Source organism: Somniosus microcephalus, unplaced genomic scaffold (assembly GCF_052327205.1).
Source record: "Somniosus microcephalus isolate GS21.2 unplaced genomic scaffold, FLI_Smic_1.0 scaffold71, whole genome shotgun sequence".
Lineage (NCBI taxonomy): Eukaryota > Metazoa > Chordata > Chondrichthyes > Squaliformes > Somniosidae > Somniosus > Somniosus microcephalus.
In genome coordinates this window covers 445813-517901 of record NW_028225258.1, presented here as the reverse complement: position 1 = coordinate 517901, position 72089 = coordinate 445813, and the positions used below count along the sequence as shown (strand labels likewise).

The 72089-nt window shown below is 48.7% G+C and overlaps 1 protein-coding gene across 2 annotated transcripts; it reads left to right on the top strand.

Annotated features, from left to right (window-relative positions):
* The first annotated feature begins 15689 nt into the window (after window positions 1-15689).
* Window positions 15690-59036, top strand: LOC147083146 (uncharacterized). Of its 2 annotated transcripts, none has more exons than XM_085980234.1 (3): window positions 15690-15946; window positions 16123-16287; window positions 57818-59036. In XM_085980234.1, exon 3 carries the CDS (start codon window positions 57925-57927, stop codon window positions 58876-58878), a length of 954 nt encoding a protein of 317 aa, XP_085836360.1. In that variant the 5' UTR covers window positions 15690-15946; window positions 16123-16287; window positions 57818-57924; the 3' UTR covers window positions 58879-59036. The 2 variants fall into 2 exon arrangements, with proteins under 2 accessions (XP_085836360.1, XP_085836359.1); XM_085980233.1 differs by having other exon boundaries at window positions 15690-16045.
* The last annotated feature ends 13053 nt before the right edge of the window (window positions 59037-72089 follow it).

Below are 72089 nucleotides of genomic sequence, written 5' to 3'. Positions count from 1 at the left end.
GTTTCTTCACAGGGTTGGTTTACAACCACTGACTCATCTCGTGAGAACCGTCTGTTCCGGCCACGTCATCATACGTTTCTTCTTCACCTGTATTTCTGGGCAGGAGGTCGGTGTATTCTTCGACAGAAGCTACTGGCAGCACAGCTTTCACAGCAGTTTGACAGCACATTTTAATGATACTCAATGCACAGCACAGCAGTATACATATCACAACTATGATCAATATCATTTGCATTAGCCAAGCACCCCAGCCTGATCCTCCCAGTAACCAATCAAACCATCCGCCTCCAATATTGGATTGATGGAGCAAAGCTACTTGTTTTTGAATATGGTCTGCTAGGTTGGTAATATTTTCAGAACTGTCTGGGATATATGTATAGCATTCTGCTCCGATCATGACACGTGTACCTCCCTGTGCAGCTAGTAGGTAATCTAGTGCCATTCTATTTTGTAGGGCAACAGTTCTTAGGGCTACCATTTCGGCACTCATCTCTCTCAGGGATTCAGCCATGTCATTGGCTACTCCCTCAATTATGGTTGCCAATAACTATATTTCTTGAGAAGTAAACACTATTCCAGCCGTGGGGAACATAGCTCCTAGTACCACCTGCCAGGTGGGAAGTTCTCTTTTAGTACGACTATGCTTGTGGTGGTCTTTCAATTCCTTTATGTGGTGTACGTATGGTACTACATACCCCAAATAGCATGATCCTGCCCAATTCTCTGGTAGCCAGGGGTATGCTCTATGACCGCATATGAAGTATGTCCCATTATAGGCTGTCATTATCTGTCCCGGTTGTTCGGGGTTTATGTTGGCGCGGAAGACGGTAAAACCCATCTGGTTGTCAGTATCTGTTCGCCTGGTCCCATTCCATGGTTTATTATTGGTCAAATTCATCAAATTGGTGGTATTGAACCACCAGCTTTCCATGGAATTTCCTGCATTATATGTGGTAAAATTTTGTATACAATGACTTTTCCCCACATCAATTCTGATCCCTTCAGTCTGTTCTGTACCGCGCTCCCAACATATCTCTGGGATCGGCTGGCCCTTTCCTGACGTATTGGTAAGGACTAAAAAGGGGGGTTCTTTCGTATAATCATATGTTGGCTTATACCATTCTTTAAAATTTTCTAATGAATATCCTCCCCCCCGGAACTCATTCCTTAGGCTACTCCATTTCTGTTCCCATGTTTTTCCGAAGGTGGATAAGGTGGTATTTTTCTGTTTCGTATGATTTTTATTAATTATCCATTCTGCCATATCTGTGAGGTTCAAGGGTATTGGTCGCAAGGGTATCCCTCCTTTCGCATGAGTGGGAGTATGGCTACATACCGAACAGGCATCTATCCCACTCAGTTTGGATTACTTATATGACATATATAAAAACGTATTTACATGCAGCTCTCTTTTCTTGCGGGAGTTAAGTATACCTTCCGTGACAATACCAATTAACGCAACTATACATAAAACACTTAACAGCCTCATGTTGTTTTGGGGCTGTCACCTTTTGCTTGCAGTATTCAATCTGTAGTTTTAAATTACATGGTTTTTTTCTCTCGGGAACAATTTATGGGTTATAGACTTTTAATTGGGTCCAATGTTTCCACTTTCCTACACCCCTTATGTCCAGACAGGCACAGGTGTCTCCACTGATTATAACCTCATAGGGTCCAGACCATTTTGGGGCAAATCCCGGTTTTCCAGGTAAGTTTTTTAACATTACCTTAGATCCAGCGGGTGGAACCTCGGGGAGCATTTGTAATTTCAGCTCCTCGTCCCTTTCCTGTTGACGGTTCCTCACCCCCGCCCTCATTTCTTTTAGTTGGTTACTTAGTTCCAACACATATCGTTTTAGCCTGTCTTTTAAGGGCCCCACATCTGCTCCACCTGTTATAATGCCTTCTGGTAATTGCATTGCTCGTCCTGTCATTAGTTCATAAGGGGTTAGTCCAGTGGTACGATTGGAAGTTGCTCTCAACTTCATTAATATTATGGGTAACACCTCCACCCATGTTTTTCCCGTTTCGGCTATAGCTTTGGCCAGAGCTAATTTCAAAGTTCTGTTCATTCTCTCTACCATCCCGGAGCTTTCGGGGTGGTAGGGTATGTGGAATTTCTGTTTGATTCCCATCAATTTGCAAATGGTTTTTTACCACTGTTCCAGTAAAGTGCCTTCCTTGATCAGAATCTATTTGCAATGGTACTCCCCACCTTGGGATAACTTCTTCTGCCAAAAGACGCGCAACTGTTAATGCGGTACAATTTCGGGTAGGAAAAGCCTCGACCCACCTTGTAAACTGATCAATTATTACTAAACAATATATTTTTCCGTGTGATGATGGCAGGGGGCCAGTAAAGTCAATTTGGAAGTGTTCCCAAGGTCCCCTAGGTCGAGGCTGATGTGCCATTCTAATTTTTACAGGCCTGCCTGGATTATATTGTGCACACATCACACACCGGTGACAGTGTTTTGCTATATCTCTTCCCATTCCAGGCCACCACCAATCTCTTGAGCGAGCTTCCTGCATGGCATCTCGTCCTGAATGCGTCAGGCCATGATGCAGATCCAGTAACGTTAACCTTACACAGTCTGGTGCTAATACTTTAGTATCCTTCCTCCAGTTTCCATCTGATCCTTGTACTACCCCTTTCTGTTTCCATTCATCCTTTTCTACTGGCGGGGTATCTTTCTGCAATTTCTGTATTTCAATTTCTTCCATTTGTATGCTCCCTACGGGATAACTGTCTTCCTCTTCCTCTAATTCTAGAGCTGCCTTGGCCGCCAAATCGGCCGCCTGATTACCCTGTTGATTTAGCCAGTCAGGGTTACCCTGTTCTGGGGCCTTCTGGTGTGCCTTTATTTTTATAACGGCTACCTTACTTGGTTTTGCCGCCGCATCTAATAAGGCTCTTATTCGTTGTTGATGTTTAATAGGTTCCCCAGTAGTGGTTACAAATCCACGTCTTCCCCAGGCTGTCATATAGTCATGTACTACCCCAAAGGCCTACCGGCTATCTGTATAAATATTGACAGTTTTTCCTTCTGCTAATTCAAGGGCTTTGGTTAGGGCGACTATCTCCGCAACCTGTGCGGATAGTCCTCCTTCTAATCGCCCAGATTTTACTGTTTTAAGAGGATTGTCCACTATTGCCCAGCCTGTTCTAGGTAAGCCATTAATATGTTTGCAGGATCCATCTACATAGAAGACCTCTTCTGTCTGTTCCAAAGCTTCTTCCTTAATCCAACTTTCCTCAGCTTCCTCATCTATATCCCCACACTTATGTGGTTCTCCTTCGTTTAACATTCCTGCGGCTGGGTTAACTCCGGTGTCCCGAATTATTCGTACTGATTTATCCGCTGGTACTAATACGGCTTCCCATCTTGCCCTCCTCATATTTGAAACTGACCTTAATCTTCCGGTATTTAACATTTCTACCAAGGTGTGTTTGGTATGGAGGATAATTTCTCCTGTCATTACGATGGGCTCACTAACCTTTACCGCCCATGCTGCACAATCCAGGGCAGCTACACACCGAGAAAGTCTGGCTGCTGCCGGACATCGTCGTGTGGAATAATAGGCTACCGGTCTATTATCACCCCCGTGGTCTTGAGTGACTACCGCAGCGTAGAAGCCTCCTTCATTTTCACAATAGATGTGAAATGGCTTACCTATATTGGGTAATCCTCATCCTGGAGCTAATGTTAAGGCAGTTTTTAGTTCGGTATACGCATTTTCTTGTTCCGATCCCCATTCTATCTGATCGAAGGCCGCTTTCCCTCCTTTTAATAATCTTTGTATTGGCTCCGCTATTTTAGCAAAGTTGGGGATGAAGTTCCTACTATAGTTAAAGAGTCCTAATACTTTCCTAACTCCTCTAACTGTACTGGGTCTGGGCATAGCCCGTATAGCCGCTTTTCTATCTTCTGGCATTGTTTTAGTTCCTTGCGAAATTTTATGGCCCAAATAGGTTACTTCTGATTTCCCAACTTGCGCTTTTTTGGGGTTCACTTTAAACCCTTTACTATTTAGTGCTCATAACAGCAAATCGAGTGCACAATTGTGGTCTTCCTCCTTCTCTGAAGCAATGAGGAGGTTGTAGTGTCCGTGTGTAGATAAAGACACTGAAGACAGGAGTTGGTTCATAGGTATTTACTAAGCAAGTCTGGGGGGGGTTCTAAAGGATATACACAATACACAGGCTTATATAGCCCAAGTGGCAATTACCGGCATTACGCACACCTGGGGCTCTTAAAGGCACATACACCACAATTGCTCTTAAAGGCACATACACCACAATTCCTCCCCTTCTAGCTAACTAGTACATCATATTTTAAGTAATTATTAATTACATGTTATATGCAAAATAATATACATTGCTGTATTAATTAATTATAAGTTAGTCTCTCAGGAGGCTTCCTGACTCGGTCCGGATAACGCCTCGGGGGTGTAGTAGTTTCTGGTGGTGTAGTAGGTTCTTCTGGCAAGGCTGATTCAGCTTGAAGGCCAGTGTCGGGTTCATCGGGTTCCAGTATCACCGGATCGGAGGTAGATATGGGTATCTCTACTTCATCGTTAGATGTATAGCGTGGTGGTGTAGGTTGTCCCTTTTCGGATGACTTGATGATTTGGTCAGCATGGCGCCTTATTATGCTTTCTCCGATGTCCACGGTATACATCAGTGGTCCTAGTCGTGTGCAGATAGTTCCAGGCTGCCATTTCTCGGTACGGTAATCCCGGGCCAAAACCGGTTGGCCTATCTGGAAGGCCCTAGTTGGCCTTTCATTCATGCCCTGAAACTGCCGGTTCTCCACGTCCCTTCGGATGTTGGGCTTGACCAAATCCAGCCGGCATCTTAGGTTTCTATTGTAGAACATCATGGCGGGAGTTTGGTTTGAAACCATATGTGTTGCATTCCTATATGCAAATAAGAAGTTATCCACCTTGTGCTGAAGTTTTATGTCTTCATTACCCATGGCCTTTATGGCCTTCTTGAAGGTCTGGACAAACCTTTCAGCCAATCCATTGGTGGCGGGATGGTATGGGGCGGACGTGTAGTGCTTTACCCCATTGTTCTTTAAGAACTTTCTGAATTCTTCGGACACAAATTGCGGTCCATTATCAGAACATATCTGTTCCGGCAGCCCATTCCTGGCAAATATGGTCCTTAATACTGTGATGGTTTTTTCCGTGGTGGTGGAGGACATCTTTATTACCTCCGGCCACTTGGAGTGTGCATCAACTGCGATTAAGAACATTGAGTCCATAAATGGACCAGCAAAGTCGATGTGCACCCTTTGCCAGGGAGATGAGGGCCACTCCCATGGATGTAGAGGGGCCTGTGGCGGAGCATTTTGGACCTTCTGGCATCCTAGGCAGCTCTTGGTCATGTCTTCGATGTCTCCATCGATACCTGGCCACCATACAAACGCCCTAGCTAGGTTCTTCATTTTCACTCCACCCAGATGCCCCTCGTGAAGCTCCTTTAGCACTTTATCCTGGAGTTTGGGTGGAATCACCACTCTGGATCCACACATCAAGGTTCCTCGGCACACTGACAGCTGTTCTCTTCTTTGTGAGAATGCTGGCAACAGTGGTTCGCCATGTGCTGGCCATCCCTTCACTGTTAAATCGTAGACCCGTGAGAGAGTAGGGTCATTTCTTGTCTCCCTTTCAATGGCAGAATTTGTCACCGGTAGACATTCCACTATGGTAGAGTGGAATATCTCTACTGGGTCTACTGTAGGTGCCTCTTCTATCGTTGGCAACGGCAGGCGTGATAAACCATCAGCATTCCCATGCTGTTTTGACCCTTTGTATTCAATGTTGTATTGGTGTGCCCCTAGAAAAAGGGACCACCTCTGTAGTCTTTGTGCCGTCATAATGGGGACACCTTTCTTAGGGTTGAATATGGAGATGAGGGGTTGATGGTCAGTCAGCAAGGTAAATTTTTGTCCGTGTAGGTAATGGTTGAATTTCTTCACTCCCCATACCAGGCTGAGTGATTCCCTGTCTATCTGGGAATAGTTACGCTCAGCTGAGTTCAATGAGCGTGACGCAAAAGCTATCGGCCGTTCCGAGCCATCAGGGAATCTATGGGACAATACCGCTCCTATGCCGTAAGGGGATGCATCACACGCCAGTCTGATTGGTAGTGATGGGTTGTAATGAGCCAAAACTTTCTCGGATGTGATTAAGTCTTTACATTTATGGAAGGCACGTTTACAGTCTTCGTTCCATTTCCAAATCACTCCTGTGTGTAGAAGATCATTAAGAGGGTGTAGAATAGTTGATAAGTTCGGTAAAAATTTATGATAGTAATTTATTAATCCCAAGAATGACCTCAATTGTGAAACATTTTCAGGTGCTGGGGCTTTTATAACTGCTTCAATTTTTTCAGGTGACTTATGCAACCCTTCCTTATTAATTATGTGGCCACAATATGATACCTGATTTTGGAAAAATTCGCACTTGGGGCGATTTGCTCGTAGGCCCCGTTCTTTCAGTCTAGTGAGCACCTGCTCCAAATTGGCAAGGTGCTCGTTGTCGTTTTCGCCTGCTATAAGGATGTCGTCCAGGTAGCATTGAGTCCCTGGAATCCCTTGCAGGACTTGCTCCATAGCTCTTTGCCAGATAGCTGGAGCTGATGCTACTCCAAAAACCAGTCGATTGTACTGGTACAGGCCTTTGTGTGTGTTTATTGCGAGATACTTTTTAGAGGTCTCCTCAACCTCCATTTGTAGATATGCCTGTGCCAAGTCAATTTTTGTGAAACGTTTCCCTCCGGATAGTGAGGCGAAAATATCTTCTATCCTCGGAAGAGGATACTGTACCATGTGAAGGACCGGGTTTACAGTCACCTTAAAGTCCCCACAGATGCGAATTTTTCTCTGTTCCTCAAAGTTATTTTTCAATGCTTTTTTCATGACTGGAACGATGGGTGTTGCCCATTCGCTCCAATCTATTTTGGATAATACGCCTGACTTTTCCAAATTCTCCAGCTCTGCTTCGACTGCCGGACGTATTGCGTATGGCACTGGCCTTGCCTTAAAAAATTTTGGAATTGCTGCATCTTCCAATTTTATTGAGGCGGTGATGCCTTTCAAGGTTCCTAGTTTCTCTTGAAACACTTCTTTGGCGTTGGCCAAGATGTCTTTTAATCGTTCAGGTATGATGTCATCATTGTTTTTTTCCTTATTGGTCACCGTCAGTGCCTGAATGCAGTGCCAGTCTAAACGTATCTTCCTTATCCATTCACGTCCCAACAACGGTGGACCACCATCTTGTAGAATGTATAAATACAACTTTTGTATTTCTTTGCCGTTTTATACCACAGGCACCTTTATTTTTCCTTTGGGGTATACTTTCTGCCCCGTATATGTTTTTAAGATAATGGATGTGTCTTTTAGAGGTATATGCGAAAATAGCCTCTCGTAATCTCGTCGATTTATTACGGTTAGAGCTGATCCTGTATCTAGCTCCATTTTAACTGGGGACCCTGCTATTATGAGGGTAACCCAAATGGTCTGGTAATCTTCATTGGCAATTACATTATGTAATTTGAGAGAGCTTAGTCTCTTGTTCCCGGAGTCGCTATCGCTCTTCTGGTCTTTGGAGCTACTGTCCGTCATCATTTGTACCTTTCTGTGCTTTTCCTTATTGATTCTTTTCCCGTCAGTGGATTTTTTATTTTCAGATCGGCATACACATGGAATGTGTCCCATCTTTCCGCATCGCCTGCATGCTTTTTCTTTGAACCAGCAATCCCTCTGGTCATGGTTGGATCTGCCGCAGCGATAACATCTCTCGAAACCGCGTGTCATTTCATGGGTGCCGAAGTCCTGTGGCCTTTGCTGTATCTTTGCCGCTCCTATTGTACTGAAAGCCTTGTCCAGTGTTAAATCTTTTCCAGAAGATACCTTTTTTTGTGTTTCTACACTTAGGGGATCGCAGATGAATTTGTCTTGCAGAGAATCTGCCAGTCCTGCCTCGAATTGGCAGTGTAGGGTATCAACAATCTCTTCAAAATTCTTGTCCATCAGTTCGGCTGGAGTGATTAAGTTGCGTAACAGCTTGTATGTTTCTGCGCCCATTAGATCCAGAAGCACTGAAGCTTTTTTTTCATCTTCTATTCCATTTGCGGTGCAAAACACCTCCACTCTTTCTACATATGTGGTCCAATCCTCTATCTTGTTATCAAAAACATCAATATTGCCAAAGTTAGGCTCTGTTTCCTTATCAAAAGCATCAATATTGCCAGACTTAGGCATTTCAAAAAAAAGATATGGCGCTTCCCGCGCTTTTTTTTTCTTCTCTGTAGCAACGATATGGCGCTTCCTGCGCTTTCCCGCCGCTGCTACCGATAACAACGATGTTTCACTGGGGTTTCCGTTTATTCACTGTTGGAGACTCGTTCCCGACGGAGGTCTAAACGCTGACCTGCTTGCCGCGCCGGCCGTCTCCCGAGTGCACCCTCCCAGTCCGTTATTGCTTGCCTCCGATTTCGCTGCCTGTCTCAGCTGTAGAGCCCGCCGCTGGAGCCCCAGCCTGACGCCCAGGAAGGATTAGCGCAGTACCTGCCACCAGCTTGGCCAGCTGGTGAAACCACAGTTTCTATTACTTCTTTGAGTCTTCTGGACGCTGGAGGAATCGATGTCCTTGAGGTGCTGCCGAATTGCAGGTAAGTCCGTTTCCACCTCGTCGCCACTGTAGTGTCCGTGTGTAGATAAAGACACTGAAGACAGGAGTTGGTTCATAGGTATTTACTAAGCAAGTCTGGGGGGGGTTCTAAAGGATATACACAATACACAGGCTTATATAGCCCAAGTGGCAATTACCGGCATTACGCACACCTGGGGCTCTTAAAGGCACATACACCACAATTGCTCTTAAAGGCACATACACCACAGAGGTCATCCACATATTGTAGAATAGTACTTCCCTTCGGGAGGTCAACTGTCTCCAGTAGAGACTGCATGACTCTATGGAATATAGCCGGACTGTTATGGAACCCTTGTGGCAAGCGGGTCCATGTGTATTGCGTATCTCCTATAGTGAACGCAAATTTCTCCTGGGATTCTGGGTCCAAAGGTAATGACCAGAATCCATTTGCAGTATCTAATACTGTGAAAACTTTATGTTCTGCGCTTAACCCATTTAATATTGTCGCTGGACTTGCTACAATAGGTTGTAACTTTGGTGTTACTTTATTTAAAGCGGTATAGTCAATAGTTAATCTCCAAGTTCCATCGGGTTTTCCTACCGGCCAGGTAGGGGAATTGGTTGTGCTTTCCGTTTTACGCACTACTCCCTGTTCTTCCAATGTTTTAATTATTTCCGTAATTGCTTTCTTAGCTTCGGGTTTTATTGGGTATTGTCTATGCGGTTTATGCTCTGGTCCAGGGATTTTAATTGGTTCCATTCTTACTTTTCCAGTATCTAATTTATCCTCTGCCCATACGCCTTTTACGGCATTACATATTGTTCCAAAATTACCAGTTTCTAATTTCCAATCCCGGGAAAGAGGTTTAGCAGTTGCTATTTTAGTGCAATTTGCAGCATATTGGTTTACTTCAGTTTTACTTCCATCCTGTCTAGGCCAGATCAATTTTCCTTTATGACAGTCAATCAGGATTTTATATTCCCTCATAAGGTCATTTCCCATTATAGTTCCTTCATTATTTTTACACACATAAAATCTCATCGGGATCAAATGGCCATCTAATTCGACCACTTGTACTGTACTTAAAAAGGCGGGGGTCTTTGTCCCCCCTAATCCGGTCAAATAAATGTTAGTTTGTGTGATGGGTAAAGGTAAATCGGTTATTGACATCGATGTGCCAGTGTCCACTAGCATGTTACACTGTCGGCCCCCTACTAGTGCGGACACATAAATTCTACTATCTCCCTTATCTTTAATTACGGGGGCTGCTGCATGTCAGTGCCCTCCGTCCCGAGCATCCCTAAAGGCTTGGAGTTCTCGGTATTCATCACTGGTCATTTTTCCCGGTTCTGGATTTAATCTACTATAACATTTGTCCCATGTGTGACCTCTCTTTTTACAAAATGAGCATTCCTGTCGCGGGGCTCTACATTCTTTAGCAAAGTGTCCTTGTTTCCCACCATTCTCTTTGTGCTCCCAATGTCTGACTCGTATCCCATCCATCTCTCCGCATTTTTTTAATTAGGGTTCTCCTATCAGCCATATACTGATTACTAAGGGAGCCCGAAGGCCCCCATGTTTGACCCTTACCTGTGATCTTGTAAATCCTCTTCTTACCCTGTGTTGTCAGAGGTACGTCCTCCTCACGAAGAGAAGCAAGCGTACGTGCAACCTATATATCGGTGGTTCCCCGGGACCTTCTGCCGGTCCAACCCCGAAGGTAGTAAGCGACATCTACGAGTTTTACCTTATGATCCTTATAAATGCTCTACGAGATACAAACAAACAAAGAATACCACAAACTTTCGGTTAACTGTGAATTCTCACCTCTCGTCAAACCCCTTTCTTGTTCTTTTGATCAGTCGGTGCTCTGGTGTCACCCGTCTAGCGTCGCTAATTGATGGATGGTCAAAAATTTGACTACTCGCCCGAGATCACCTCTGGGTGCTCCGGCGCCCTCCGAGCTGATCCTGCCGACTACGTCAATTTGTTAGGGTCTAATTGGAGCCTGAGCGGGCCAAGTGATATACCAGGTCGACGCGGTACCCAACTTAGACTTATGTGAATAAACTCACACAACCAAATAGTTTGAGAGAAGTAAAAATGCACAGTTTAATGTACAGAGCGCTCTAGGAGAAGAACAGTAGACCCCGCGGTCTCAGCTGCCAGCTTCTCGGTTTTACAATAGTAGCCGAGCTTCTTTTATACAGTTTAAAAACAGGAAAGGTACCATATCAGCAGTTATTACATTAATTCCTTGGCCAATCTGGTACTTTAGCATCCTTCAACTTTGGCCAATCCGATACCTTAGCAACCCTTAATCACATTCTGTCAAAAACAAGTTAATTATATTATTATACCGTTAGCTAGCTTCTTTCACAAACAACTTAATTATATTACTGTTAGCTAGCTTCTTTCATGTGACATGTTGGTATTTCGCAACCCTATTCTCACAGTGATACCTGTGTCCTGCCAGTTGCGTAACCCCGCCCTTAAACACCCTTTACCTCCCTTGTTCTTCCTAAACATAATTTTTCGCTCTTACACTTTTACCCCAACAGTTGACTAGCCGTTCCTGTCTTACGTCTGTACAAGTGATATCACAAGTTGGTGCAAGCAGATCAAGTCAGCTGTCTGTTATGCCAGTCTCTGCAAAATGTCAATAAATGTCAAGTATTTCAGCAGGCACTACGGTGCCATTTTAAATTTTCCTCCAACAGACACGATGGGCCGAATCACCTCCTTCTGTGCTGTTAGATTCTATGATCAGTGTGAAGTCGCTGGTGTGTCAGCAGGTTGGATGACTGAGTGAATCCCTTCCCGCACACGGAGCAGGTGAACGGTCTCTCCCCAGTGTGAACTCGCTGATGTAACAGCAGGCGGGATGACTGAGTGAATCCCTTCCCACACACGGAGCAGGTGAACGGTCTCTCCCCAGTGTGAAGTCGCTGATGTACCAGCACGTAGGATGACCGAGTGAATCCCTTCCCACACACGGAGCAGGTGAACGGCCTCTCCCCAGTGTGTAGGTGTTGGTGTCTCTTGAGCTCCCGGGAGCTTTTAAAACTATTCCCACGCTCAGAACATTTAAAGGGTCTCTCGTTAGTGTGAACTCGCTGGTGCCCCTTCAGCTCCCCGGAGCTTTTAAAGCTCTTCCCACAGTCAGAACATTTAAAGGGCCTCTCGTCAGTGTGAACTCGCTGATGTGTCAGCAGGTTGGGTAACTGAGTGAATCCCTTCCCACACACAGAGCAGGTGAACTGTCTCTCCCCAGTGTGAACTCGCTGGTGTACCCTCAGGTCCCTGGAGCTTTTAAAGCTCTTCCCACAGTCAGAACATTTAAAGGGCCTCTCGTCAGTGTGGACTCGCTGATGTGTCAGCAGGTTGGATAAATGCGTGAATCTCTTCCCACACACAGAGCAGGTGAACGGCGTCTCCCCAGTGTGACCTCGCTGATGTACCAGCAGGTTGGATGAATCAGTGAATCCCTTCCCACACACAGAGCAGCTGAACGGCCTCTCCCCAGTGTGTAGGTGTTGGTGTTTCTTGAGCTCCCTGGAGCTTTTAAAACTCTTCCCACAGTCAGAACATTTAAAGGGCCTCTCGTCAGTGTGAACTCCCTGGTGTCCCTTCAGCTCCCCGGAGCTTTTAAAGCTCTTCCCACAGTCAGAACATTTAAAGGGCCTCTCGTCAGTGTGAACTCGCTGATGATTCAGCAGGTTGGATGACTGAGTGAATCCCTTCCCACACACAGAGCAGGTGAACGGCCTCTCCCCAGTGTGAACTCGCTGATGTTCCAGCAGGTTGGATGACCGAGCAAATCCCTTCCCACACACGGAGCAGGTGAACGGCCTCTCCCCAGTGTGTAGGAACCAGTGTTTCTTCAGCTCCCGGGGGCTTTTAAAGCTCTTCCCACAGTCAGAACATTGAAATGGTCTCTCATCAGTGTGAACAAGCTGGTGTCCCTTCAGATACTGAGTGCTTTTAAAGCTCTTCCCACAGTCAGGACACTGAAATGGTCTCTCCCCAGTGTGAACTCCCTGGTGTGTTTGCAGGTGGGATGAACAAACAAATCCCTTTCCACACACGGAGCAGGTGAACAGACTGTCCCTGGTGTGACTGCGCCGTTGAACTTTCAATGCAGACGGGGAACTGAAGCCCTTCTCGCCGTCCCCACCTTTACCCGGTTTCTCCCCGGTGTGACGGTGCACGTGTCTCACCAGGTCAGGCGATCGGCTGAATCCGCGTCCACACACCGAACACGTGTGCGGTTTGTCTGCGTTGCGATCCCTGCTCTCTCCTTCCATGTGCAAAGGTCGATGATATTCAGGTCCTGATGAATCCAGCGACTCTGTCAGATCTTGACGTGATGTTTGGTCTGAGCTTCCCGCCTGTAACTGCTCCACTTCTATAACCCTGTAAATTGAGATCAGAAAAGGATCAGAGGCAAACTGTTGTTTAATTTTCCCCTTTCCGAACCTAGGGGCAGTGAAGCTGATTTTCAAGCCCCAGCTGCTGCACAGGTTGGTTGAAAGGATCAGCAGTAATGGCGGCTGTAATACCCACAAGCCCCCGGCTCTCCAGAAAGCACTCTTGACTGAGTCCCGCGCATGTGCTCATGGCCCCCGCGCTCTCCCTCCTGCTCTACAATCGCCCGTCCCGATCGGTCCGCAACACGCATGCTCAGCACACAAAACCCCGCGGTTGGAACATCGGGCGTGCATGCGGAGCCGCAACATCTGGTACGCGTGCGCAGCTCAGGTGGGGGCGAGTCGGTGTTTCGCCTCAGCCGCCAGGGAGGTGCGCATGTGCAGGACGACCCAACATTCTTCCCGTCAGCAATCACTCCCTCGTTTCTTTAACAAAAACAGAAAATGCTGGAAATACTCAGCAGGTCAGGCAGCATCTGTGGCGAGAGAAACAGAGTTAACGTATCAGGTCGATGACCATTTGTCAGAGCTGCTTGCTCTTTAGTGTCAGCCAGTGGCTCAGTGGGCAGCACTCTCGCCTCGGAGTCAGAAAGTTGTGGGTTCATAGTCCCACTCCAGAGACTTGAGCACAAAAATCCAGGCTGACACTCCAGTGCAGTGCTGAGGGAGTGCGGCACTGTCGGAGGTGCCGTCTTTCGGATGAGATGTTAAATTGAGGCCCTGTTTGCTCTCTCAGGTGGATGTAAAAGATCCCATGGCATTATTTCAGGAAAGAAAGACTTGCATTTATATAGTGCCACCAGATATCCTAAAGTGCTTTACAGCCAATGAAGTACTACAATGAAGTAGTCACTGTTGCAATGTGGGAAAGAGCAGGGGAATTATCCCCAGTGTCCGGGCCAATGTTTATCCCTCAATCAACATAAAAAATGATAATCTGGTCATTATCACAGTGCTGTTTGTGGGAGCTTGCTGTGCGCTAATTGACTGCCGCATTTCCTACATTACAACAGTGACTACACTGCAAAAGTACTTCATTGGCTGTAAAGTACTTTGGGACGTCCGGTGGTGGTGAAAGGCGCTATATAAATGCAAGTCTTTCTTCCTTCACTGGTCTCAGCAGCGACCTCTTCTGGCGGTTGGTTGATTGACAGACGAGAGCCCGCGCATGCGCACAGGGAGCAGAATTTGGGCCGGGTCCGGCACAGCGACACCTCCCGCTCACCAAGGGTAATGACCGCGCATGCCCAGAGGAGACCAGCCCGCCTCCCCCCACTCGGAGCTGCGCCTGCGCACTCGGATTCTGCCGGACGGAGTCGGCGCGGGGCCATTCCGGGGAAAGGCCTTGGTGTCAGTTCCAGAGTCGCGATGGGTGACGCGAATTGAGTTTTCTCCGCTCCGATTGGGTGGAGAATGGCGCGGGGTGGATCGGGAGAGAATCGAGAGAAATAGAAAAACCTCAGAGTCCGCGAGGCCACGGACCGAGCAGCGGCAGTTGGACGGTGACGTGATCTCATCGGGGACACGTGACCCGGGCCCGCGGCCTGATTGACGGGAGCTTTCGACCAATAGGGTGCGAGCGGGGCGGGGCTGGAGGAGCGAGCCGGCGGCGGGTCCTCCAACCAATCGGGGAGCCCGAGGGGCGGGGCTTGCGGCACCCAGTGGGCGGGGCTGGAGGTGCGAGCCGGCGGCGGGTCCTCCAACCAATCGGGGAGCCCGAGGGGCGGGACTAGCGGCACCCAGTGGGCGGGGCTGGAGGTGCGAGCCGGCGGCGGGTCCTCCAACCAATCGGGGAGCCCGAGGGGCGGGACTAGCGCCGGCTGATTGTCTGATCCGCAGGGCAGCGAGTTTCTCCAGTCCCTTGTTCAGGGCCCGGGGAGGCTGTGGGCCTTTATTCCCCGCATTGGACACAAGGCTCTTTGTCTCAGGCATATGGTGACGTCGCACTGAAACTTTCCTTCCTCCTTTACAAAGATGGCTGCCGGTAACCTGGGCCTGTATATGTTCCGATGTAGTCCTCCCACCACTGGGAGCGACAGTGATCCGTTCGTGCGACATAGCTGTACCGCGCAGGCGTAGTACCGCTCCCTTTCCTCTCTCGCACTCTCTCTCTCTCCCGCGCAGGCGCAGTGCCGCTCCCCTGCCCTCCGGCGCAGGCGCAGTGGCGCTCCCTTTCTTCCCCTCCCGCGCAGGCGCAGTGCCGCTCCCCTGCCCTCCGGCGCAGGCGCAGTGCCGCTCCCTTTCTTCCACTACCGCGCAGGTGCAGTGCCGCTCCCCTGCCCTCCGGCGCAGGCGCAGGCGCAGTGCCGCTCCCTTGCTTCCTCTTCCGCACAGGCGCAGTGCCGCTCCCCTGCCCTCCGGCGCAGGCGCAGTGCCGCTCCCCTGCCCTCCGGCGCAGGCGCAGTGCTGCTCCCCTGCCCTCCGGCACAGGCGCAGTGACGCTCCCCTGCACTCCGGCGCAGGCGCAGTGCCGCTCCCCTGCACTCCGGCGCAGGCGCAGTGCCGCTCCCCTGCACTCCGGCGCAGGCGCAGTGCCGCACCCCAGCACTCCGGCGCAGGCGCAGTGCCGCTCCCCTGCCTTCCGGCGCAGGCGCAGTGCCGCTCCCTGCTCTGTGCCGGGCCGGGCGGCGCGGGTTGATCGGTGCGTGAGGGTCAGACACAGGCTGGTTGCCCGGGTTACAGGGCCCGTTCTGTGACTGAGGGAACTCGGCCCGACAGCGGCTACTCAGCCCCGAGTTTAGATCACAGCGAGGGAGGGTCACCGCTCCGGGCAGCAACTCCGCACAGAAAATGGCGCATTTCCGCCTAGAGCTGTGAGAATGGGGGAGTCTCAGGAGGCCGGAAATTTACTGTGAGCAAAATCACCAAACGAAACACACAGCCCCGCAACTGGGGATCTGAGCAAAGGCACAAATTCAAACAAATACTCCGCCTTCACATTGGATTATTAGTAAGCAGATTAAAAGTCTACATTACATTATTTCACGCTTTCAATATTGTTCTTATTTTCTGCTTTGCCACAATTAGATCTCCCGGTGAATGATGGTGTGATTGACGAAGGTGCTCACCTCGAAGTAAACAGGGATTGTCGACTGAGGAACAACAGCCGGTTAACCAGCACAGGATTGTGAGCACCAACCGGAGAGAACCCTTCCGATTCAAAGAGCTTTCAGAGATTGACTGTGGAACAAGGTAAGAGAGAGTCCCATTGACTCAGATACACACTGGTCCTGGAGATGGACTGGGGAGAAAGGTCAGAGAGAGTCCCATTGACTCAGATACACACTGGTCCTGGAGATAGACTGGGGAGAAAGGTCAGAGAAAGTCCCATTGACTCAGATACACACTGGTCCTGGAGATAGACTGGGGAGAAAGGTCAGAGAGAGTCCCATTGACTCAGATACACACTGGTCCTGGAGATAGACTGGGGAGAAAGGTCAGAGAAAGTCCCATTGACTCAGATACACACTGGTCCTGGAGATAGACTGGGGAGAAAGGTCAGAGAGAGTCCCATTGACTCAGATACACACTGGTCCTGGAGATAGACTGGGGAGAAAGGTCAGAGAAAGTCCCATTGACTCAGATACACACTGGTCCTGGAGATAGACTGGGGAGAAAGGTCAGAGAGAGTCCCATTGACTCAGATACACACTGGTCCTGGAGATGGACTGGGCAGAAAGGTCAGAGAGTCCCATTGACTCAGATACACACTGGTCCTGGAGATGGACTGGGGAGAAAGGTCAGAGAGAGTCCCATTGACTCAGATACACACTGGTCCTGGAGATGGACTGGGGAGAAAGGTCAGAGAGAGTCCCATTGACTCAGATACTCACTGGTCCTGAAGATGGACTGGGGAGAAAGGTCAGAGAGAGTCTCATTGACTCAGATACACACTGGTCCTGGAGATGGACTGGGGAGAAAGGTCAGAGAGAGTCCCATTGACTCAGATACACACTGGTCCTGGAGATGGACTGGGGAGAAAGGTCAGAGAGAGTCTCATTGACTCAGATACACACTGGTCCTGGAGATGGACTGGGGAGAAAGGTCAGAGAGAGTCCCATTGACTCAGATACACACTGGTCCTGGAGATGGACTGGGGAGAAAGGTCAGAGAGTCCCATTGACTCAGATACACACTGGTCCTGGAGATAGACTGGGGAGAAAGGTCAGAGAGTCCCATTGACTCAGATACACACTGGTCCTGGAGATGGACTGGGGAGAAAGGTCAGAGAGAGTCTCATTGACTCAGATACACACTGGTCCTGGAGATGGACTGGGGAGAAAGGTCAGAGAGAGTCCCATTTACTCAGATACACACTGGTCCTGGAGATGGACTGGGGAGAAAGGTCAGAGAGAGTCCCATTGACTCAGATACACACTGGTCCTGGAGATAGACTGGGGAGAAAGGTCAGAGAGAGTCCCATTGACTCAGATACACACTGGACCTGGAGATGGACTGGGGAGAAAGGTCAGAGAGAGTCCCATTGACTCAGATACACACTGGTCCTGGAGATGGACTGGGGAGAAAGGTCAGAGAGAGTCCCATTGACTCAGATACACACTGGTCCTGGAGATAGACTGGGGAGAAAGGTCAGAGAGAGTCCCATTGACTCAGATACACACTGGTCCTGGAGATGGACTGGGGAGAAAGGTCAGAGAGAGTCTCATTGACTCAGATACACACTGGTCCTGGAGATGGACTGGGGAGAAAGGTCAGAGAAAGTCCCATTGACTCAGATACACACTGGTCCTGGAGATGGACTGGGGAGAAAGGTCAGAGAGAGTCTCATTGACTCAGATACACACTGGTCTTGGAGTTGGACTGGGGAGAAATGTCAGAGAGAGTCCCATTGACTCAGATACACACTGGTCCTGAAGATAGACTGGGGAGAAAGGTCAGAGAGAGTCCCATTGACTCAGATACACACTGGTCCTGGAGATGGACTGGGGAGAAAGGTCAGAGAGAGTCTCATTGACTCAGATACACACTGGTCCTGGAGATGGACTGGAGAGAAAGGTCAGAGAGAGTCTCATTGACTCAGATACACACTGGTCCTGGAGATGGACTGGGGAGAAAGGTCAGAGAAAGTCCCATTGACTCAGATACACACTGGTCCTGGAGATGGACTGGGGAGAAAGGTCAGAGAGTCCCATTGACTCAGATACACACTGGTCCTGGAGATGGACTGGGGAGAAAGGTCAGAGAGAGTCTCATTGACTCAGATACACACTGGTCCTGGAGATGGACTGGGGAGAAAGGTCAGAGAGAGTCCCATTGACTCAGATACACACTGGTCCTGGAGATGGACTGGGGAGAAAGGTCAGAGAGAATCCCATTGACTCAGATACACACTGGCCCTGGAGATGGACTGGGGAGAAAGGTCAGAGAGAGTCCCATTGACTCAGATACACACTGGTCCTGGAGATAGACTGGGGAGAAAGGTCAGAGAGTCCCATTGACTCAGATACACACTGGTCCTGGAGATGGACTGGGGAGAAAGGTCAGAGAGTCCCATTGACTCAGATACACACTGGTCCTGGAGATAGACTGGGGAGAAAGGTCAGAGAGTCCCATTGACTCAGATACACACTGGTCCTGGAGATGGACTGGGGAGAAAGGTCAGAGAGAGTCCCATTGACTCAGATACACACTGGTCCTGGAGATGGACTGGGGAGAAAGGTCAGAGAGAGTCCCATTGACTCAGATACACACTGGTCCTGGAGATGGACTGGGGAGAAAGGTCAGAGAGAGTCCCATTGACTCAGATACACACTGCTCCTGGAGATGGACTGGGGAGAAAGGTGAGAGAGTCCCATTGACTCAGATACACACTGGTCCTGGAGATGGACTGGGGAGAAAGGTCAGAGAGAGTCCCATTGACTCAGATACACACTGGTCCTGGAGATAGACTGGGGAGAAAGGTGAGAGAGTCCCATTGACTCAGATACACACTGGTCCTGGAGATGGACTGTGGAGAAAGGTCAGAGAGTCCCATTGACTCAGATACACACTGGTCCTGGAGATGGACTGGGGAGAAAGGTCAGAGAGTCCCATTGACTCAGATACACACTGGTCCTGGAGATAGACTGGGGAGAAAGGTCAGAGAGCCCCATTGACTCAGATACACACTGGTCCTGGAGATGGACTGGGGAGAAAGGTCAGAGAGTCCCATTGACTCAGATACACACTGGTCCTGGAGATGGAAGGGGGAGAAAGGTCAGAGAGAGTCCCATTGACTCAGATACACACTGGTCCTGGAGATAGACTGGGGAGAAAGGTCAGAGAGTCCCATTGACTCAGATACACACTGGTCCTGGAGATAGACTGGGGAGAAAGGTCAGAGAGTCCCATTGACTCAGATACACACTGGTCCTGGAGATGGACTGGGGAGAAAGGTCAGAGAGAGTCCCATTGACTCAGATACACACTTGTCCTGGAGATGGACTGGGGAGAAAGGTCAGAGAGAGTCCCATTGACTCAGATACACACTGGTCCTGGAGATGGACTGGGGAGAAAGGTCAGAGAGAGTCCCATTGACTCAGATACACACTGCTCCTGGAGATGGACTGGGGAGAAAGGTGAGAGAGTCCCATTGACTCAGATACACACTGGTCCTGGAGATGGACTGGGGAGAAAGGTCAGAGAGAGTCCCATTGACTCAGATACACACTGGTCCTGGAGATAGACTGGGGAGAAAGGTGAGAGAGTCCCATTGACTCAGATACACACTGGTCCTGGAGATGGACTGGGGAGAAAGGTGAGAGAGTCCCATTGACTCAGATACACACTGGTCCTGGAGATGGACTGGGGAGAAAGGTCAGAGAGAGTCCCATTGACTCAGATACACACTGGTCCTGGAGATGGACTGGGGAGAAAGGTCAGAGAGAGTCCCATTGACTCAGATACTCACTGGTCCTGAAGATGGACTGGGGAGAAAGGTCAGAGAGAGTCTCATTGACTCAGATACACACTGGTCCTGGAGATGGACTGGGGAGAAAGGTCAGAGAGAGTCCCATTGACTCAGATACACACTGGTCCTGGAGATGGACTGGGGAGAAAGGTCAGAGAGAGTCTCATTGACTCAGATACACACTGGTCCTGGAGATGGACTGGGGAGAAAGGTCAGAGAGAGTCCCATTGACTCAGATACACACTGGTCCTGGAGATGGACTGGGGAGAAAGGTCAGAGAGTCCCATTGACTCAGATACACACTGGTCCTGGAGATAGACTGGGGAGAAAGGTCAGAGAGTCCCATTGACTCAGATACACACTGGTCCTGGAGATGGACTGGGGAGAAAGGTCAGAGAGAGTCTCATTGACTCAGATACACACTGGTCCTGGAGATGGACTGGGGAGAAAGGTCAGAGAGAGTCCCATTTACTCAGATACACACTGGTCCTGGAGATGGACTGGGGAGAAAGGTCAGAGAGAGTCCCATTGACTCAGATACACACTGGTCCTGGAGATAGACTGGGGAGAAAGGTCAGAGAGAGTCCCATTGACTCAGATACACACTGGACCTGGAGATGGACTGGGGAGAAAGGTCAGAGAGAGTCCCATTGACTCAGATACACACTGGTCCTGGAGATGGACTGGGGAGAAAGGTCAGAGAGAGTCCCATTGACTCAGATACACACTGGTCCTGGAGATAGACTGGGGAGAAAGGTCAGAGAGAGTCCCATTGACTCAGATACACACTGGTCCTGGAGATGGACTGGGGAGAAAGGTCAGAGAGAGTCTTATTGACTCAGATACACACTGGTCCTGGAGATGGACTGGGGAGAAAGGTCAGAGAAAGTCCCATTGACTCAGATACACACTGGTCCTGGAGATGGACTGGGGAGAAAGGTCAGAGAGAGTCTCATTGACTCAGATACACACTGGTCTTGGAGTTGGACTGGGGAGAAATGTCAGAGAGAGTCCCATTGACTCAGATACACACTGGTCCTGAAGATAGACTGGGGAGAAAGGTCAGAGAGAGTCCCATTGACTCAGATACACACTGGTCCTGGAGATGGACTGGGGAGAAAGGTCAGAGAGAGTCTCATTGACTCAGATACACACTGGTCCTGGAGATGGACTGGAGAGAAAGGTCAGAGAGAGTCTCATTGACTCAGATACACACTGGTCCTGGAGATGGACTGGGGAGAAAGGTCAGAGAAAGTCCCATTGACTCAGATACACACTGGTCCTGGAGATGGACTGGGGAGAAAGGTCAGAGAGTCCCATTGACTCAGATACACACTGGTCCTGGAGATGGACTGGGGAGAAAGGTCAGAGAGAGTCTCATTGACTCAGATACACACTGGTCCTGGAGATGGACTGGGGAGAAAGGTCAGAGAGAGTCCCAATGACTCAGATACACACTGGTCCTGGAGATGGACTGGGGAGAAAGGTCAGAGAGAATCCCATTGACTCAGATACACACTGGTCCTGGAGATGGACTGGGGAGAAAGGTCAGAGAGAGTCCCATTGACTCAGATACACACTGGTCCTGGAGATAGACTGGGGAGAAAGGTCAGAGAGTCCCATTGACTCAGATACACACTGGTCCTGGAGATGGACTGGGGAGAAAGGTCAGAGAGTCCCATTGACTCAGATACACACTGGTCCTGGAGATAGACTGGGGAGAAAGGTCAGAGAGTCCCATTGACTCAGATACACACTGGTCCTGGAGATGGACTGGGGAGAAAGGTCAGAGAGAGTCCCATTGACTCAGATACACACTGGTCCTGGAGATGGACTGGGGAGAAAGGTCAGAGAGAGTCCCATTGACTCAGATACACACTGGTCCTGGAGATGGACTGGGGAGAAAGGTCAGAGAGAGTCCCATTGACTCAGATACACACTGCTCCTGGAGATGGACTGGGGAGAAAGGTGAGAGAGTCCCATTGACTCAGATACACACTGGTCCTGGAGATGGACTGGGGAGAAAGGTCAGAGAGAGTCCCATTGACTCAGATACACACTGGTCCTGGAGATAGACTGGGGAGAAAGGTGAGAGAGTCCCATTGACTCAGATACACACTGGTCCTGGAGATGGACTGTGGAGAAAGGTCAGAGAGTCCCATTGACTCAGATACACACTGGTCCTGGAGATGGACTGGGGAGAAAGGTCAGAGAGTCCCATTGACTCAGATACACACTGGTCCTGGAGATAGACTGGGGAGAAAGGTCAGAGAGCCCCATTGACTCAGATACACACTGGTCCTGGAGATGGACTGGGGAGAAAGGTCAGAGAGTCCCATTGACTCAGATACACACTGGTCCTGGAGATGGAAGGGGGAGAAAGGTCAGAGAGAGTCCCATTGACTCAGATACACACTGGTCCTGGAGATAGACTGGGGAGAAAGGTCAGAGAGTCCCATTGACTCAGATACACACTGGTCCTGGAGATAGACTGGGGAGAAAGGTCAGAGAGTCCCATTGACTCAGATACACACTGGTCCTGGAGATGGACTGGGGAGAAAGGTCAGAGAGAGTCCCATTGACTCAGATACACACTTGTCCTGGAGATGGACTGGGGAGAAAGGTCAGAGAGAGTCCCATTGACTCAGATACACACTGGTCCTGGAGATGGACTGGGGAGAAAGGTCAGAGAGAGTCCCATTGACTCAGATACACACTGCTCCTGGAGATGGACTGGGGAGAAAGGTGAGAGAGTCCCATTGACTCAGATACACACTGGTCCTGGAGATAGACTGGGGAGAAAGGTCAGAGAGTCCCATTGACTCAGATACACACTGGTCCTGGAGATAGACTGGGGAGAAAGGTGAGAGAGTCCCATTGACTCAGATACACACTGGTCCTGGAGATGGACTGGGGAGAAAGGTCAGAGAGAGTCCCATTGACTCAGATACACACTGGTCCTGGAGATGGACTGGGGAGAAAGGTCAGAGAGTCCCATTGACTCAGATACACACTGGTCCTGGAGATGGACTGGGGAGAAAGGTCAGAGAGAGTCCCATTGACTCAGATACACACTGGTCCTGGAGATGGACTGGGGAGAAAGGTCAGAGAGAGTCCCATTGACTCAGATACAAACTGGTCCTGGAGATGGACTGGGGAGAAAGGTCAGAGAGGGTCCCATTGACTCAGATAGACACTGGTCCTGGAGATGGATTGGGGAGAAAGGTCAGAGTGTCGCATTGACTCAGACACACACTGGTCCTGGAGATGGACTGTGGAGAAAGGTCAGAGAGAGTCCCATTCACTCAGATACACACTGGCCCTGGAGATGGACTGGGGAGAAAGGTCAGAGAGTGCCTTTGACTCAGATAAACACTGGTCTTGGAGATGGACTGGGGAGAAAGCTCAGAGAGTCCCTTTGACTCAGATACACACTGGTCCTGGAGATGGACTGGGGAGAAAAGTCAGAGAGAGCCCCATTGACTCAGATACACACCGGTCCTGGAGATGGACTGGGGATAAAGATCAGACAGAGGCCCATTGACTCAGATACACACTGGTCCTGGAGATGGACTGGAGAGAAAGGTGAAAGAGTGCCCCATTGACTCAGATACACACTGGTCCTGGAGATGGACTGGGGAGAAAGGTCAGAGAGAGTCCCAATGACTCAGATACGCACTGGTCCTGGAGATGGACCGCGGAGAAAGGTCAGAGAGAGTCCCATTGACTCAGATACACACTGGTCCTGGAGATGGACTGGGGAGAAAGGTCAGAGAGAGTCCCATTGACTCAGATACACACTGGTCCTGGAGATGGACTGGGGAGAAAGGTCAGAGAGAGTCCCATTGACTCAGATACACACTGGTCCTGGACATGGACTGGGGAGAAAGGTCAGAGAGAGTCCCATTGACTCAGATACACACTGGTCCTGGAGATAGACTGGGGAGAAAGGACAGAGAGGGTACCATTGACTCAGATACACACTGGTCCTGGAGATAGACTTGGGAGAAAGGTCAGAGAGGGTCCCATTGACTAAGATACACACTGGTCCTGGAAATGGACTGGGGATAAAGATCAGACAGAGGCCCATTGACTGATACACACTGGTCCTGGAGATGGACTGGGGAGAAAGGTCAGAGAGAGTCCCATTGACTCAGATACACACTGGTCCTGGAGATGGACTGGAGAGAAAGGCCAGAGAGAGTCCCATTGACTCAGATACACACTGGTCCTGGAGATGGACTGGGGAGAAAGGTCTGAGAGAGTCCCATTGACTCAGATAGACACTGGTCCTGGAGATGGATTGGGGAGAAAGGTCAGAGAGTCGCATTGACTCAGATACACACTGGTCCTGGAGATGGACTGTGGAGAAAGGTCAGAGAAAGTCCCATTGACTCAGATACACACTGGTCCTGGAGATAGACTGGGGAGAAAGGTCAGAGAGAGTCCCATTGACTCAGACAGACACTGGTCCTGGAGATGGATTGGGGAGAAAGGTCAGAGAGTCGCATTGTCTCAGATACACACTGGTCCTGGAGATGGACTGGGGAGAAAGGTCTGAGAGAGTCCCATTGACTCAGATAGACACTGGTCCTGGAGATGGATTGGGGAGAAAGGTCAGAGAGTCGCATTGACTCAGATACACACTGGTCCTGGAGATGGACTGTGGAGAAAGGTCAGAGAGAGTGCCATTGACTCAGATACACACTGGTCCTGGACATGGACTGGGGAGAAAGGTCAGAGACAGTCCCATTCACTCAGATACACACTGGTCCTGGAGATGGACTGGGGAGAAAGGTCAGAGAGTCCCATTGACTCAGATACACACTGGTCCTGGAGATAGACTGGGGAGAAAGGTCAGAGAGAGTCCCATTGACTCAGATACACACTGGTCCTGGAGATGGACGGGGGAGGAAGGTCAGAGAGTATCATTGACTCAGATACACACTGGTCCTGGAGATGGACTGGGGAGAAAGGTCAGAGAGAGTCCCATTGACTCAGATACACACTGGTCTTGGAGATGGACCGGGGAGAAAGGTCAGAGAGAGTGCCTTTGACTCAGATAAACACTGGTCTTGGGGATGGACTGGGGAGAAAGGTCAGAGAGAGACCCATTGACTCAGATACACACTGGTCCTGGAGATAGACTGGGGAGAAAGGTCAGAGAGAGTCCCATTGACTCAGATACACACTGGTCCTGGAGATGGACCGGGGAGAAAGGTCAGAGAGTCCCATTGACTCAGATACACACTGGTCCTGGAGATAGACTGGGGAGAAAGGTCAGAGAGAGTCCCATTGACTCAGATACACACTGGTCCTGGAGATGGACCGGGGAGAAAGGTCAGAGAGAGTCCCATTGACTCAGATACACACTGGTCCTGGAGATGGACTGGGGAGAAAGGTCAGAGAGAGTCCCATTGACTCAGATACACACTGGTCCTGGAGATGGACGGGGGAGGAAGGTCAGAGAGTATCATTGACTCAGATACACACTGGTCCTGGAGATGGACTGGGGAGAAAGGTCAGAGAGAATCCCATTGACTCAGATACACACTGGTCTTGGAGATGGACTGGGGAGAAAGGTCAGAGAGAATCCCATTGACTCAGATACACACTGGTCTTGGAGATGGACTGGGGAGAAAGGTCAGAGAGAATCCCATTGACTCAGATACACACTGGTCCTGGAGATGGACTGGGGCGAAAGGTCAGAGAGAGTCCCAATGACTCAGATACGCACTGGTCCTGGAGATGGACCGCGGAGAAAGGTCAGAGAGAGTCCCATTGACTCAGATACACACTGGTCCTGGAGATGGACTGGGGAGAAAGGTCAGAGAGAGTCCCATTGACTCAGATACACACTGGTCCTGGAGATGGACTGGGGAGAAAGGTCAGAGAGAGTCCCATTGACTCAGATACACACTGGTCCTGGACATGGACTGGGGAGAAAGGTCAGAGGGGGTACCATTGACTCAGATACACACTGGTCCTGGAGATAGACTTGGGAGAAAGGTCAGAGAGGGTCCCATTGACTCAGATACACACTGATCCTGGAGATGGACTGGGGATAAAGATCAGACAGAGGCCCATTGACTGATACACACTGGTCCTGGAGATGGACTGGGGAGAAAGGTCAGAGAGAGTCCCATTGACTCAGATACACACTGATCCTGGAGATGGACTGGGGAGAAAGGTCAGACAGAGTCCCATTGACTCAGATACGCACTGGTCCTGGAGATGGACCGCGGAGAAAGGTCAGAGAGAGTCCCATTGACTCAGATACACACTGGTCCTGGAGATGGACTGGAGAGAAAGGCCAGAGAGAGGCCCATTGACTGATACACACTGGTCCTGGAGATGGCCTGGGGAGAAAGGTCTGAGAGAGTCCCATTGACTCAGATACACACTGGTCCTGGACATGGACTGGAGAAAAAGGCCAGAGAGAGTCCCATTGACTCAGATACACACTGGTCCTGGAGATAGACTGGGGAGAAAGGTCAGAGAGGGGCCCAGTGACTCAGATACACACTGGTCCTGGAGATGGACTGGGGAGAAAGGTCAGAGAGGGTCCCATTGACTCAGATAGACACTGGTCCTGGAGATGGATTGGGGAGAAAGGTCAGAGAGTCGCATTGACTCAGATACACACTGGTCCTGGAGATGGACTGTGGAGAAAGGTCAGAGAGAGTGCCATTGACTCAGATACACACTGGTCTTGGACATGGACTGGGGAGAAAGGTCAGAGAGAGTCCCATTCACTCAGATACACACTGGTCCTGGCGATGGACTGGGGAGAAAGGTCAGAGAGTGCCTTTGACTCAGATAAACACTGGTCTTGGGGATGGACTGGGGAGAAAGATCAGAGAGTCCCTTTGACTCAGATACACACTGGTCCTGGAGATGGACTGGGGAGAAAGGTCAGAGAGAGTCCCATTGACTCAGATACACACTGGTCCTGGAGATGGACTGGGGAGAAAGGTCAGAGAGGGTCCCAGTGACTCAGATACACACTGGTCCTGGAGATGGACTGGGGAGAAAGGTCAGAGAGGGTCCCATTGACTCAGATAGACACTGGTCCTGGAGATGGATTGGGGAGAAAGGTCAGAGAGTCGCATTGACTCAGATACACACTGGTCCTGGAGATGGACTGTGGAGAAAGGTCAGAGAGAGTGCCATTGACTCAGATACACACTGGTCTTGGACATGGACTGGGGAGAAAGGTCAGAGAGAGTCCCATTCACTCAGATACACACTAGTCCTGGCGATGGACTGGGGAGAAAGGTCAGAGAGTGCCTTTGACTCAGATAAACACTGGTCTTGGGGATGGACTGGGGAGAAAGATCAGAGAGTCCCTTTGACTCAGATACACACTGGTCCTGGAGATGGACTGGGGAGAAAGGTCAGAGAGAGTCCCATTGACTCAGATACACACTGGTCCTGGAGATAGACTTGGGAGAAAGGTCAGAGAGTCGCATTGACTCAGATACACACTGGTCCTGGAGATGGACTGGGGAGAAAGGTCAGAGAGAGTCCCATTGACTCAGATACACACTGGTCCTGGAGATGGACTGGGGAGGAAGGTCAGAGAGTATCATTGACTCAGATACACACTGACCTGGAGATGGACTGGGGAGAAAGGTCAGAGAGAGTCCCATTGACTCAGATACACACTGGCCCTGGAGATGGACTGGGGAGAAAGGTCAGAGAGAGTCCCATTGACTCAGATACACACTGACCTGGAGATGGACTGGGGAGAAAGGTCAGAGAGAGTCCCATTGACTCAGATACACACTGGTCCTGGAGATGGACTGGGGAGAAAGGTCAGAGAGAGTCCCATTGACTCAGATACACACTGGTCCTGGAGATGGACTGGGGAGAAAGGTCAGAGAGAGTCTCATTGACTCAGATACACACTGGTCCTGGAGATGGACTGGGGAGAAAGGTCAGAGAGAGTCCCATTGACTCAGATACACACTGGTCCTGGAGATGGACCGGGGAGAAAGGTCAGAGAGAATCCCATTGACTCAGATACGCACTGGTGCTGGAGATGGACTGGGGAGAAAGGTCAGAGAGAGTCCCATTGACTCAGATACACACTGGTCCTGGAGATGGACTGGGGAGAAATGTCAGAGAGAGTCCCATTGACTCAGATACACACTGGTCCTGGAGATGGACTGGGGAGAAAGGTCAGAGAGAGCCCCATTGACTCAGACACACAGTGATCCTGGAGATGGACTGGGGAGAAACGTCAGAGAGGGTCCCATTGACTCAGAAACACACTGGTCCTGGAGATGGACTGGAGAGAAAGGCCAGAGAGAGTCCCATGGACTCAGATACACACTGGTCCTGGAGATAGACTGGGGAGAAAGGTCAGAGAGGGTCCCATTGACTCAGATACACACTGGTCCTGGAGATAGACTGGGGAGAAAGGTCAGAGAGAGTCCCATTGACTCAGATACACACTGGTCCTGGAGATGGACTGGGGATAAAGATCAGACAGAGGCCCATTGACTCAGATACACACTGGTCCTGGAGATGGACTGGAGAGAAAGGCCAGAGAGAGTCCCATTGACTCAGATACACACTGGTCCTGGAGATGGACTGGGGAGAAAGGTCTGAGAGAGTCCCATTGACTCAGATGCACACTGGTCCTGGACATGGACTGGGGAGAAAGGTCAGAGAGAGTCCCATTGACTCAGATACACACTGGTCCTGGAGATAAACTGGGGAGAAAGGTCAGAGAGAGTCCCATTGACTCAGATAGACACTGGTCCTGGAGATGGATTGGGGAGAAAGGTTAGAGAGTCGCATTGACTCAGATACACACTGGTCCTGGAGATGGACTGTGGAGAAAGGTCAGAGAGAGTGCCATTGACTCAGATACACACTGGTCCTGGACATGGACTGGGGAGAAAGGTCAGAGAGAGTCCCATTCACTCAGATACACACTGGTCCTGGAGATGGACTGGGGAGAAAGGTCAGAGAGAGTCCCATTGACTCAGATACACACTAGTCCTGGAGATGGACCGGGGAGAAAGGTCAGGGAGAATCCCATTGACTCAGATACACACTGGTGCTGGAGATGGACTGGGGAGAAAGGTCAGAGAGAGCCCCATTGACTCAGACACACAGTGATCCTGGAGATGGACTGGGGAGAAACGTCAGAGAGGGTCCCATTGACTCAGAAACACACTGGTCCTGGAGATGGACTGGGGAGAAAGGTCAGAGAGGGTCCCATTGACTCAAATACACACTGGTCCTGGAGATAGACTGGGGAGAAAGGTCAGAGAGAGTCCCATTGACTCAGATACACACTGGTCCTGGAGATGGACTGGGGAGAAAGGTCAGAGAGGGTCCCACTGACTCAGATAGACACTGGTCCTGGAGATGGATTGGGGAGAAAGGTCAGAGTGTCGCATTGTCTCAGATACACACTGGTCCTGGAGATGGACTGTGGAGAAAGGTCAGAGAGAGTCCCATTCACTCAGATACACACTGGTCCTGGAGATGGACTGGGGAGAAAGGTCAGAGGGTGCCTTTGACTCAGATAAACACTGGCCTTGGAGATGGACTGGGGAGAAAGCTCAGAGAGTCCCTTTGACTCAGATACACACTGGTCCTGGAGATGGACTGGGGAGAAAAGTCAGAGAGAGTCCCATTGACTCAGATACACACTGGTCCTGGAGATGGACTGGGGAGAAAGGTCAGAGAGAGTCCCATTGACTCAGATACACACTGGTCCTGGAGATAGACTGGGGAGAAAGGTCAGAGAGAGTTCCATTGACTCAGATACACACTGGTCCTGGAGATGGACTGGGGAGAAAGGTCAGAGAGAGTCCCATTGACTCAGATACACACTGGTCCTGGAGATGGACTGGGGAGAAAGGTCAGAGAGAGTCTCATCGACTCAGATACATACTGGTCCTGGAGATGGACGGGGGAGGAAGGTCAGAGAGTATCATTGACTCAGATACACACTGACCTGGAGATGGACTGGGGAGAAAGGTCAGAGAGAGTCCCATTGACTCAGATACACACTGGCCCTGGAGATGGACTGGGGAGAAAGGTGAGAGAGAGTCCCATTGACTCAGATACACACTGGTCCTGGAGATGGACTGGGGATAAAGATCAGACAGAGGCCCATTGACTCAGATACACACTGGCCCTGGAGATGGACTGGGGAGAAAGGTGAGAGAGAGTCCCATTGACTCAGATGCACACTGGTCCTGGAGATGGACTGGGGAGAAAGGTCAGAGAGAATCCCATTGACTCAGATACACACTGGTCTTGGAGATGGACCGGGGAGAAAGGTCAGAGAGAGTCCCAATGACTCAGATACGCACTGGTCCTGGAGATGGACCGCGGAGAAAGGTCAGAGAGAGTCCCATTGACTCAGATACACACTGGTCCTGGAGATGGACTGGGGAGAAAGGTCAGAGAGAGTCCCATTGACTCAGATACACACTGGTCCTGGAGATGGACTGGGGAGAAAGGTCAGAGAGAGTCCCATTGACTCAGATGCACACTGGTCCTGGAGATGGACTGGGGAGAAAGGTCAGAGAGAGTCCCATTGACTCAGATACACACTGGTCCTGGACATGGACTGGGGAGAAAGGTCAGAGAGAGTCCCATTGACTCAGATACACACTGGTCCTGGAGATAGACTGGGGAGAAAGGTCAGAGAGGGTCCCATTGACTCAGATACACACTGGTCCTGGAGATAGACTTGGGAGAAAGGTCAGAGAGGGTCCCAGTGACTCAGATACACACTGGTCCTGGAGATGGACTGGGGAGAAAGGTCAGAGAGGGTCCCAGTGACTCAGATACACACTGGTCCTGGAGATGGACTGGGGAGAAAGGTCAGAGAGGGTCCCATTGACTCAGATAGACACTGGTCCTGGAGATGGATTGGGGAGAAAGGTCAGAGAGTCGCATTGACTCAGATACACACTGGTCCTGGAGATGGACTGTGGAGAAAGGTCAGAGAGAGTGCCATTGACTCAGATACACACTGGTCTTGGACATGGACTGGGGAGAAAGGTCAGAGAGAGTCCCATTCACTCAGATACACACTGGTCCTGGCGATGGACTGGGGAGAAAGGTCAGAGAGTGCCTTTGACTCAGATACACACTGGTCTTGGACATGGACTGGGGAGAAAGGTCAGAGAGAGTCCCTTTGACTCAGATACACACTGGTCCTGGAGATGGACTGGGGAGAAAGGTCAGAGAGAGTCCCATTGACTCAGATACACACTGGTCCTGGAGATAGACTTGGGAGAAAGGTCAGAGAGTCGCATTGACTCAGATACACACTGGTCCTGGAGATGGACTGGGGAGAAAGGTCAGAGAGAGTCCCATTGACTCAGATACACACTGGTCCTGGAGATGGACTGGGGAGGAAGGTCAGAGAGTATCATTGACTCAGATACACACTGACCTGGAGATGGACTGGGGAGAAAGGTCAGAGAGAGTCCCATTGACTCAGATACACACTGGCCCTGGAGATGGACTGGGGAGAAAGGTCAGAGAGAGTCCCATTGACTCAGATACACACTTGTCCTGGAGATGGACCGGGGAGAAAGGTCAGAGAGAGTCCCATTGACTCAGATACACACTGGTCCTGGAGATGGACTGGGGAGAAAGGTCAGAGAGAGTCCCATTGACTCAGATACACACTGGTCCTGGAGATGGACCGGGGAGAAAGGTCAGAGAGAGTCCCATTGACTCAGATACACACTGATCCTGGAGATGGACTGGGGAGAAAGGTCAGAGAGAGTCCCATTGACTCAGATACACACTGGTCCTGGAGATAGACTGGGGAGAAAGGTCAGAGAGAGTCCCATTGACTCAGATACACACTGGTCCTGGAGATGGACTGGGGAGAAAGGTCAGAGAGAGTCCCATTGACTCAGATACACACTGGTCCTGGAGATGGACCGGGGAGAAAGGTCAGAGAGAGTCCCATTGACTCAGATACACACTGGTCCTGGAGATGGACCGGGGAGAAAGGTCAGAGAGAGTCCCATTGACTCAGATACACACTGGTCCTGGAGATGGACTGGGGAGAAAGGTCAGAGAGAATCCCATTGACTCAGATACGCACTGGTGCTGGAGATGGACTGGGGAGAAAGGTCAGAGAGAGTCCCATTGACTCAGATACACACTGGTCCTGGAGATGGACTGGGGAGAAATGTCAGAGAGAGTCCCATTGACTCAGATACACACTGGTCCTGGAGATGGACCGGGGAGAAAGGTCAGAGAGAATCCCATTGACTCAGATACGCACTGGTGCTGGAGATGGACTGGGGAGAAAGGTCAGAGAGAGTCCCATTGACTCAGATACACACTGGTCCTGGAGATGGACTGGGGAGAAATGTCAGAGAGAGTCCCATTGACTCAGATACACACTGGTCCTGGAGATGGACTGGGGAGAAAGGTCAGAGAGAGCCCCATTGACTCAGACACACAGTGATCCTGGAGATGGACTGGGGAGAAACGTCAGAGAGGGTCCCATTGACTCAGAAACACACTGGTCCTGGAGATGGACTGGAGAGAAAGGCCAGAGAGAGTCCCATGGACTCAGATACACACTGGTCCTGGAGATAGACTGGGGAGAAAGGTCAGAGAGGGTCCCATTGACTCAGATACACACTGGTCCTGGAGATAGACTGGGGAGAAAGGTCAGAGAGGGTCCCATTGACTCAGATACACACTGGTCCTGGAGATGGACTGGGGATAAAGATCAGACAGAGGCCCATTGACTCAGATACACACTGGTCCTGGAGATGGACTGGAGAGAAAGGCCAGAGAGAGTCCCATTGACTCAGATACACACTGGTCCTGGAGATGGACTGGGGAGAAAGGTCTGAGAGAGTCCCATTGACTCAGATGCACACTGGTCCTGGACATGGACTGGGGAGAAAGGTCAGAGAGAGTCCCATTGACTCAGATACACACTGGTCCTGGAGATAAACTGGGGAGAAAGGTCAGAGAGGGACCCAGTGACTCAGATACACACTGGTCCTGGAGATGGACTGGGGAGAAAGGTCAGAGAGGGTCCCATTGACTCAGATAGACACTGGTCCTGGAGATGGATTGGGGAGAAAGGTCAGAGAGTCGCATTGACTCAGATACACACTGGTCCTGGAGATGGACTGTGGAGAAAGGTCAGAGAGAGTGCCATTGACTCAGATACACACTGGTCCTGGACATGGACTGGGGAGAAAGGTCAGAGAGAGTCCCATTCACTCAGATACACACTGGTCCTGGAGATGGACTGGGGAGAAAGGTCAGAGAGAGTGCCTTTGACTCAGATAAACACTGGTCTTGGGGATGGACTGGGGAGAAAGGTCAGAGAGAGTCCCATTGACTCAGATACACACTTGTCCTGGAGATGAACCGGGGAGAAAGGTCAGAGAGAGACCCATTGACTCAGATACACACTGGTCCTGGAGATGGAATTGGGAGAAAGGTCAGGGAGAATCCCATTGACTCAGATACACACTGGTGCTGGAGATGGACTGGGGAGAAAGGTCAGAGAGAGCCCCATTGACTCAGACACACAGTGATCCTGGAGATGGACTGGGGAGAAACGTCAGAGAGGGCCCCATTGACTCAGAAACACACTGGTCCTGGAGATGGACTGGGGAGAAAGGTCAGAGAGGGTCCCATTGACTCAAATACACACTGGTCCTGGAGATGGACTGGGGAGATAGGTTCAAGAGAGTCCCATTGACTCAGATACACACTGGTCCTGGAAATGGACTGGGGAGAAAGGTCAGAGAGAGTCCCATTCAATCAGATACACACTGGTCCTGGAGATGGACTGGGGAGAAAGGTCAGAGAGAGTCCCATTGACTCAGATACACACTGGTCCTGGAGATGGACTGGGGAGAAAGGTCAGAGAGGGTCCCACTGACTCAGATAGACACTGGTCCTGGAGATGGATTGGGGAGAAAGGTCAGAGTGTCGCATTGTCTCAGATACACACTGGTCCTGGAGATGGACTGTGGAGAAAGGTCAGAGAGAGTCCCATTCACTCAGATACACACTGGTCCTGGAGATGGACTGTGGAGAAAGGTCAGAGTGTCGCATTGTCTCAGATACACACTGGTCCTGGAGATGGACTGGGGAGAAAGGTCAGAGAGAGTGCCATTGACTCAGATACACACTGGTCCTGGAGATGGACTGTGGAGAAAGGTCAGAGAGAGTCCCATTCACTCAGATACACACTGGTCCTGGAGATGGACTGGGGAGAAAGGTCAGAGGGTGCCTTTGACTCAGATAAACACTGGCCTTGGAGATGGACTGGGGAGAAAGCTCAGAGAGTCCCTTTGACTCAGATACACACTGGTCCTGGAGATGGACTGGGGAGAAAAGTCAGAGAGAGTGCCATTGACTCAGATACACACTGGTCCTGGAGATGGACTGGGGAGAAAGGTCAGAGAGAGTCCCATTGACTCAGATACACACTGGTCCTGGAGATGGACGGGGGAGGAAGGTCAGAGAGTATCATTGACTCAGATACACACTGACCTGGAGATGGACTGGGGAGAAAGGTCAGAGAGAGTCCCATTGACTCAGATACACACTGGCCCTGGAGATGGACTGGGGAGAAAGGTGAGAGAGAGTCCCATTGACTCAGATACACACTGGTCCTGGAGATGGACTGGGGATAAAGATCAGACAGAGGCCCATTGACTCAGATACACACTGGTCCTGGAGATGGACTGGAGAGAAAGGTGAAAGAGTGCCCCATTGACTCAGATACACACTGGTCCTGGAGATGGACTGGGGAGAAAGGTCAGAGAGAATCCCATTGACTCAGATACACACTGGTCTTGGAGATGGACCGGGGAGAAAGGTCAGAGAGAGTCCCAATGACTCAGATACGCACTGGTCCTGGAGATGGACCGCGGAGAAAGGTCAGAGAGAGTCCCATTGACTCAGATACACACTGGTCCTGGAGATGGACTGGGGAGAAAGGTCAGAGAGAGTCCCATTGACTCAGATACACACTGGTCCTGGAGATGGACTGGGGAGAAAGGTCAGAGAGAGTCCCATTGACTCAGATACACACTTGTCCTGGACATGGACTGGGGAGAAAGGTCAGAGAGAGTCCCATTGACTCAGATACACACTGGTCCTGGAGATAGACTGGGGAGAAAGGTCAGAGAGGGTCCCATTGACTCAGATACACACTGGTCCTGGAGATAGACTTGGGAGAAAGGTCAGAGAGGGTCCCATTGACTCAGATACACACTGGTCCTGGAGATGGACTGGGGATAAAGATCAGACAGAGGCCCATTGACTGATACACACTGGTCCTGGAGATGGACTGGGGAGAAAGGTCAGAGAGAGTCCCATTGACTCAGATACACACTGGTCCTGGAGATGGACTGGGGAGAAAGGTCAGAGAGAGTCCCATTGACTCAGATACGCACTGGTCCTGGAGATGGACCGCGGAGAAAGGTCAGAGAGAGTCCCATTGACTCAGATACACACTGGTCCTGGAGATGGACTGGAGAGAAAGGCCAGAGAGAGTCCCATGGACTCAGATACACACTGGTCCTGGAGATGGACTGGGGAGAAAGGTCAGATAGGGTCCCAGTGACTCAGATACACACTGGTCCTGGAGATGGACTGGGGAGAAAGGTCAGAGAGAGTCCCATTGACTCAGATACACACTGGTCCTGGAGATGGACTGGGGAGGAAGGTCAGAGAGTATCATTGACTCAGATACACACTGATCCTGGAGCTGGACTGGAGAGAAAGGTCAGAGAGAGTCCCATTGACTGAGATACACACTGGCCCTGGAGATGGACTGGGGAGAAAGGTCAGAGAGAGTCCCATTGACTCAGATACACACTGGTCCTGGAGATGGACTGGGGAGAAAGGTCAGAGAGAGTCCCATTGACTCAGATACACACTGGCCCTGGAGATGGACTGGGGAGAAAGGTCAGAGAGAGTCCCATTGACTCAGATACACACTTGTCCTGGAGATGGACCGGGGAGAAAGGTCAGAGAGAGACCCATTGACTCAGATACACACTGGTCCTGGAGATGGACTGGGGAGAAAGGTCAGAGAGTCCCATTGACTCAGATACACACTGGCCCTGGAGATGGACTGGGGAGAAAGGTCAGAGAGAGTCCCATTGACTCAGATACACACTGGTCCTGGAGATGGACTGGGGAGAAAGGTCAGAGAGAATCCCATTGACTCAGATACACACTTGTCCTGGAGATGGACTGGGGAGAAAGGTCAGAGAGAGTCCCATTGACTCAGATACACACTAGTCCTGGAGATGGACTGGGGAGAAAGGTCAGAGAGAATCCCATTGACTCAGATACACACTTGTCCTGGAGATGGACTGGGGAGAAAGGTCAGAGAGAGTCCCATTGACTCAGATACACACTGGTCCTGGAAATGGACTGGGGAGAAAGGTCAGAGAGAGTCCCATTCAATCAGATACACACTGGTCCTGGAGATGGACTGGGGAGAAAGGTCAGAGAGAGTCCCATTGACTCAGATACACACTTGTCCTGGAGATGGACTGGGGAGAAAGGTCAGAGAGAGTCCCATTGACTCAGATACACACTGGTCCTGGAGATGGACTGGGGAGAAAGGTCAGAGAGAGACCCATTGACTCAGATACACACTAGTCCTGGAGATGGACCGGGGAGAAAGGTCAGAGAGAATCCCATTGACTCAGATACGCACTGGTGCTGGAGATGGACTGGGGAGAAAGGCCAGAGAGAGTCCCATTGACTCAGATACACACTGGTCCTGGAGATAGACTGGGGAGAAAGGTCAGAGAGGGTCCCATTGACTCAGATACACACTGGTCCTGGAGATGGACTGGGGATAAAGATCAGACAGAGGCCCATTGACTCAGATACACACTGGTCCTGGAGATGGACTGGAGAGAAAGGCCAGAGAGAGTCCCATTGACTCAGATACACACTGGTCCTGGAGATGGACTGGGGAGAAAGGTCTGAGAGAGTCCCATTGACTCAGATGCACACTGGTCCTGGACATGGACTGGGGAGAAAGGTCAGAGAGAGTCCCATTGACTCAGATACACACTGGTCCTGGAGATAAACTGGGGAGAAAGGTCAGAGAGGGACCCAGTGACTCAGATACACACTGGTCCTGGAGATGGACTGGGGAGAAAGGTCAGAGAGGGTCCCATTGACTCAGATAGACACTAGTCCTGGAGATGGATTGGGGAGAAAGGTCAGAGAGTCGCATTGACTCAGATACACACTGGTCCTGGAGATGGACTGTGGAGAAAGGTCAGAGAGAGTGCCATTGACTCAGATACACACTGGTCCTGGACATGGACTGGGGAGAAAGGTCAGAGAGAGTCCCATTCACTCAGATACACACTGGTCCTGGAGATGGACTGGGGAGAAAGGTCAGAGAGAGTGCCTTTGACTCAGATAAACACTGGTCTTGGGGATGGACTGGGGAGAAAGGTCAGAGAGAGTCCCATTGACTCAGATACACACTAGTCCTGGAGATGGACCGGGGAGAAAGGTCAGGGAGAATCCCATTGACTCAGATACACACTGGTGCTGGAGATGGACTGGGGAGAAAGGTCAGAGAGAGCCCCATTGACTCAGACACACAGTGATCCTGGAGATGGACTGGGGAGAAACGTCAGAGAGGGTCCCACTGACTCAGAAACACACTGGTCCTGGAGATGGACTGGGGAGAAAGGTCAGAGAGGGTCCCATTGACTCAAATACACACTGGTCCTGGAGATGGACTGGGGAGATAGGTTCAAGAGAGTCCCATTGACTCAGATACACACTGGTCCTGGAAATGGACTGGGGAGAAAGGTCAGAGAGAGTCCCATTCAATCAGATACACACTGGTCCTGGAGATGGACTGGGGAGAAAGGTCAGAGAGAGTCCCATTGACTCAGATACACACTGGTCCTGGAGATGGACTGGGGAGAAAGGTCAGAGAGGGTCCCATTGACTCAGATAGACACTGGTCCTGGAGATGGATTGGGGAGAAAGGTCAGAGTGTCGCATTGACTCAGATACACACTGGTCCTGGAGATGGACTGTGGAGAAAGGTCAGAGAGAGTCCCATTCACTCAGATACACACTGGTCCTGGAGATGGACTGGGGAGAAAGGTCAGAGGGTGCCTTTGACTCAGATAAACACTGGCCTTGGAGATGGACTGGGGAGAAAGCTCAGAGAGTCCCTTTGACTCAGATACACACTGGTCCTGGAGATGGACTGGGGAGAAAAGTCAGAGAGAGTCCCATTGACTCAGATACACACTGGTCCTGGAGATGGACTGGGGAGAAAGGTCAGAGAGAGTCCCATTGACTCAGATACACACTGGTCCTGGAGATGGACTGGGGAGAAAGGTCAGAGAGAGTCCCATTGACTCAGATACACACTGGTCCTGGACATGGACTGGGGAGAAAGGTCAGAGAGAGTCCCATTGACTCAGATACACACTGGTCCTGGAGATAGACTGGGGAGAAAGGTCAGAGAGGGTCCCATTGACTCAGATACACACTGGTCCTGGAGATAGACTTGGGAGAAAGGTCAGAGAGGGTCCCATTGACTCAGATACACAGTGGTCCTGGAGATGGACTGGGGAGAAAGGTCAGAGAGAGTCCCATTGACTCAGATACACACTGGTCCTGGAGATGGACTGGGCAGAAAGGTCAGAGAGAGTCCCATTGACTCAGATACACACTGGTCCTGGAGATGGACTGGGGAGAAAGGTCAGGGAGAGTCCCATTGACTCAGATACGCACTGGTCCTGGAGATGGACCGCGGAGAAAGGTCAGAGAGAGTCCCATTGACTCAGATACACACTGGTCCTGGAGATGGACTGGAGAGAAAGGCCAGAGAGAGTCCCATGGACTCAGATACACACTGGTCCTGGAGATGGACCGGGGAGAAAGGTCAGAGAGAGTCCCATTGACTCAGATACACACTGGTCCTGGAGATAGACTGGGGAGAAAGGTCAGATAGGGTCCCAGTGACTCAGATACACACTGGTCCTGGAGATGGACTGGGGAGAAAGGTCAGAGAGTCCCATTGACTCAGATACTCACTGGTCCTGGAGATGGACTGGGGAGAAAGGTCAGAGAGTGCCATTGACTCAGATACACACTGGTCCTGGAGATGGACTGGGGAGAAAGGTCAGAGAGAGTCCCATTGACTCAGATACACACTGGTCCTGGAGATGGACTGGGGAGAAAGGTCAGAGAGAGTCCCATTGACTCAGATACACACTGGTCCTGGAGATGGACTGGGGAGAAAGGTCAGAGAGAGTCCCATTGACTCAGATACACACTGGTCCTGGAGATGGACTGGGGAGAAAGGTCAGAGAGAGTCGCATTGACTCAGATACACACTGGTCCTGGAGATGGACTGGGGAGAAGGGTCAGAGAGAGTCCCATTGACTCAGATACACACTGGTCCTGGAGATCGACTGGGGAGAATGGTCAGAGAGTCCCATTGACTCAGATACACACTGGTCCTGGAGATGGACCAGGGAGAAAGGTCAGAGAGATTCCCATTGACTCAGATACACACTGGTCCTGGAGATGGACTGGGGAGAAAGGTCAGAGAGAGCCCCATTGACTCAGATACCCACTGGTCCTGGAGATGGACTGGGGAGAAAGGTCAGAGAGAGTCCCATTGACTCAGATACACACTGGTCCTCGAGATGGACTGGGGAGAAAGATCAGAGAGAATCCCATTGACTCAGATACACACTGGTCCTGGAGATGGACTGGGGAGAAAGATCAGAGAGAGTCCCATTGACTCAGATACACATTGTTCCTGGAGATAGACTGGGGAGAAAGGTCAGAGAGAGTCCCATTGACTCAGATACTCACTGGTGCTGGAGATGGACTGGGGAGAAAGGTGAGAGTCCCATTGACTCAGATACACACTGGTCCTGGAGATGGACTGTGGAGAAAGGTCAGAGAGAGTGCGATTGACTCAGATACACACTGGTCCTGGAGATGGACTGGGGAGAATGGTCAGAGAGCCCCATTGACTCAGATACACACTGGTCCTGGAGATGGACTGGGGAGAAAGGTCAGAGAGAGTCCCATTGACTCAGATACACACTGGTCCTGGAGATGGACTGGGGAGAATGGTCAGAGAGAGTCCCATTGACTCAGATACACACTGGTCCTGGAGATGGACTGGGGAGAAAGGTCAGAGAGAGTCCCATTGACTCAGATACGCACTGGTCCTGGAGATGGACCGCGGAGATAGGTCAGAGAGAGTCCCATTGACTCAGATACACACTGGTCCTGGAGATGGACTGGGGAGAAAGGTCAGAGAGAGTCCCATTGACTCACATACACACTGGTCCTGGAGATGGACTGGGGAGAAAGGTCAGAGAGAGTCCCATTGACTCAGATACACACTGGTCCTGAACATGGGCTGGGGAGAAAGGTCAGAGAGGGTCCCATTGACTCAGATAGACACTGGTCCTGGAGATGGATTGGGGAGAAAGGCCAGAGAGTCGCATTGACTCAGATACACACTGGTCCTGGAGATGGACTGTGGAGAAAGGTCAGAGAGAGTGCCATTGACTCAGATACACACTGGTCCTGGAGATGGACTGGGAATAAAAGTCAGAGAGAGTCCCATTGACTGAGATACACACTGGTCCTGGAGATGGACTGGGGATAAAGATCAGACAGAGGCCCATTGACTGATACACACTGGTCCTGGAGATGGACTGGGGAGAAAGGTCAGAGAGAGTCCCATTGACTCAGATACACACTGGTCCTGGACATGGACTGGGGAGAAAGGTCCGAGAGAGTCCCATTGACTCAGATACACACTGGTCCTGGAGATAGACTGGGGAGAAAGGTCAGAGAGGGTCCCATTGACTCAGATACGCACTGGTCCTGGAGATGGACTGGGGAGAAAGGTCAGAGAGGGTCCCATTGACTCAGATACACACTGGTCCTGGAGATAGACTGGGGAGAAAGGTCAGAGAGGGTCCCATTGACTCAGATACACACTGGTCCTGGAGATGGACTGGGGAGAAAGGTCAGAGAGGGTCCCATTGACTCAGATACACACTGGTCCTGGAGATGGACTGGGAAGAAAGGTCAAAGAGAGTCCCATTGACTCAGATACACACTGGTCCTGGAGATGGACTGGGGATAAAGATGAGACAGAGGCCCATTGACTGATACACACTGGTCCTGGAGATGGACTGGGGAGAAAGTTCAGAGAGAATCCCATTGACTCAGATACACACTGGTCCTGGAGATGGACTGGGGAGAAAGGTCAGAGAGTGTCCCATTGACTCAGATAGACACTGGTCCTGGAGATGGATTGGGGAGAAAGGTCAGAGAGTCGCATTGACTCAGATACACACTGGTCCTGGAGATGGACTGTGGAGAAAGGTCAGAGAGAGTGCCATTGACTCAGATACACACTGGTCCTGGAGATGGACTGGGGAGAAAGGTCAGAGAGAATCCCATTGACTCAGATACACACTGGTCCTGGAGATGGACTGGGGAGAAAGGTCAGAGAGAGTCCCATTGACTCAGATACACACTGGTCCTGGAGATGGACTGGGAAGAAAAGTCAGAGAGAGTCCCATTGACTCAGATGCACACTGGTCCTGGAGATGGACTGGGGATAAAAATCAGACAGAGGCCCATTGACTGATACACACTGGTCCTGGAGATGGACTGGGGAGAAAGGTCAGAGAGAGTCCCATTGACTCAGATACACACTGGTCCTGGAGATGGACCGGGGAGAAAGGTCAGAGAGATTCCCATTGACTCAGATACACACTGGTCCTGGAGATGGACTGGGGAGAAAGGTCAGAGAGAGCCCCATTGACTCAGATACACACTGGTCCTGGAGATGGACTGGGGAGAAAAGTCAGAGAGAGTCCCATTGACTCAGATACACACTGGTCCTGGAGATGGACTGGGGATAAAGATCAGACAGAGGCCCATTGACTGATACACACTGGTCCTGGAGATGGGCTGGGGAGAAAGATCAGAGAGAGTCCCATTGACTCAGATACACACTGGTCCTGGAGATGGACTGGGGAGAAAGGTCAGAGAGAATCCCATTGACTCAGGTACACACTGGTCCTGGAGATGGACCGGGGAGAATGGTCAGAGAGAGTCCCATTGACTCACTTACACACTGGTCCTGGAGTTGGACTGGGGTGAAAGGTCAGAGAGAGTCCCATTGACTCAGATACACACTGGTCCTGGAGATGGAGGCTCCCGCACTCACCCTGACCCTCCTGCACTCGCCCCCTGACCCTCCCGCACTCGCCCCCTGACTCTCCCGCACTCGCCCTGATGGGGCTCTTCTCAGGTACACCAAGCGGTGCAATAAAACACCCCCAGAATCAAGGCCCTGCTCCTGGGGAAGATGATCAGGCCCCAGGAACCAGTACAAGTGAACGACGTCAGGGTCAAGGCCCTGCTCCTGGGGAAGGTGATCAGGCCCCAGGAACCAGTACAAGTGAAGCAACTCCTTCTGCCGGAGGTTTATTAAACGTGAATACTCCAAGAGTTGACCAAAAATCAGGTTACTAATATTAATCAAGGAGTCAATTTCTGCTGTAAGGAGGGATGATACCTTAGCAGGTTCCTCTAATGAGGCCACATGGGTAGAACTTAAAAACAAAAAGGGGGCAAGCACTTTGCTGGGAGTGTACTATAGGCCCCCAAACAGTAAAGGGGAGATAGAGGAACAGATATGTAGGCAAATCTCCGAGAAGTGTAGAAATAATAGGGTAATAATTGTTGGGGATTTCAACCTCCCCAATATTAACTGGGATAGTCAGAGTGTGAATGGCTTAGAAGGTGTGGAATTCTTAAAGTGCATCCAGGAGAGCTTTTTCAGCCAACATGTAGAAAGTCCTACAAGAGAGGGGGCGGTACTGGACCTCATTTGAGGGAATGTAGCAGGGCAAGTGGTAAAAGGGTTAGTAGGAGAGCATTTTGGTGACAGTGACCATAATTCGGTGAGATTTAAGGTGGTCATGGAAAAGGACAAAGATGGACCGGAAATAAAGGTTCTAAATTGGGGGAAGGCCGATTTTAATATGATAAGGCAGGATCTGGCCAAAGTGGACTGGGATCAGCTACTTGTAGGAAAATCCACATCAGAGCAGTGGGAGTCTTTCAGAAAGGAAATAGACAGAGTACAACGCCAACATGTTCCCGTAAAGGTCAAGGGTGGGACCAACAAGCCCAGGGAACCCTGGATGTCGAGGGACATACAAGAATGGTTTAGGAAAAAAAGGCAGGCTTTTGGCAGATACAAAGGACTAAAAACAGTGGAAGCCCTAGAGGAATATAGAAGGTGCAGGGGGGTACTTAAAAAAGGTATTAGGAAAACGAAGAGGGGTCATGAAAAAACACTGGCAGGCAAAATAAAGAAAAATCCCAAGGTGTTTTATTAGTATTGTAATGAAATCTGTTTGTCTTGTTCTGCATTCGTTTTGCACTCATGTATATTACCCTCCCCCACGGTGTATAGTTTCACTTCCATTTTCCCGACTAACCTGGAAGGTTCCAGGTCTTGGCTCTTGGCTCCGCCCCTGACTTCTCTTACATAAAGATCCCAGGATCTGTATGACTCATTCCTGTGAACCAGTCGGCGTGTTGAGATGTTAGCTCTGATCTTAGTGATTAAAAGCCAACTTGTTTAAGTCTATAACTTCTAGTTTTGTGGTTATTGAAGGCCCATCAATTTTAATCACTAAAGAATACTAGGATGGATCGACTCCTAAAACCAGAGCGTCTGGACTTGGATCCACATTCTGCTGAAGCATCAAATCAATTTGGACACTGGCTCAAATGCTTCGAACTCTTCGCGGGGGCCTCATCCGCTAGCGAGGTAGATAAACTGAGTCTACTGACTACTCGCGTAAGTCATCGGATTTATTTGTTCCTCCGGGACGCCACCTCTTAGACGGAGGCCATCACTATCCTGAAGGCCCAATACCAGAGGCCGGTAAACGAAGTGTACGCCAGACATCTGCTGGCTACACGCAGGCGGTGACCAGAGGAATCAATGGACGATTTCTTACAGGGCCTAAAGGACCTGGTCCGGGACTGTAACTGCAAGGGCGTGACGGCCAACGCGTACTCTGACGAATTGGTCCGCGATTCCTTCATCACGGGCCTCAAATCGAATTATATCCGACAGAGACTGCTGGAGAAGGAGGTCCTGGACTTAAAAAAGGCAGTGGCCACTGCGCGATCGCTGGACGTGGCCCAGAGAAACTCTGACTCTTATTCTTCCGGCCATGCGGCCCTCACCACCTCATGCGCGCCGAGGGGGCCGCCATCTTGGAATCAGCCATCTTCCCCAACCAGGTCTCAGACCAGCTCTACGCCGCCGGAGTCCCCACACAGAAGTTCACCCAGGAGTCCTACTACAGCGGCAATGTCTCGAGGCCCGAAATGCTACTTCTGCGGCCAGGCCAAGCACCCCAGGCAATGATGCCCAGCGAAGGACACTACATGCTTCAAATGTAAGAAAAAGGGGCATTTTAGCAAAGTCTGCAGGGGGAATCCGATTTCCAACTCCGTCACCGTCTCGTGCATGCTGTGCGGGCCGCCATCTTGGGATCCGCCATCTTTTCCCGACTCAACGGCCGCCCAGGGCCCAACAGTGGCTTCGATCACGGTGGATCAATCCAGGCCACACCCGTTGACAAAATCCATGATGGACATACAGGTAAACGGGAATTTAACTAAATGTTTAATTGACTGTGGGAGTACCGAGAGTTTTATCCACCCTAGCCTGGTACGGCGGCACTCATTAACGGTAACCCCTACACGGAGCAGAATTGCTATGGCTGCTAAGCCCCACACTTCGGACATTTTGGGCTACTGTGTGGTAACACTGACTGTAAAAGGCACGGACTACAAGGATTTTAAACTCCTCGTGATGCCAGAACTCTGTGTTAATGTAATCTTGGGCCTGGACTTCCAGTGCCACCACTAAGTGTCACGCTAGCATATGGCGGGTCCCAGCCGCCACTCACAGTCTGTGGCCTATCAACCTTAAAAATCAGCCCGCCCTCTTTATTCGCTAATCTCGCTCCGAACTGTAGGCCCATAGCGACCAAAAGTAGACAGTACAGTCTGGAAGACAGACACTTTATCAAGGCGGAAGTGGACAGACTCCTGCGGGAAGGCATTATCGAATGCAGTACCAGCCCGTGGCGTGCCCAAGTAGTCATAGTTAAAAATAGCGAAAAGAAACGGATGGTAATTGACTACAGCCAGACTGTTAATATTTATACCCAGCTGGACGCCTACCCTTTACCCCGCATATCAGAAATGGTCAACCAGATTGCGCAATACCGAGTCTTCTCGACTATCGACCTCAAATCCGCGTATCACCAGCTCCCCATTAGAACGGAGGACCGCCCATACACCGCCTTCGAGGCGAACGGGCGCCTCTACCATTTTCTCAGAGTGCCCTTCGGGGTAACAAATGGGGTCTCGGTCTTCCAACGTGAGATGGACTGCATGGTTGACGAGAATAAACTACAAGCGACCTACCCCTATCTGGACAATGTCACTATCTGCGGGCACAACCAGCAAGACCACGATCTAAATCTTGCGAGATTTTTAAAAACTGCCCTAAAGCTGAATCTAACCTACAACGAAGACAAATGTGTCTTCAACACAACCCGTCTCTGTATCCTCGGCTGTGTGGTGGAAGATGGGGTAATTGGACCAGACCCTGACCGAATACGCCCCCTAAAGGAACTGCCCCTGCCACACAATCCCAAAGCTTTAAAAAGGTGCCTGGGATTTTTTTCGTATTATGCCCAATGGGTGCCCAATTACTCTGATAAGGCCCGACCCCTCATTAAATCGACGTCCTTCCCACTATCAGCTGAAGCTCGGGAGGCTTTCACCAGTATTAAACAGGACATTGAAAGGGCTGCAGTGTGTGCAGTGGACGAATGCATTCCCTTTCAAGTCGAAAGCGATGCGTCAGACTTTGCCTTAGCTGCGACCCTCAATCAGGCTGGGAGACCTGTGGCCTTCTTCTCCCGAACCCTTCAGAGACCTGAAATCAGGCACACTTCTGTCGAGAAGGAGGCACAGGCTATAGTGGAGGCAGTGCGGCACTGGAGACACTACCTAGCCGGCAAACGTTTCACCCTGCTCACCGACCAGCGGTCGGTGGCTTTCATGTTTAACAACAAACAAAGGGGGAAAATCAAGAATGACAAAATACTCAGGTGGAGGATCGAACTATCCACGTTCGACTATGATATTGTGTACAGGCCGGGAGCCCTTAATGAACCCCCAGACGCCCTATCGCGAGGAATGTGTGCCAACATTCATACGGACAAATTACAGGGTCTCCACAACGACCTCTGTCACCCAGGGGTCACCCGACTATACCATTTTATAAAGTCCCGCAATCTGCCCCACTCCATCGAGGAGGTCAGGGCAATGACCAGAGCCTGCCGCATCTGTGCGGAATGCAAGCTTCGTTTCTACAGGCCTGACCGTGCACACCTTATCAAAGCCACACGGCCATTCGAGCGCCTAAGTCTGGACTTCAAGGGACCCCTTCCCTCTGCCGACCGTAAAGTATACTTCCTCAATATCATTGATGAATGTTCCCGCTTCCCCTTCGCCATTCCCTGCCCAGACATGGCCAGTGCCATGGTCATCAAGTGTCTCTGTATTCTATTCTGCATGTTTGGCATGCCGAACTACATACACAGCGATAGGGGGACGTCATTCATGAGTGACGAGCTGCGCCAGTTCTTGCTCTCGAAGGGGATAGCCACTAGCAGAACCACTAGCTACAACCCCCGGGGTAATGGGCAAGTGGAAAGGGAGAATGCTACTGTTTGGAAGGCTGTCACGTTAGCCTTAAAGTCAAAAGGCCTTCCGACCTCCCGCTGGCAGGAAGTCCTCCCAGACGTGCTCCACTCCATAAGGTCTCTGTTATGTACTGCCACTAATGCTACCCCTCACGAAAAGATGTTCGTTTTCCCCCGGAAATCCACCTCGGGCATATCTCTACCTGCGTGGCTGACGTCTCCGGGGACAGTACTATTGCGGAAGCACGTGAGAGGCCATAAAACGGACCCCCTTGTGGAAAAGGTACAGCTCCTCCATGCAAACCCTCAGTACGCCTATATCGAATACTCTGACGGGTGAGAGGACACTGTTTCCATAAAAGACCTCGCTCCCTCGGGGAGCGGAGAGAACGATGGGAGACTACCCGATGAAGACCTACACTACAAAGAGACAGGACGCCCAGAGGTATCAATACCCAACTTTAACCTGGAGGACACTGCAGATTACCTGGAAGACACTGCGGAGGCCCGGACAGCGGAGGAACCAGAATCCACTCCCCTAGAGGCACCCCAACCGGCTTTGCGCCGATCCCTGAGAACTGCAAAACCTCCTGACAGACTCACTTATACCAACTTTTAAGAAACATCACCCCGATGGACTAAATCTATAGAAGGGGTGAATGTAATGAAATCTGTTTGTCTTGTTCTGTATTCGTTTTGCACTCATGTATATTACCCTCCCCCATGGTGTATAGTTTCACTTCCTCTTTCCCAACTAACCTGGAAGGTTCCAGGTCTTGGGTCTTGGCTCCGCCCCTGACTTCTCTTACATAAAGATCCCAGGATCTGTATGACTCATTCCTGTGAACCAGTCGGCGTGTTGAGATGTTAGCTCTGATCTTTGTGATTAAAAGCCAACTTGTTTAAGTCTATAACTTCTAGTTTTGTGGTTATTGAAGGCCCATCAAGTATATTAAGGGCAAGAGGATAACCAGGGAAAGAGTAGAGCCCATTAGGGACCAAAGTGGCAATCTGTGTGTAGAGCCAGAAGATGTAGGTGAGGTTTTAAATTAATATTTTGCATCTGTGTTCACTATGGAGAAGGACGATGCAGGCATAGAGATCAGGCAGGGGGATTGTGATATACTTGAACAAATTAGTATTGAGAGGGAGGAGGTACTAGTGGTTTTAGCGGGCTTAAAAGTGGATAAACCCCCAGGCCCAGACGAGATGTATCCCAGCCTGCTGTGTGAGGCAAGGGAGGAGATTGCAGGGGCTCTGACACAAATTTTCAGAACCTCTCACAGGGGAGGTGCCAGAGGACTGGAGAACAGCTAACGTAGTACCATTATTCAAGAAGGGTAATAGTCGGGATAAACCAGGGAATTACAGGCCAATGAGCCAAACATCAGTGGTAGGGAAATTCTGAGGGACAGAATTAGTCTCCACTTGGAGAGGCAAGGATTAATCAAGGATAGTCAGCATGGCTTTGTCAGGGGGAGATCATGTATAACCAATTTGACTGAATTTTTCGATGGGGGTGACTAGATGTGTGGATGAGGGCAGTCCAGTTGATGTAATCTACATGGACTTCAGTAAGGCTTTTGACAAAGTCCCACATGGGAGACTGTTCAAGAAGGTAAAAGCCCATGGGATCCAGGGCAATTTGGCACATTGGATCCAAAATTGGCTTAGTGGCAGGAGGCAGAGGGTGATGGTCGAAGGTTGTTTTTGTGACTGGAAGCCTGTGTCCAGTGGTGTACTGCAGGGATTGGTGCTGGGTCCTTTGCTGTTTGTAGTGTACATTAATGATTTAGATATGAATGTAGGAGGTATGATCAGTAAGTTCGCAGATGACACGAAAATTGGTGGAGTGGTAAATAGCGAGGAGGGAAGCCTCAGGCTACAGGAGAATATAGACGGGTTGGTTAGATGGGCAGCACAGTGGCAAATGGAATTTAACCCTGAAAAGTATGAGGTGATGCATTTTGGGAGGACTTACAAGGGAATACACAATGAATGATAGGACCCTAGGAAGGACAGGATCAGAGGGACCTTGGTGTGCATGTACATAGATCCCTGAGGGCAGCAGGACAGCTAGATAGGGTGGTTAAGAAGGCATATGGGATAATTATATTCTATGCCTCGGCTAATGAAGGCAAGAGGAGGGAGGTTATGATGGAGCTGTACAAAACGCTAGTTAGGCCACAGCTGGATTACTGTGTGCAGTTCTGGTTGCCACACTATAGGAAGGATGCGATTGCATTGGAGAGGGTGCAAAGGAGATTCACCAGGGTGTTACCTGGGCTGGACGCTTCAGCTATGAAGAGAGACTGGACAGACTGGGGTTGTTTTCCTTAGAGCAGAGAAGCCTGAGGGGGGACCTGATTGAGGTGTACAAAATTATGAGGGGCATAGGGTAGATAGAAAGGAACTTTTCCCCTTAGTAGAGGGATCAATAACCAGGGGCATAAGTTCAAGGTAAAGGGCGGGAGGTTTAGAGGGGATGTGAGAAAGAACTTTTTCACCCAGAGGGTGGTTGGAGTCTGGAACTCACTGCCTGAAAGGGTTGTGGAGGCAGGAACCCTCACAACATTGAAGAAGCATTTAGATGAGCACTTGAAACGCCATAGCATACAAGGCTACGGACCAAGTGCTGGAAAATGGGATTAGAATAGACAGGGCTTGATGGCCGGCGCGGACACGATGGGCCGAAGGGCCCCTTTCTGTGCTGTATAAACCCATGACTCTATGGTAGCACTCTTGCCTCTGAGGCATAAGGTTGTGGGTTCAAGTCCCACTCCAGAGACTTGAGCACAAAAATTCAGGCTGACACTCCAGTGCAGTACTGAGGCACTGTCAGAGGTGGCGTCTTTCGGATGAGACATTAAACTGAGGCCCTGTCTGCTCTCTCAGGTGGATGTAAAAGATCCCATGACACTATTTTGAGAAAGAAAGACTTGCATTTATATTGTGCTTTCATGACCAGCAGACGTCTTGAAGTGCTTTACAGCCAATGAAGTACTTTTGAGGTGTAGTCACTGTTGTAATGTGGGAAAGAGCAGGGGAAATATCCCCGGTGTGCTAGCCAATGTTTATCCCTCAATCAATGTAACAACAGGATAATAGCAAAATACTGTGGATGCTGGAAATCTGAAATAACAACAGGAAATGCTGGAAACACACAGCAGGCGAGGCAACATCCGTAGAGAGAGAAACAGAGTTAACAAAAAGATACATTATCTGGTCATTATCACATTGCTGTTTGTGGGAGCTTGCTGTGCGCTATTTCACTGCCGCATTTCCTACATTACAACAGTGACTACACTTCAAAAGTACTTCATTGGCTGTAAAGCACTTTAGGACATCCGGTGGTGGTGAAAGGCGCCACAGAAATGCAAGTGTTTCTTTCTTCACTGGTCTCACCAGCGACCTCTTCTGGCTGATTGACAGACGATAGTCCGCGCATGCGCACAGGGAACGGCGGTTTGGACCGAATCCGGCACAGCGACCTCTCCCGGTTACCAAGGGTAATAACCGTGCGTGCCCAGAGCAGATCAACCCCCTCCCCCACTCGGAGCTGCGCCTGCGCGATCGGATCCTGCCGGAGGGAGTCGGCGCGGGCCATTCCGGGGAAAGGCCTTGGTGTCGGTTCCAGAGTCGCGATCGGTGATGCAAAGTGAGTTTTCTCCGCTCCGATTGGGTGGAGAATCGCACGGGGTCGGGGGGAGGGGTGGATCGGGAGAGAATAAGGAGAAATAGAAAAACCTGAGAGGCCGCGAATCCCCGGACCGAGCGGCGGCAGTTGGACGGAGCACGTGATCTCCTCGGGGACACGTGGCCCGGGCCCAGGGCCTGATTGACGGGAGCTTCCGACCAATAGGGAGCGGGCAGGGCTGGAGGAGCGAGCCGGCGGCGGGTCCTCCAACCAATCGGGGAGCCCGAGGGGCGGGACTAGCGCCGGCTGATTGTCTGATCCACAGGGCAGCGAGTTTCTCCAGTCCCTTGTTCACGGCCCGGGGCCAGGGGAGGCTGTGGGCCTTTATTCCCCGCATTGGACACAAGGCTCTTTGGCTCGCAACACACTGGCTCAGGTTTTAATAGAGACTTTTTAAATTCATCAATAAAAGCAGATAAACCCCTGAAATAAAGAATAGATTTGCCTTTCTAATCTAGGCTTTATTAACTTAAAAGTCCTGTCGCACATCTTCAACACCCAGTCCCAACTAAAGGCTGGAAAGAACTGAATTTAAGATGGCCACCACAAATCACATGACATCAACTACCAATGAGATTACAGCATATATCCCAAGGCAGGAAACAAACAACCAATCACAATACTTCTTACTAAAGAATAATCACCACATTCACCCCTCCTTTTAAAATATACTCCAACCTAAATAACCTTTACAATTTATAATTAATTATTTACAACTAAAACTATGCACAGACAAAATAAAACTATTCAACATGACACAATACTAAGTGAGCAACAACAAATAGTAACATTGCACATAAGTATTAAGTATCTCTCAACTAAAACAATATAATATAATATTTCAACAATTTTAAAACATTACTATCAATTTAAAAGTCCATTTTCAATCGGTCGACCGGATATCTTGTTCGTCTCGACCTTCTCAACCTTGGTGAAATTCCTTGCCCTCCCACACCAGGAGACACAGAAGTATCTTCTGCCGGAAGGCTATTCATATCCCGATTTTCAACGGTTTCCGGATTAGAAATCCCATCAGGAGGTAAACTGGGACGGTCATGAACATCCATCGAGGGCTGACTAATAGAAGTATAATTATCTGCAGTCGGATTGGAAATATTCGTAGTATCTGTAACAGCATCCACATTATCTGAATCATGACTATTGTTAATATCCTCAGAAGAGGGCTGGCCACCACAAGGAGCCAAGTCTTTAATTGAAACGGTACTTTCTTTCCCATCTTGGAATCGAATATGAGCATATTGGGAATTTGCCTCCAACAGCTCCACCTCCTCCACTAAAGGATCATATTTTGACAATCTAACATGGCGTCGAAGCAGCACAGGTCCCTGCATAGTAAGCCATGAAGGTACCGAATATCCCGTAGTAGATCTCCGCAGATAGTTAAAGAGCCTTTCATGGGGGGTCACATTAGTAGCCGTTGAAAGCAATGATCTAATGGAATGCAGGGCATCAGGCAGTACAATTTCCCACTGTGTATTCTTAAGGTTCCGGGATGTCAAAGCCAACATAACTGCCTTCCAGATCACCCCATTGTATCGTTCGCACTGTCCATTACCCTGGGGATTATACGGGGTAGTTCTGCTAGTAGAAATTCCCCGACTCTGAAGGTATTCCTTCAACTGGGAAGACATAAAAGAACTTCCCTGATCCGAATGGATATACGCAGGCATCCCAAAGATGACAAAAAGTTGAGTCAGACATTTGATAACTGTAGCAGCTGATACATCTGCGCAAGGAAAAGCAAAAGGGAACCTTGAAAACTCATCCACAACAGTAAATATATATCGGTTTTGAGTAGTTGAAGGAAGAGGCCCCTTGAAATCGACGCTCAAACGTTCAAAAGGAGAAGTAGCCTTTATAAGATGAGCTCGTTGAGGCTTAAAGAAATTCGGTTTACACCGAGCACAGATAGAACATGATGAAGTCATCCGCTTGACATCTTCAACTGAAAAGGGCAAATTCTTACTGCGTACGAAGTGTATCATCCTCATAACCCCAGGATGGCATAAGGCATTGTGAAGATTAATAAGCGTATCTCCGTGAATCACAGAACAATAAGCCCTCGACAGCGCATCAGCAGCAACATTATCCTTCCCCGGACGATAAACTATAAATGGTAACATGCCAACTCAATCCTCCACCTCATTATTTTATCATTCTTAATCTTTCCAAAATGTTTGACATCAAACATAAAGGACACAGACTTTTGATCAGTTACCAACGTAAAATGTCGCCCCGATAAATAATGTCTCCATTTACGCAGTGCTTCTACTATTGCATACGCCTCTTTCTCTATTGAAGAATGCCTTTTTTCACTATTGTTCAAGGTACGTGAGAAAATGGCCACAGGTCTTCCATTTTGGTTCCGAGTCGCCCCAATTGCAAAATCAGAAGCATCCGTCTCAATCACAAAAGGAACCTGCTCATCAATAGAATGCACAACTGCTCCAAGGATATCCTTTTTAAAATGATCAAAACACGTCCTGGCCTCCCATGATAGAGGATATGTCGTAACCCGAATAAGAGGCCGGATCTTCTGTGAAAAATTTGCAATCCAATTAGAATAGTAAGAAAACAGTCCAACAACTCGTTGCAAAGCCTTAGAATTAGTAGGACAAGGTAAATCAATCAATGGTCGCAGACGTTCTGGGTCTGGTTTAATCTTGTTTCCCGAGGTAATGTACCCCAGTAGATTTACCTCAGTGGTCGAAAAGGTACACTTCTCTTTATTGAAAGTTAAACCAACTTTTTCCGCAGCTTGAAGGAATCTTTCTAAATTAGAATCATGCTCCACCCTTGATTTGCCACACACCGTGATGTCATCTAAGTATGAAAAGGTGTCAGAGAGAGAGTTATCACTTATAAAAGCATCCATTGCCCGTTGAAAACAAGCAACACCATTAGTAACACCAAATGGTATTCGGCAAAACTGATACAGCTTTCCACCAGCCTCAAAGGCCGTATATGGTTGATCCTTCTTAGCAATAGGAATCTGATGATAAGCACTCTTTAGGTCAATAGTGCTAAAAACCTTATACTGAGATACTTTATTGATAAGCTCATCAATCTTAGGCAAAGGGTACGCATCTAATTGAGTATACCTATTAATAGTTTGGGAATAGTCTATCACCATTCGTTTCTTATGTCTCTCGTTAGTCGTGACAACTACCTGTGCCCGCCAAGGCGAACAACTAGGTTCAATGATTCCTTCCAATAAGAGACGTTGAACTTCAGAATTAATAAATTCTATATCCTGACTGCTATACCTTCTTGACTTGGTAGCAATTGGCTTACAATCCGGCATCAAATTGGAAAAAAGTGATAATGGAGAAATGGATAAAGAGGTTAATCCACAAATAGATAAAGGTGGCTTAGTCCCGCCAAATGAAAGACTGAGAGACTCGTGTAACTGAAGCACATCATGACCAATCAAAATATCCGCACAGAGATTAGGCAAAACAGATAGGCGTATATCAGTATACGTATTACCTAGAAGAATCAATTTCACAAGGCAACAACCAGCTACTTGTGAAGTGAGAGTCGTCTGAGCCATACACACCTGATAGGAAACAGGCAAAATTTTCAAATGCTTCTCCTTTGCAAACTGAAGACTTATAAAACTCTCGGTACTGCCCGTATCTATAAGGGCCTTCACTTCCAACCCATTAACTTGGGCCGTAACTATAGCTTTGTTTAGGCCATGAGCAAATGCAGCAGAAATTGATGCAATAAACGCCCTATCTAAAGGCTGAATAGTCACAGAGGAGGTAATTGAACCTGATGATTTACACACACGTGCGTAATGACCTCTCTTGCCGCATTTACTACACACAGCCTCCCGAGCAGGACACTTCAGACGAGGGTGCCGGACGTTCCCACAAAAATAATACTTCTGAATCCTAGAGGCAACAGCCGCTGAAGTAGAAACTGTTTCAGAATCTATTAAACCAATCCTATTAAGTCCACATAATTCCTTTTCATCCGGAACTGCCGAAACCACAGTCACAGGCCGATTAAAAGAGCATAAGAATCCGAACTTCTCTGAGCCACATCCAATGGAGAAGCTTGCTCAAAAGCACTCTTAAGATCCAAAATCTTATTTTCTAACAACCGCTGACGAATTGATCTAGACAGTAATCCATTAATAAAAGCATCCCGTACCGATTCTTCCTTATATTCTTCAGCCGTCACGGCCTTATAATTACAGTTAACACTAAGGCACCGAAGTGCTTGTAAATAAGCATCCAAAGATTCTCCCACCTGCTGCCTACGGGCAGATAGAAGGTGACGTGCAAATACCTCATTCTTTGGTTTAACAAAAATCTTTTCCAATGTAGAAATAGCCACTTCGTAAGTTTTACAGTCCAAAATATACTTATACACATCCGGAGCAATGTAGTTGATCAGCATATTCAGCTTATTTCGAGACTCTTGATCCAACACGCCCAAAAAGTTTTTAAATGTACAATACCAATGTTTCCATTTATCATCCACTCCTGCAGAATTAGGGTCAGCATTGAATCGTTCTGGTTGAAGATATCGCTCCATTCTGACATAAAGTTAATAAATTGAAATAAAGAATAGATTTGCCTTTCTAATCTAGGCTTTATTAACTTAAAAATCCTGTAGCACATCTTCAACACCCAGTCCCAACTAAAGGCTGGAAAGAACTGAATTTAAGATGGCCACCACAAATCACATGACATCAACTACCAATGAGATTACAGCATATATCCCAAGGCAGGAAACAAACAACCAATCACAATACTTCTTACTAAACATAAAGAATAATCACCACAACCCCAAACAAAATTTCTAATATTTTATAGAATCATAGAATGGTTACAGCACAGAAGGAGGCCATTCAGCCCGTCGATCCCGTGCCGGCTCTCTGCAAGACCACTTCAGCTAGTCCCACTCCCCGCTCTTTCCCCGTAACCCTGCAAATATCTTTACTTCAGGTACTTATCCAATTCCCTTTTGAAAGCCGTGATTGAATCTGCCTCCACCACCCTTTCAGGCAGTGCATTCCAGATCCTAACCACTCGCTGAGTAAAAAGGTTTTTCCTCATGTCGCCTTTGGTTCTTCTGCCAATCACCTTAAATCTGTGTCCTCTGGTTCGACCCTTCCGCCAATGGGAACAGTTTCTATCTACTCTGTCCAGAACCCTCGTGATTTTGAACACCTCTATCAAATCTCATCTCAACCTTCCCTGCTCTAAGGAGAACAACCTCAGCTTCTCCAGTCTATCCACCTAACTGAAGTCCCTCATCCCTGGAACCATTCTTGTAAATCTTTTCTGCACCCTCTCTGAGGCCTTCACATCCTTCCTAAAATGCGGTGCCCAGAATTGGACACACTACTCCAGTTGAGGCCGAACCAGTGTTTTATAAAGGTTCATCATAACCTCCTTGCTTTTGGACTCCATGCCTCTATTTATAAAGCCCAGGATCCCGCACGCTTTTTGAACTGCTTTCTCAACCTGCCCTGCCACCTTCAATGGTTTGTGCACACATACCCCCAGGTCTCTCTGTTCATGCACATATTTTAGACTTATACCCTTTAGTTTATATTGCCTCTCCTCATTCTTCCTACCAAAATATATCAGTTCGCACTTTTCGGCGTTAAATTTCATCTCCCATGTGTCCGCCCATTCCACCAGCATGTCTATGTCCTCTTGAAGTCTATCACAATCCTCCTCACTGTTCACTATACTTCCAAGTTTTGTGTCATCTGCATATTTTGAAACTGTGCCCTGTACACCCAAGTCTAAGTCATATATATATCAATCAAGAAAAGCAGTGGTCCTAGTACCGACCCCTGGGGAACACCACTGTATACCTTCCTCCAGTCTGAAAAACAACCGTTCACCACTACTCTGTTTCCTGTCACTTTGCCAATTCCGTATCCATGCTGCCACTGTCCCTTTTATTCCATGGGCTTCAACTTTGCTGGCAAGCCAATTATGTGGCACTTGTCGAACGCCTTTTGGAAATCCATGTACAACATGTTAACCACATTGCCCTCATTAACCCCTCTGTTACCTCATCAAAAAACTCAATCAGAATCAGAGCGGCCGGGCCCGGCGGACGTGCGGCCAGGGCCCTGGCACCAGGAAACCCAGGGTGCAGCGCCTCCCCATCCGAGCCGCTGCTTCCCGGTTTCTTCAGCCGGTTCCACCAAGTCCGCCTCGGGGCAAAGGACAGGAGCCAGGATCCCAGAATGGCCCGCGGCCCCGGGGAGCATGCGTACTCTCAGCGGGGAAATCAGCGCGTTGGATAGAGCGGTTTCTGGGGCGCGGTGAATTGTGTGTGCTGCGGCCGCCATTAGTCAGCGGCTGTGGGGAAGAGCTTTATTGCAGGCTGACCGAAGGTATGTCCCTGGCCGCCTGTGTAGGTCTTTTTGTTGTTTCAGTTTGAGCTGGAGTGGAGATGGAGGAGAAGCTGCTGGGTTTAACCCCCAGTACTTCTGAGCCCAGGAGGACCCAACAATTTCCAATGTGTGACAGTCAAGGGAGGTGGATTCTGGAGGAGATTAGGTTGTTACACAGACACTGTCCCTACAATGTAAAAGAGTATTGTTTTAGGAACAAGTATTTCTGTAGAGGTTTTTAATCCATTTTACATACACAGATTTGTTTTCATTCATTCTTGGGATGTGGGCGTCGCTCGCAAGACCAGAATATGTTGCCAATCCCCATCTTCCCGTTGAGAAGGTGATGGTGGGCCGCCTTCTTGAACCGCTGCAGTCCGTGTGGTGAAGGTACTCCCACAATGCTGTTGTGTAAGGAGTTCCAGGATTTTCACCCAGTGATGATGTAGCAACGGTGATATATGTCCAAGTCAGGATGGTGTGTGACTTGGAGAACTTGGAGGTGATGGTGCTCCCATGCACCTTCTGCCTTTGTCCTTCTAGGTGCTGGAGGTTGCGGGTTTTGGAGGTTCTGTCAAAGTTCTGGTCGAGTTGCAGATGTATAAAGTCCATCTCCTTCGCCCCCTCCCACTCCCACCTCTCTCTCTCTCTCTCCTCCCATCGAGGCCAGAGTCCCAAACCAAGTGGCAGATTCCCTTCACTGAGGGACATTAGTGAACCAGTGGGATTTTATGACAATCCGGCAGCTTTCATGGTCACTTTTTTCTAGTGCCGGCCCCACAAATAACCAGATTCATTGAGCTCAATTTCACAACCTGCCTCTTTAGTGGGTTCTCTCTCACGCTCCGTGTTTTAAATTTATTTTACAGGGTATTAGAAGGGGAGGATTTGCAGACGGGAAACTCAAACCACACATCACGTCAAGATCTGACAGTCACTTGATTCATCAGGAACTGAATATCATCGGCCTTTGAATATGGAAGCAAAAAGCACCGTTCACACCGGGGAGAGGCCGTTCACCTGCTCCGTGTGTGGGAAAGGATTCACTCACTCATCCACCCTGCTGAGACATCAGCGAGTTCACACTGGCGAGAGACCATTCAGGTGCTCTCACTGCGGGATAGGGTTCAGGCAACCATCTGAGCTCACTATACACCAACGAGTTCACACTGGGGAGAGGCCGTTCACCTGCTCCGTGTGTGGGAAGGGATTCACTCAGTCATCCACCCTGCTGAGACATCAGCTAGTTCACACTGACGAGAGACCATTCAGGTGCTCTCACTGCGGGATTGGGTTCAAGCGACCATCTGAGCTCACTATACACCAGAGAGTTCACACTGGGGAGAGACCGTTCACCTGCTCCGTGTGTGGGAAGGGATTCACTCAGTCATCCTCCCTGCTGTCACACCAGCGAGTTCACACTGATGAGAAACCTTTTAATTGCTCGGACTGTGGGAAGTGCTATAAAGGTTCCGGGGAACTGATACGCCATCAACGTGTTCACACTGGGGAGAGACCGTTCAGGTGCTCTCACTGCGGGAATGGGTTCAGGCAGTCAGCTGAGCTCACTGTACACCAGCGAGTTCACACCGGGGAGAGGCCGTTCACCTGCTCCGTGTGTGGAAAGGGATTCACTCGCTCATCCAACCTGCTGAGACACCAGCGAGTTCACACTGGGGAGAGACCGTTCACCTGCTCTGAGTGTGGGAAGGGATTCACAGAGTCATCCCACCTGCTGACACACCAGCGAGTTCACACTGGGGAGAGGCCGTTCACCTGCCCTGAGTGTGGGAAGGGATTCATTCAGTCATCCACCCTGCTGACACACCAGCGAGTTCACACTGGGGAGAGGCCGTTCACCTGCTCTGTGTGTGGGAAGGGATTCAGTCGCTCATCCACCCTGCTGACACACCAGCGAGTTCACAAGTGACTGCAGGGGTTGGATTCTGCAGTTACTGCTGCTGCTAATCACATCCAAGACTGAACCATGTTCATTCTGACAGGTGGGGATTGTTTCTGCTGATGTTAATAACTCCAGGAACTGGGCTGGAGTTTAATATTCTGGATATATGTCAAATAAATCAACTTTGTTTTAAACACATTGTTGTAGATATTTGTTTTCCCACCTGAGTGTTTAGCATCACCTGGCTGGAGCTCAGAAAGGACAATCTGTGGGAGGATCGTACGGCAGGAACAGAACTCCAGCCTGGACACAGCCTTTCAGGGCCACACTGAGAGGGGCAAACAGCACTTTGGTCTTTCTTGTCTCTCTTCACTGACAGCAAAGTTGCCGTGTGGGTTAATCTCAAGGCGTGTGAGATACGTGTCCCAGCCGCTCTCTGCCATGGTTCAGAGCTCCTAGGCACGGAACAGAAGGCTCCTTTAGGAATGTACCGCAGTGCTTTTGTTTTAATGGCCTTATTAACCTGTGTTGCTACTTTTAGTGATTTGTGTATCTGGATCCCTCTGCTCCTCCAGCCCATTTAGACTCTTAGGGGGTGAGGCGCTATCAATTACTCATAAAAGACTGAGAGTTAAGAGAGTAACTAAAGGCTTTTATTAACAAAAGAATGAAGGTCTGCCTCGAGTGGTGGACCGGTCCAGAAATACAAAGGGCTGGGGAGCAGTCACCTTTATACTAGGACTTGTGGGAGGAGTCAGCCGAGTCATGTCCAGGCATGTACACAGTGGAATACAAACAGTGGTTTACCACAGGGGGAAATTCGGTGGCGCCCCCTTTGGGTCGCTAACGTCACCGGGGCTAATTTTAGCTCCCTGAAAAAGTTAGCGCCCCTGCGCATTAAATTCAGTGGCAGCGCCCCAGGCAGGAGGCAGGGTGCTACTGGAAGCGCTCCCTTCCCTCTTGAGGCACTACCAGTGAATTTCACGGTGCTTCGTGTAACAGCACCATGCCCGTCGGCACATAGCACCGCGTCATAGCAGACCTCCCTCCCTGATTAAAGCGGAGGGGCCTAGCACTGCGCACACCGGGGCCCTGCTGGACCACCGGGGAGCGGGGTGTCGGATCAAGAGGGACGCCGGGCTGAGCGATCGCGGCTGACACCGAAGAAGAAAGGGGAAGGGGGCAGGTGCTGGCAGTCGGCCAAAATTAAAAGTTGCTGCCCGACACCTGCCCTTTAAGTGGTGTCGCCGCGGCTGCAGGAACAACCCCTGACCCTGTCGGACATATCATCCGGTGATAGGTCAGGAGTCGCAACCCAAGCTTGCAGCCAGGGTGCTGCGCACGGCGATGACGTCATTGCCGGTGGTGCAGTGCCGCGGGGCGCAACCGGCTGCCGCCGCCGCTAACCTCCCGTTGAATATCACAGCAGGCACAAAGCAACCCAATTTCACCCCCTTGTCCAAGTAGTGAGTGGCCTCCTTATTCTTCCCACCAAAACACACCCCCTCACACTGATCTACAGTGAACATAGTAACATAGAGATAGGAACAGGAGTAGGCCATTCGGCCCTTCGAGCCTGCTCCGCCATTCAATGAGATCATGGCTGATCCTCGTCTGAGATCATAGCTGATCTTACCAGTTCAGTACCCCGTCCCCGCCTTTTCTCCGTAACCCTTAATCCCCTTAGCCTTCAGAAATATATCCAATTCTCTCTTGAAAATATTTATTGAATTAGCCTTCACAGCCCTCTGTGGCAGGGAATTCCACAGGCTCACCACTCTTTGAGTGAAGAAATTCTTCCTCATCTCTGTTTTAAATGATTTGCCCGCTATTTTTAGACTGTGGCCCCTGGTTCTGTGCTCCCTGGCCATTGGAAACATTCTCTCTGAATTCAGCCTGTCCAGGCCTGCCATAATTTTATATGTTTCGATGAGATCCCCTCTCAATCTTCTAAACTCCAGTGAGTACAAGCCCAAACTATTTAATCTCTCTTCGTAGGTCATTCCCGCCATTCCAGGTATCAGCCTGGTGAATCGCCGTTGCACTCTTTCCATGGCAAGAACATCCTTCCGCAGATGGGGCGACCAAAACTGTACACAATACTCCAGATGCGGTCTCACCAGCACCTTGTACAGCTGTAGTAAGGTATCCCTATTCCTATACTCGAACCCCCTTGATATGAAGGCCAACATACCATTTGCCTTCTTAATCGCCTGTTGCACCTGCATGCTCTCCTTCAGTGACTGGTGCACAAGAACACCCAGGTCCCTCTGCACTTCCCCATCTCCCAATCTATTGCCATTTAGATAATAATCTACCCTCCTGTTTTTACCCCCAAAGTGGATAACCTCGCATTTATCCACATTATAGTGCATCTGCCACGTATCCGCCCATTCCCCCAACCTGTCCAAATCGCACTGTAGCCTCCTGACATCCTCATCAGAGCCCACCCCTCCTCCTAGTTTAGTGTCGTCAGCGAATTTGGAAATATTGCATCCAATTCCCTGATCCAGATCATTTATATATATTGTGAACAGCTGGGGTCCCAGGACAGATCCTTGCGGCACCCCGCTGGTCACTGCCTGCCACTCTGAAAACGAGCCGTTTATTCCAACTCTCTGTTTTCTATCCGCCAGCCAGTTCTCTATCCACGTTAATACTTTGCCCCCAATCCCATGAGCCTTAATTTTGCATGACAATCTTTTGTGTGGAACCTTATCGAAGGCTTTCTGGAAGTCAAGGTACACCACATCCACTGGCTCTCCCCCATCTATTTTACCAGTTACTTCCTCAAAAAATTCCAGCAGATTAGTCAAACACGATTTACCCTTTGTAAATCCATGTTGACTCTGTCCGATCCTTTCCCCATTTGACAAGTGCTCCGCTATTTTATCCTTAATAATGGACTCTAGCATTTTGCCCACAACCGATGTAAGGCTTACTGGTCTATAATTCCCTGCTTTCTCTCTACCCCCCTTTTTAAATATTGGGGTAACATTAGCTACCCTCCAATCCACGGGTACTGTTCCCGAGTCAATGGAGTTCCGGAAGATGATCCTTAGAGCATCTGCTATCTCCAGGGCCACCTCCTTAAGTACCCTAGGATGTAGTTTATCAGGCCCCGGGGATTTGTCGGCCTTCAGTCCCCTCAACTTACCCAACACCATATCCCTAGAGATACTAATTTCTGTCAGCTCCTCCCTCTCATTAGTCCCTATGTTTGCCGATATTCCTGGGAGGTTATTTGTGTCCTCCTTTGTGAATACAGAACCAAAGTATGAGTTTAATTGGTCTGCCATTTCCTTATTCTCCATTATATATTCTCCCGACACGGACTGCAGGGGACCGACTTGGGATTTTACCAGTCTTTTCCTCCTGATATACCGATAAAAGCTTTTGCAGTCTGTCTTTATTTTTGCTGCAAGTTTACTTTCGTATTCTATTTTCCCCTTCCTGATTAATCCCTTTGTCCTCTTCTGCTGTATCCTGTACTGCCCCCAATCTTCCGGTCTGGTGCTTTTTTTTGCCAGTTGATATGCCCTTTTTTTTGATTTTATGCTGTCCCTAATTTCCCTCGTTATCCACGGTTGAGTCACCTTTTTAGGTTTATTTTTATGCCAAACCGGTATAAACATGTTCTGGAATTCTTCCATTCTATCTTTGAATGCTTGCCATTGTCTATCCACTGTCAATCCCCCCAGAAACACCACCCAATCAATCTTACCCAATTCCCGTCTCATACCCTCGTAATTCCCTTTATTTAAGTTCTGGACCTTAGTCTCTGATTCAATTTCCTCACTCTCCATCTCGACTGAGAGCTCGATCATATTATGATCGCTCTGACCCAAGGGGCCTCGTACAAGAAGATTGGTGATAAGTCCCTTCTCATTGCACAATACCCAGTCTAAAATGGCCTGATCTCGAGTCGGCTCCTCGACATATTGGTCCAGATAACCGTCCCGAAAACATTCCAGGAATTCCTCCTCCTCAGAATTTTTACTAATTTGGGTAGTCCAATCAATATGTAAATTAAAGTCACCCATGATGACAGCTGTGCTCTTATCGCACGCTTCTCTAATTTCCCTTTTTATGCCTTCCCTCACCTCCATATTACTATTTGGAGGCCTATATATCACACCCACTAACGTTTTTCTCCCCTTGCTATTTCTCATTTCTACCCATACAGATTCCGTTTCATCCGAGTTAATATCCTTCCTTTCCATTGCATTAATCCCCTCCTTTACCAGCAATGCTACCCCACCTCCCCTACCTTTTTGCCGATCCTTCCTAAATATTGTATATCCCTGGATGTTAAGTTCCCAGCCTTGCCCACCCTGCAGCCACGTTTCTGTAATCCCAATCAAATCATACTTGTTTACCTCTATTTCCACAACTAATTCATCCACCTTGTTCCTAATGCTTCTAGCATTAAGATACAAAGCCTTCAGGCTTGCTTTTTTCACACTCTCATTATGAATTAGTTTGGCCCTTTGTGTTTCTCTCCTTTGCTTATTGCTTCTCACCTTTCTACCATCTATTTCTGACTTCATATGACTTCCCTCTTTTCCACTACCTAGGTTCCCATCCCCCTGCCAAATTAGTTTAAATCCTCCCGAACCGTCCTAGAAAATATTACCCCGAGGACATCGGCTCCCTCACAGTTCAGGTGTAGACCGTCCCCTTGGTACAGGTCACTCCTCCCCAAGAACTGGTTCCAATGCCTCAAGAATTTAAATCCCTCTCCCTTGCACCACTGCTCAAGCCACGTATTTAGCTTATCTATCTTACTCTCTCTAATCTTATTAGCTCGTGGCACTGGTAGCAATCCAGAGATTACTACCTTTGAAGTCCTACTTTTCAATTTAGCTCCTAACTCCCTAAATTCAGCTTGTAGGACCTCCTCCCTCTTTTTACCTACATCGTTGGTACCTACATGTACCACGACAACTGGCTGATCCCCCTCCCCCTTCAGAATGCTCTGCACCCGCTCCGAGACATCCTTGAAATTCATAAACACACCGCCTCACACTGACCTATAGTGAAATTCATTAACACACCGCCTCACACTGATCTACAGTGAAATTCATTAACACACCACCTCACGCTGACCTATAGTGAAATTCATTACCACACCACCTCACACTGATCTACAATGAAATTCATTAACACACCACCTCACACTGATCTATAGTGAAATTCATTAGCACGCCACCTCACACTGATCTACAGTGAAATTCATTAACACACCACCTCGCACTGATCTGTAGTGAAATTCATTAACACACTACCTCACACTGATCTACAGTGAAATTCAGTAGCACGCCACCTCACACTGATCTACAGTGAAATTCATTAACACACCACCTCGCACTGATCTGTAGTGAAATTCATTAACACACCACCTCACACTGATCTATAGTGAAATTCATTAACACACCACCTCACACTGATCTATAGTGAAATTCATTAACACACCACCTCACACTGATCTACAGTGAAATTCATTAACACACCACCTCACGCTGACCTATAGTGAAATTCATTAACACACCACCTCACACTGATCGATAGTGAAATTCATTAACACACCACCTCACCCTGATCAATCGTGAAATTCATTAACAAACCCCTCACACTGATATAAAGTGAAATTCATTAACACACCACCTCACACTGATCTGCAGTGAAATTCATTAACACACCACCTCACCCTGATCTATAGTGAAATTCATTAACACACCACCTCACACTGATCTACAGTGAAATTTATTAACACCACCTCGCACTGATCTACAGTGAAATTCATTAACACACCACCTCACACTGATCTATAGTGAAATTCATTAACTCACCCCCTCACGCTGATCTATTGTGAAATTCATTAACACACCACCTCACACTGAGCTATAGTGAAATTCAATAACACACCACCTCACACTGATCTATAGTGCAATCCATTAACACACCACCTCACACTGATCTATAGTGAAATTCATTAACACACCACCTCACACTGACCTACAGTGAAATTCATTAACACACCACCTCACACTGATCGATAGTGAAATTCATTAACACACCTCCTCACACTGATCTATAGTGAAATTCATTAACACACCACCTCACACTGATCTGCAGTGAAATTCATTAACACACCACCTCACACTGTTATATCGTGCAAACCATTAACAACCACCTCATGCTGACCTATAGTGAAATTCATTAACACACCACCTCACACTGATCTACAGTGAAATTCATTAACACACCACCTCGCACTGATCTACAGTGAAATTCATTAACACACCACCTCACACTGATCTATAGTGAAATTCATTAACACACCCCCTCACACTGATCTATAGTGAAATTCATTAACACACCACATCTCACTGATCTATAGTGAAGTTCATTAACACACCACCTCACACTGATTATAGTGAAATTCATTAACACACCACCTCACACTGATCTACAGTAAAATTCATTAACGCACCACCTCACACTGATCTACAGTGACATTCATTAACACCACCTCACACTGACCTATAGTGAAATTCATTAACACACCACCTCACACTGATCGATAGTGAAATTCATTAACACACCTCCTCACACTGATCTATAGTGCAATCCATTAACACACCACCTCACACTGATCTATAGTGAAATTCATTAACACACCACCTCACACTGATCTATAGTGAAATTCATTAACACACCACCTCACACTGATCTACAGTGAATTTCATTAACACACCACCTCACACTGATCTATAGTGACATTCATTTGCCAATTACACACCCATGCTGAAATTTATTAATGGCTTGTTGCATTTTGTCTTTCTCAGTATTAACTCTACCTTTATTGGTATTATCGACAAACTTTATAATTGTTCTTCTGATTCCCGAGTCCAAATCGTTTATGAACAATAGTGATCCCAGCACCGTTCCCTGTGGAACACCACTGTACCTGAACTCTTAAATCACTCTGCTCCTCTACTCCTTTTAAAGTTTTACATAAGAACATAAGAATTAGGAGCAGGAGTATGTCACACGGCCCCTCGAGCCTGCTCCACCATTCAGTAAGATCATGATTGATCATCGACCTGAACTCCACTTTCCCACCCAATCCCCATAGCCCTTGATTCCCCTAGAGTCCAAAAATCTATCTATCTAAGCCTTGAATATACTCAAAGACTCAGCATTCACAACCCTCTGGGGCAGAGAATTCCAAAGCTTCATAACCCTATGAGTGAAGAAATCCCTCCTTATCTCAGTCTTAAATGGCCGACCCCTTATCCTGAGATTATGCCCATTAGTTCTACATACTCCAGCCAGGGGAAACAACCTCTCAGCATCTACCCTGTCAATACCCCTCAAAATCCTGTATGTTTCAATTAAAATGTACATTTCCTCTCATTCTTCCTCACAAAATGTATCACTTCACATATCTCTACACTAAATTTCATCTGACCTCTACCTGTTCAATCTACTATCCCATGTATATCATGTTGAAATCACTCTTCACAGTTCCCCACAGTCCCTATTGTAGTCTCATCTAGATATTTTGATCTTGTGCTCCATAAACCCAAGCCCAGATCATTTGTCTATATTGAGAAGAGCAATGGTCCCAACACTGACCCTGGGGGACACCACTGTTTACATCCCTGCAGTCTGAACATCCATCAATCACTACTCTCTGTCCTTTACAAAACTTCCTATCCACGCTACCCCACTCCCTTTAATACCATGAGCCATAACTTGTCCTCCCACTTTTAAAGGTTTGTGTATCTGAGCCGCTTGTTTCCTACAATACAACACTGTCAGTGACTACACTTCCAAAGTACTTCATTGGCTATGAAGCACATTGCGACGTCCTGAGGTGGTGAAAGGTGCTATATAAATGCAAGTCTTTCTTTCTTGTAGGTTTTAGAGATATTAGCATAACAAGGCTAAAATTCATTGACATCAAATGTCTTATGTAATATACATTATGGGAAAGAAGTTTAGTCTGAGTTAGAAACTCAAACAGGTGCTTCACTGCAGACAGGTCGCTATGGCAACACTGATAAGACATTCCATTCACTGAATCGAGTGGTTGGAATCTGTAATCAGATCAGGGGAAAAACAGGTTTTGTCTGTTATTAAATACAATATAAGCTTAAAGCAGAGTGAGTAGTAGAATAGATTAAATTATAATGTGTGCTGTTCATATGTATAGTTGTGAAACTATAAGAAATAACATAATTAACAGCAGGCATGGTAGTTTAGGGATGATGAGAACATTACTGTAGAAAAGTAACTGTTGGGAACCAGGGAATGTGTCCTTGTAAATCACAGATTAGCGAACTTCCAGCTGTGTTTTCCTCGCTTCCTGCCAAAACCCAGCAGAGAAGACAAATAAGAGTCAGGTGCCAGAGACTGCAGGGTATAAACTACATGAGAGTAAGCTTGCAGGGAACATAAAAACTGACTGTAAAAGCTTTTATAGATATGTGAAGAGAAAAAGATTGGTGAAGTCAAACGTAGGTCCCTTGCAGTCAGAATCAGGGGAATTTATAATGGGGACCAATTAAATACATACTTTGGTTCTGTCTTCACAAAGGAGGACACAAATAACCTCCCAGAGATGTCAGGGAACATACGGTCTAATGAGAGGGAGGAACTGAAAGAAATCAGCATTTGTAGGGAAATGGTGTTAGGGAAATTGACGGGATTGAAGGCCGATAAATCCCCAGGGCCTGATAATCGACATCCTAGGGTACATAAGGAAGTAGCCCTAGAAATAGTAGATGCATTGCTGGTCATCTTCCAACATTCAATAGAATCTGGAACAGTTCCCATGGATTGGATGGGAAGCTAATGTTACCCCACTATTCAAAAAAGGTGGTAGGGAGAAAATGGGGAATTATAGACCGGTAAGCATGACATCGGTAGTGGGGAAAATGCTAGAGTCCATTATAAAAGATGTAATAGCAGAGCACTTGGAAAACAGTGACAGGATCGGACAAAGTCAACATGGATTTACAAAAGGTAAATCGTGCTTGACTAATCTACTGGAATTTTTTTAGGATGTAACTGGTAGAATAGATAAGGAAGAACCAGTGGATGTGGTGTATTTGGACTTTCAGAAGGCTTTCGATAAGGTCCCGCATAAGAGATTAGCATGTAAAGTTAAGGCACATGGGATTGGGGGCAAGGTACTGACTTGGATAGAGAACTGGTTGGCAGACAGGAAGCAAAGAGTTGGAATTAATGGCTCTTTTTCTGAGTGGCAGGCAGTGACTAGTGGGGTACCACAGGGATCGGTCCTAGGACCCCAGCTATTCACAATATATATTAATGATCTAGACGAGGGAACTAGATGTAATATCTCCAAGTTTGCAGACAACACAAAGCTGGGTGGGCATGTGTGTTGTGAGGAGGATGCCGAGAAACTCCAGTGTGATTTGGACAGGTTGGACTATAACCTGGTGTTGTGTGACTTCTTCCAGCTGGAAGCAGACACTGAAGCCCGGCCCCGCCCACACTATGTTCCTGTACAAAGATGGTCGCGCACGCGCTCGGCTACACACAGGGTCAAAATGGTGTCGCACTGGAACGTTCCACCCTCCTTTACAAAGATGGCGGCCATTAACCTGGGCCTGCTCGTGAAGAAATCCCCCCCAGCTGCAAACACGGGATCTTCAGGTTATTATTCGGGGCTTGCAGCCGACACCAGTTGTTTTTGAAATCTCCCCAACCATCCATCGCTCCATTACTCCCCTGCGGCTCTGATTTTTACCCGCTGCGGAATCGCTCGAACGCCTTCTGTTCCTCAATCAGTCGGTCTCCAGTACTGTACTGCGCATGAACATAAGAACATAAGAACATAAGAAATAGGAGCAGGAGTAGGCCAATCGGCCCCTCGAGCCTGCTCCGCCATTCAATAAGATCATGGCTGATCTGATCCTAACCGCCAATCCACTATCACAGAACCGTCTCCTGAATCTAACAGAATTAGACACACGAAATAGGAGCAGGATCAGGCTACATGGCCCCTGGGCCCGCTCCGCTACCCACAGGGCCATGACCAATCCGAACCTAGACTCATGTCCAAATTCCTGCCCGCTCCCCGTAACCCTTAATTCCCTTTACTTCTAGGAAACTGTCTATTTCTGTTTTAAATTTTGTAATGATGTAGCTTCTACAGCTTTTTGGGGCAGCATATTCCATGGACCTACCACCCTCTGAGTGAAGTAGTTCCTCCTCATCTCAGTTTTGAAAGAGCAGCCCCTTATTCTAAGACTATACCCCCTAGTTCTAGTTTCACCCATCATCGGGAATATCTTCCCCGCATCCACCCGATCCAACCCCTTCACAATCTTATATGTTTCAATAAGATCGCCTCTCATTCTTCTGAACTCCAATGAGTAGAGTCCCAATCTACTCAACCTCTCCTCATATGTCCATCCCCTCATCCCCGGGATTAACCGAGTGAACCTTCTTTGTACTGACTCGAGAGCAAGTATGTCCTTTCTTAAGTATGGACACCAAAACTGTACGCAGTATTCCAGGTGCGGTCTCACCAATACCTTGTACAACTGAAGCAATACCTTCCTATTTTTATATTCTATCCCCCTAGCAATGAAAGCCAACATTCCATTGGCCTTCTTAATCACTTGCTGCACCTGCATACTAACCTTTTGAGTTTCGTGCACCAGGACCCCCAGATCCCTTTGTACTTCAGTAATTTCCAGTTTCTTGCCATTAAGATAATAACTTGCTCTACGATTTTTCCTGCCAAAGTGCATAACCTCGCACTTTCCAGTATTGTATTCCATCTGCCAAATCTCTGCCCACTTACTTAGCCTGTCAATGTCCCCTTGCAGGTTTTTTATGTCCTCCTCACTCACTACTTTCCCTCCCATCTTAGTATCATCTGCAAACTTTGATATGTTACACTCGGTCCCCTCCTCCAAATCGTTAATATAGATTGTAAAGAGTTGGGGACCCAGCACTGACCCCTGCGGAGCACCACTAGTTACTGATTGCCAGTCTGAGAATGAACCATTTATCCCAACTCTCTGCCTTCTGTTAGATAGCCAATCCTCTATCCATGCCAGAATATTACCCCCAATCCCATGATTTTTTATCTTAAGCAATAATCTTTTGCGTGGCACCTTGTCAAATGCCTTTTGGAAGTCTAAATACACTACATCCACTGGTTCCCCTTTATCCACCCTATACGTTACTTCCTCAAAGAACTCCAGCAAATTTGTCAAACATGACTTCCCCTTCATAAAACCATGCTGACTTTGTTCTATTAAATTATGATTATCCAAATGTCCTGTTACTGTCTCCTTAATAATGGACTCCAAAATTTTACCTACCATAGATGTTAGGCTAACCGGTCTATAGTTTCCAGCCTTCTGTCTACTGCCCTTTTTAAATAAGGGTGTTACATTAGCAGTTTTCCAGTCTGCCGGGACCTTTGCCGAGTCCAGGGAGTTTTGGAAAATTATTACCAATGCATCCACAATCCCTACCGCCACTTCCCTCAAGACCCTAGGATGTAAGCCATCAGGTCCAGGTGATTTATCCGCCTTGAGTCCCATTATTTTACCGAGTACCATTTCCTTAGTGATTTTGATCGTGTTTAGCTCCTCCCCCCCTTTAGCCCCCTGTTTGTCCAGTGTTGGGATATTCTTAGTGTCTTCTACTGTAAAGACTGATGTAAAATATTCATTCAGTGTTTTTGCCATCTCCATATTTCCCACCATTAATTTCCCGGTCTCATCCTCTGAGGGACCAACATTTACTTTAGCCACCCTTTTTCTTTTTATATAACTATAAAAACTCTTACTATCTGTTTTTATATTTTTTGCTAATTTACTTTCATAATCTATCTTCCCTTTCTTAATCAATCTTTTTGTTATTGTTTGCTGTCTTTTAAAGTTTTCCCAATCCTCTATCCTCCCACTAGATTTGGCTACCTTATATGCCCTTGTTTTTAGTCGAATACTATCCTTAATTTCTTTACTTAGCCACGGATGGCTGTCTTTTCTTTTACACCCTTTTCTTCTCAGTGGAATATATTTTTTTGCAAGTTGTAAAATAACTCCTTAAATGTACACCACTGATCATGTATCGTCTTACCCTTTAATCTATTTTCCCAATCCACTCTACTCAATTCCGCTCTCATACCTTCATAGTCTCCTTTATTCAAGCTTAGCACACTTGTTTGAGATCCAACCTTCTCACCCTCTAATTGAATATGGAATTCAACCATGTTATGGTCACTCATTCCAAGGGGATCCTTTACTAGGACATTTTTAATTAATCCCATCTCGTTACACAGGACGCGATCTAAGGTTGCTTGCCCCCTGGTCGGTTCAGATACATACTGCTCAAGAAACCCATCCCTAATACATTCAATGAACTCATCCTCAATGCAGCCCTGCCCAATTTGATTTGTCCAATTAATATGATAGTTAAAATCCCCCATAATTATAGATGTTCCCTTATTACAAGCCTCAACTATTTCCTGATTGATACTCCGTCCAACAGAGTTGCCACTGTTCGGAGGCCTATAAACTACGCCCACTAGTGTTTTTTTCCCCTTATTATTCCTTACCTCCACCCAAACTGTTTCATTATCCTGATCTTTTGACCCAATATCATTTCTCTGTATTACAGTGATTCCTTCCTTTATTAACATAGCCACCCCACCTCCCCTTCCTTCCTGCCTGTCCTTCCTGATCGATAAATAACCTGGTATGTTTAATTCCCAGGCATTGTCACCCTGCAGCCATGTTTCTGTAATGGCCACAAGATCATACCCATATGTAGTTATTTGTGCCATTAACTCGTCTATTTTGTTACGAATGCTACGTGCATTCAGATAGAGAACTTTCAAAGATGTTTTGTGACACTTAGTTCCTGTTTTTGCCCTTTTTATTACTTTACCTTTTACTCCATACCTTCTGCCCCTTCCTGACACGCTCTGGTTTTTAATTTCCCCACTGCTACCTAAGTCGATGACCTTCTCTGTTGTCATTTTTATTATTTGCTCTCTAGGAACCTCCCCCCCACTAGTTGGTTTAAAGCCCTCTCTACAGCCCTAGTTATATGATCCGCCAGGACTCTAGTCCCAGCACTGGCCAAGTGAAGCCCGTCCCAACGGAACAGCTCCCTCCTGCCCCAGTACTGGTGCGAGTGTCCCAGGAAGCAAAACCCATTTCTCCCACACCAGT

Bases quoted from the DNA above. Each gene is read 5' to 3' on its own strand.
- LOC147083146 (XM_085980234.1), top strand. From the start codon at position 57,925: ATGGAAGCAAAAAGCACCGTTCACACCGGGGAGAGGCCGTTCACCTGC.